This window comes from Phycodurus eques, chromosome 12 (assembly GCF_024500275.1).
Source record: "Phycodurus eques isolate BA_2022a chromosome 12, UOR_Pequ_1.1, whole genome shotgun sequence".
Classification (NCBI taxonomy): domain Eukaryota; kingdom Metazoa; phylum Chordata; class Actinopteri; order Syngnathiformes; family Syngnathidae; genus Phycodurus; species Phycodurus eques.
This window is the reverse complement of record NC_084536.1, coordinates 22253078-22318107: the sequence shown is the minus strand read 5'-3', so window position 1 is coordinate 22318107 and position 65030 is coordinate 22253078. Positions and strand designations below refer to the sequence as shown.

At 41.9% G+C, this 65030-nt stretch overlaps 2 protein-coding genes across 3 annotated transcripts; both read left to right on the top strand.

The window, feature by feature from the left end:
* Nucleotides 1–15580: 15580 nt before the first annotated feature.
* Nucleotides 15581–38454, top strand: mid1 (midline 1). The gene is made up of 11 exons (XM_061692237.1): nt 15581–15817; nt 18737–18820; nt 25843–26567; nt 30243–30338; nt 31457–31564; nt 33205–33353; nt 33427–33554; nt 35136–35279; nt 36202–36363; nt 36452–36659; nt 37685–38454. Exons 3-11 carry the CDS (start codon nt 25899–25901, stop codon nt 38031–38033), a joined length of 2013 nt encoding a protein of 670 aa, XP_061548221.1. The 5' UTR covers nt 15581–15817; nt 18737–18820; nt 25843–25898; the 3' UTR covers nt 38034–38454.
* Nucleotides 38455–41104: 2650 nt separating this feature from the next.
* Nucleotides 41105–53892, top strand: cog3 (component of oligomeric golgi complex 3). Of its 2 annotated transcripts, XM_061691612.1 has the most exons (23): nt 41105–41286; nt 41761–41907; nt 41996–42057; nt 43169–43334; nt 43489–43563; nt 43673–43765; nt 43938–44063; nt 44146–44226; nt 44306–44349; nt 44439–44565; nt 44779–44870; nt 45386–45525; nt 48011–48171; nt 48282–48390; nt 48463–48590; nt 49116–49205; nt 49858–49978; nt 50248–50336; nt 50440–50574; nt 50960–51035; nt 51156–51283; nt 52174–52272; nt 52416–53892. In XM_061691612.1, exons 1-23 carry the CDS (start codon nt 41116–41118, stop codon nt 52443–52445), a joined length of 2490 nt encoding a protein of 829 aa, XP_061547596.1. In that variant the 5' UTR covers nt 41105–41115; the 3' UTR covers nt 52446–53892. The 2 variants fall into 2 exon arrangements, with proteins under 2 accessions (XP_061547596.1, XP_061547597.1); XM_061691613.1 differs by lacking the exons at nt 50960–51035; nt 51156–51283; nt 52174–52272; nt 52416–53892 and adding an exon at nt 50751–50947.
* Nucleotides 53893–65030: the final 11138 nt, after the last annotated feature.

The following is a 65030-nucleotide window of genomic DNA, read 5'->3' as shown; positions in this document are numbered from 1 at the left end:
AACCAGACAGGCGATATAGAGAATGGCTAGACACAAGTACAAAATCAAAATTGAGCACTTACATAACACATCCATGCATTTGTACTACTTACTGTAGTAACGTCTTCTCAAAACTCTTCTCCAGTTCTCCATTCATTTCATTCACTTCTCCATACCGGGTCATGTAAAGAAATGTTCTCCATGAGTCATAGTGGTCCGCCTTCCGCCGTGACCCGCGGCAGGTCATCTCCGGTTACGCCGCCCACCGTCTCTCTCCGCCCGCCCGCGCCGTGTCAAAGGCCCCGAGTCAGCACAGCTAGCCAGCCTGAGCCGCCGCGTGCGCTGCAATCGCGGTTCAGGGAAAAAGTGCTCATCAAGCCCGCCGACTCTCCAGGCGGCCATTATGTTACCTGATGGATGTCTGAGAGTGAAGGGAGATCTGCCTCAGTACTCTCTTTAGAGCAATGTGTCTGCACAACAATAGAGGTATTTAGATTAAAGAAGATGGACGGACTTAATTACGACGCATAGGTGCTTCAAAAGAATACTTTCAAATGTCAGCCTGCTTGACTACAACAAGGCTTCCTCGCACTTGGCTTCCTTTCCGAGGACATTCAGTCAACCTTTCCCTTTAATTAAACGCCCATGTGTTCCTGTGCAGGCAGCACGGTAGACTAGCGGTTAGCACGTCCGCTTCCCAGTTTCTTGGCTCCGAGGGCCGGAGTATGCCTGTTATTCCCGCGCTGGTACCCAGGATTCCGCCCACGTTTGTGAAGGTTAGCGCGGTTAAGTGGCGTTTAAAATGTCTGCCGTGAATCTCCGTAGGAACATCTCTGTGAGAAGTTTTTATGTTCCCTTGCTTGAGAGCATTTTCTCCAGGTACTCCCGACTTCCTTCCACTTTGAAAAAAACATGCATCTTAGGTTCAATCAAGACTCTAAATTTGCCCAAAATCAACCGGGATAGGCTCCAACTCACCTAAGCTCAGTAGTAAATGCAAATAGTGTTCCTTGGCAGCAGACCACGCCGCGATATCGCCCCAAAGCGACAAAATCCTCCACCTTGATTGATAAGAACTAAAGACTGCGGTGCATTTGATATGATTGCGTTGGTGTATTCCCATTCGGCAACTGGATAAATGGAAAAAAATATAAAAAAAATCCAGATAAGCGTACCCCCCAAGTGGCAGTCACAAACACCGCAGAAGGAACATGTGCGGCTAACGCGGTGACGGCTTCACATTTCATAAAGTGTGGTTATTCATTTTCATGCCTGCGCTATGCGTTCCAGCACCCGTGTCCAAAACTAACATGGATCCAGACGGTTCTGTAGGAGGGAGCTTACAGACCACACGGAACATAATATTTTCACGAGATGATGATCTCAAATATAATAGAGTGGACAGACCACTGTCAATTTCAAAACATTTTTTTCCCCATTGGAAATCAACATAGACATGTTTTATTTTTTATTTCGTGTGCTTCTGTTGAAAATATGCTTCTGTCCTTTAGGAATAAATATAGTATCCCTCAGACTATTTTCCTTCATTCCCTTACTAACTTTGAACAAGATTCCATAGCTGCTACTAAAAAAAAAAAAAAAAAAAAGATCAGACGGACTAATTGGTGAGTGGATCGTTTGTGACTCTACAATTATGGTCTGTGACCGTTGGAACGCTCGCTCTGACTTTCCAATCTTGAGGGATGAACAGCAGATTCCTTAAATGTGATGTCATTATTGCAAGCGTGGGATTTGTGCGCGCGTGTCTCTGTGTGTGTGTGTGTGTGTGTGTGTGTGTGTGTGTCTGCCAAAACTGCTGGCTACTAGCGGTTTCTCGGCTTGAGCTTCATTTTCCTCTACCTATTTAGCCTCTGTTTCTTTCCTGTGCTCTTTCGGACATTATGTTAGTATCTGACATCAACAAGGGGTAACAAGAAGAATGAAGAAGACAAGAAAATGCATTAAGAATGTGGAAGCTATGTGTTGCAAAGCAGTAAGACTTCATCTTAATTTCATTTTAAATACTTAATCATAGATATTATTTGTTACAAAAGTTACCTTTTCTATGTATTTTTTTTTTACATGTCACAGGTTTGGCATACTGTAGTTTCACAAGTATGTTTTCATCAATATCACACACACACACACCATTAGTAATAACACACTTATAAAGGTTATCTCTATGTTCCTCACAGGTATTGAGCTAATGCTCCAACATTTCCGACTGATGTGCTTGGTCATGTTTAGGGTGTGATAGCATGCTGTTCTTCCCCACCAAAGACTTAAAGCACCCCCCCCCCCCCCCCCGCCTCCCCCTCGGCGGCTCTTCATGCTCCTGTGTAAACCTGCAGCAGAGATGACAGCCAAGTATGTGTGCACACACCCCCCCGATAATGGGGGTGTGCAACAGCGAAGGCAGAACACCTTCCACCTCCCGCCTTGTTTACCTCCGGGAATCACAGCAGCTGCTGCCTACCGCCTGCACTCTCTCAGCTCGCTATCCACCAGGGAGGAACACTTAGCACCGCAACCATGGGGAAGCAGGTAAGATCTGATAGAGAGCGAGAGGGAACGAGTGAGGGAGTGAGCACGGGCGAGAGCGAGAGCGAAATACCCACTGGCAGCAAGTTTATACAAATTAAGAGCAGGTCTTTTATCTCAATTTTACAGACTAACCAAACTAGTGAGGCTGAGGTGACTGTGAGGACATAAATCCTCATGCATAAACCCAAATACAGCTGCAGCCACACTTCAACTCTTTTTATATCCCCTAATGCTTGAATGCTAATTTATGGAAATGACGACAGCCTACATATAAACACTTTGGATGCACAAATGCATTGATGCACAGTACTGGCTCTGCTCTGGCTTGAAAATGTTCTGCAAAGTATTAATCATAAGTGTTGTGTAAGGAGGGGGGGAATCGATTTGAAGTGAAGGAAACAGGATGTGGAGGGGGAAAAAAAAAAACAAGCTCAGTCTTGTTTGTACCTTTGCTGACTTCTGCTTTGCAGTAACAAATTTGCAGCAGTGAAGACGTTTTGCATTGGTCAGATCTATACAAAATAGCATTGGAATACAAGTACAACTGGATTATCACGGGATTTCAAACAGATTATGACTTCAACTGTTTGAATTGTCTGAAATGAGTTGTGGAAGAGTTAAAGCATAAATAGAAAAATCCCCACGGGAATTTGAAATTGGCCCGCAACCTGTTGGTAAAGCGATTTCTCAACAACGTTATCGGCCACCCCCTCCAAAAAAATAAAAATAACAAGGATTACCTTGCGCGAAACAATGAGAAACGAGATTTTGGTGGACCTCCGCTAAATCCAAGTGCGGGAAATCCGGTAAAGCGAAATGGAAAGAAAATGGCAGGCTGTTATCTAGATTTAGTTCCATACCTACATTAGTCAAGAACCTTTGTTTGGGGCACATGCAGTTAGTATAATGTTGGAAGAAATTCAGTATTATGCAAAGTAACCGAACTATTGTGCGCGTCACTTCTTCACTCCAGCATCTGCTTTTGCAGTTGCTCTGACTCAACCTCCTATACTTCATTTTTTTTTTTTTTTTTTTTTTTTTTTACGACATCACAATTCTTGGCAACACCGTTTGTAGGTCTGGAATGATATTTATAAGCTATATGCACTCACGACTTACTCCATTGGTTACACCTGCGCAATGCAGTGCAGACCTACATTAAAGCTGGAAAGATTGTGGTGTGCGTATCGATACCGAATATTTTTGTTCCAATGTATACAAGTGCAAATGTATTCATGATGAAAACTCTCAAGGTGGGTTATGAAATAAGAGCCAAGCTAAGGTAACACAAGCTGACCCAGTATGAAGGGACTTCAATGTGTGCACTGTATAAGAAAAAACATTTCTACATGTTTGAGTGATTGTATTTACATGCTATAATGATGACGCTGTCAATTTGAAATGGGAGGATTATTATCAGTTATCGTTTACGCAATGCTTTCAATTGTTTTGTCAGTAATGTAAAAAAAAAAAAAAAAAATAGATATAATATCATTGGCAATGATATTGTTTCATCTTCTTTTACTCAACATGTATCTGTATTGATATTAGTGTTGGTATTAGTATTGATATCAGCAACATCAGCCTCTATTTGACTTGGTATCATCGCTAGTCATGTTCCATACCAGCGATTTCCTTTCCCATTTGATACTCAGTAAAACTCGAGATGGTTCTCGACGATACAGATCCCATACCGACACTTTGTCCAAATACACCTAATTATTATTACATGCGTACGCATAATACACACTTCCTCAAGCGGAAAGAAATGTAGTCACCATCAACTGCGCTCTATAGTTTAGTTCCTTTCCACTGTGTTCTTGTTAATGATACACTGTGCATTACTGTATTGAGAATGCATTACTGATTTGAGAATCGATTCTGGTATCAGAGGCATCGATAATTCAGTATTGAGCCGCACATCACTAATCATAGCTTTTCGGGAATTGCCCATCACAGTTATAATAAATATGTAAGGATTGGTATCTATATCTGTATCTTCAACACCAGCCACCATTTGGTTAGTATCGTATCGTGTAAAAAGGTTTACTTAAGTAGTTATTGATCTCAGTATTGGTATTGATATTTATTTGGGTGACAACAGCCTGCAGTATGTTTTACTTGGTTTCTAATGGGTAAGGAAAACAAATCAGCACTAGTTTAAATGTGAAGATTTTTAAAAATACCAATAGTAGTATTTACATCTAGATCAGCGTCTATTATTAGTTAAACTGTTTTTTTTCTTCATTTAAAAAAAAAATATTGTTAGCGATATCAGTATTTATATCGCCATCATTTTTGTTGATTCAAGTCTTTTTTACTTGGTTTCGTATCGGTAAGTGAAATGTCAATGACTCATTAAAATCTAAGTATCAGTATTGGTACCGAGATCAGTATCAACGATACTAGCCTCTATATTTTACTTGCTATCATCTCGCTAAGAAAACCGCCTAATTGTAGTGTTTTGGTTTCGTATGTAATTATTGGTATCAATATCGGCAATATCAGACTCTTGTTTTACATGGTATCGTATCGTTGAGGAAACTTGCGGTGCCGCCCGTCATGAGTAAGTAGCCCGATAGTGTACATTCGTGTATATTGTACGATGAAATAGAGTCCTGAAGTACTATACCTAATTGTCGGTACAGTAGAGTGAAGACGTTCCATTGGAAAACACAAACATTTGCATGAGTGTGTCATTTTTAATTTAACGTCTCCACCTCTCGCTCATAAATTCCAATTAATGGACAAAGAGCATCTCCGTCAGCAGCTGTGGGCTCTCCGGGAGCGGACGTTCGCTCGCCCTCATTGTCGAAGCCAATAAGCGCGGATGGAAACGGGCCGCCCGTGTGCGTGTGCGTTTGCCGAATCGCCAGCTGTCCTCCTCGAGAACATTCTTTTATCAATAACACCGCTGCTGCAAGCGCTCACGCTTAATCCATTTGAAATGCCAGATAATTCCTCACAAGCCGAGGCCAAGGTGTCCTGAACCGCCTTGACGGAATAGTTTGTCGCCACGGAGACGGTCTTTGTTTATGTTTACACATGCAGGGATAATCCACAACACAACATAGATCAGGTCGACGGCCATTTCACCTTCAAGGAGCCAGTTTTAGTCACCAGCACGCTCCCACATAAGGCTTTCTCCAAACTCACTGATGTCGCCCGCTCTATATGGCAACATCTGGAATTGTGCTTTCGTTCACGACTGCTCTGTTTGGATGTTTTTGCGCCTGACGACGGCAGAACACAACAGATGGTCGCGCCGCTTTCTTTTGGTTGTCGGAGGTTCGGGGGAGGTCACACGCAATAGCGACAGCAGCGGTTCACATAAGGAACCGCATTTGGCACCGTTCACATCATAAGATGCCATACTTGGTACAATTGCCATCATAAAGGAATCATGTTTAGTACCATTCAGTCAAATGACTAGCGGAGTCACCGTCATGTATTTGTTATAACTATAGTGATGTACATTTGTATATAATGTATTGCGATGATATGCTGGGGTTTCAATGAACGCCAGTGATTTTTCACTAATAGAACCATAACGCAGGAGAAGGATTTCTCTAAAATGTCTCTGCATAGAGCGCAGAGCTCGCCCAATTCTAAACTTTTAGCAAAAGTGGGGAAGAAAAAATGTCACTGATGAATAAAATAAAAAATGAAAAAAGCCTGCAAAGGTTAGCTTGCATACACAGCTTATAAATATGCTCTGTACAGTATATGAATGTACTGTATAAATGTCTAATTATATAAATGGTTATATATATATATATATATATATATATATATATATAAACAATTTAATAATTTGAAGAAGTGACAGAAAGAAAGAGAGAAATGATAGAAGTGATGATATCAAATCATTGGATAAAATAAAATAAACTAAAAAAAACAGCAACAGTTTTATAAAATGTATCATTGTATAAAATAAAATAAGTTAAAGTAAATAAAAATCTTTGAAAAACTTATTGGAAAAATGAACAAGTCTATAATTATATAAAATAGAAAATAAAAAAACTGCTTAAAGTCAAATGTAACACAGTTTTAGGTTTAAGATGATATCAATAAAAAAATGAAATACAATTGGAATAAGAACTTTGAAAAAGTCTAAAAGGCCACCAAAATCTTGTGATTTACTTTTGGAAGGTGGAGATTTCGAAATGTCCTTGCATTTGAATGAGAGCCCTGCGACCATTTCAAGTCGACTGTAATTTGCTATAATCACAAGTAATTGTGGATGCATTTATCGCACTGCTTCGCCTTCCCTACCAACTCGTGCGATGGGTTCATCTCTCTCGTGGGAAGAGTTCCGATAAAGGCATCACTCTTCTTCTTCTCTTTTAAACACCCCTGAGAAGCTGCTGGAACCAATTAGAAAGTTCTCCAAGCAGCAAAGAATGCGGCAGGCGCCTTTCAAAAAGAACACGTCTTCTCCCCCCCCCCCTCCTCGCTGTGGTTCCCAATGCTGTGTTGTCAAGCAGTGTAGTAATACACCCGAGTCGCTTTCACTCTAATTAGGCGTACAACTGCTTTTCTTTGTCCATACAAACAAATGATGAAATTTGGCTTTGTTTGTTTCTCTTTGCTCTCTGCTACTCAATCTGACCTTGAAGGCTGACAGTAAAACTAAATGCGTCTGCTACACAGCCCTTTTTAAGGCAAATTCCCCACATAAATGGATTTATTAACACTCCCGGGCAACTTTATAAGATTTATACATGGGTTTTCTGTGTGCCAGCAGTAGTTCATAAAAACTAATGTACTGAGTGGGATGACACAAAAACGACTTAACTTTGTGATGCATGGACAGGAACAACCCATTTAATTTTAGAGCAGATTTAGGAGGTTGTTTCCCCCATTTTTTTTTTTTTTGAGACTGAATTACTCATGAGTCCTAAGTGGAAGGTTCGATTGGTAGCCATCCTACGAGATGACTTCTCAGTGGTTCTAATTTCAAAACAAGTTTCTCATTGGGGCTAATGTAAAGTAAATTAATTTGGCTTTTAGGCTTCAACATTTTAGCATTCCTCTAACTTTTATACAAGTATAAAGAGGAGAATTTTGAATATACAACCCCAATTCCAATGAAGTTGGGACGTTGTGTTAAACACGAATAAAAACAGAATACAATGATTTGCAAATCATGATCAACCTATATTTAATTGAATACACTACAAAGACAAGATATTTAATGTTCAAACTGATAAACGTGATTGTTTTTAGCAAATAATCATTAACTTTTAATTTTATGGCTGCAACACGTTCCAAAAAAGCTGGGACAGGTGGCAAAAAAGACAAAGAAAGAAAGTTGAGGAATGCTCATCCAACACCTGTCCCACAGGTGAACAGGTGGGTGCCATGATTGGGTAGAAAAGGAGCTTCCCTGAATTGCTCAGTCATTCACAAGAATAATGGGGCGAGGTTCACCTCTTTGTGAACAAGTGTGTGAGAAAATAGTCGAACAGTTTGAGGACAATGTTCCTCAATGTGCAATTGCAAGGAATTTAAGGATTTCATCATCTCCGCGCCATAATATCATCAAAAGGTTGAGAGAATCTGGAGAAATTGTAAGTGGCAAGGCCGAAAACCAACATCGAATGCCCGTGACATTCGATCCCTCAGCTGCATCAAAAACTGACATCATTGTGTCAAGGATATCATCACATGGGCTCAGGAACACTTCTGAAAACCAATGTCAGTAAATACAGTTCGGCGCTACATCCGTAACTGCAACTTGAAACTCTACTATGCAAAGCTATGATTCATTGTAACTAAATAGATTTGAAAGAAAATACAATTTAAAAATCTTGAATTATTATTATTATTATTTTTTTAATGACACATTTCAACTTTGACAAATAAAGAATTGGTTGAATATGTAATTGGAATTCAATTATTATATATACTACTGTTCAGAAAATGAGAAATGTATTTTTGCATTAAAATTAGCGACTTTACTAATACATTTAACACTTTAAAATCTATTTTAGATTTTTTTTCAATTAACTTTAGTTAAATTTAATATGAATAATGCCATTTGAAAATGAGAACAAATGAAAAGAAACACTGTTCTGATATGAAAAATATTGAGCTCTTCCGTACAGAAGCCCTTCAGGAGGAACGTGCTTTAGATGCCCACCGAGCTGAAGTCTCAAGTGACGTCTTACATGGTGACGCTTCGAACTCCAAAGTTGGGGCATATTTTTCCAGAACATTTTGGTTCAACTCCATATAGTGTGAAATTCGGGGCCTTTGACTTTAGAGGTTCCAATGTATCACACCCAGCACACGTCACTAACACTCGCTGTCGCGTCTCCTCTCTCCTCTCTCTCTGGCTAACGCCACCTTTAATGTCATCAAAGCGTCTCGCTTCTGCTCGCTGCAGGCGAAAAGTCTATTACGGTGTGTGTAAATTGGCTCGGCTTTGATCACCCTCATTTATTTGGGATTGTTTGCTTTGATTGCATCTTGTTGATGCCGAACCCCACCTTTCCTCCGGAGGCAAGAAAGCAATTAACATGTTGAACCTCAGTTACCGAGGAAGAGGGGCGCGTCTTCTTCTCATTACTTAATATCAAGAGGAGGGGGCGGCTCTTGTTAAACACCCGGCGCCTGGGCTTAAAAGGACATCCTTGATAGCTAAAAGTCAATTAGGCTTCTGAGCATGTGCGAGATTCTGCCCCCCCCCCCAAGCTCTGATGATGATGATGGCGTTTCCCATATGATGCACACATGCGACAGCGCATCCCGAGCCCTGGAGACCGAGCCCATCTGTTTGTGAGGCTTATGCATCCCCCACCCTCCTTCTTCCCCCCCTCCCTGCAATAGCATTATGCTCCCATTTGCTACCTCTTTGTCTTACCCCTGCGAAGAGGGCGTGGGGGGTTAGGGGTGCAGAATCCGTGAAGCTAGCCCCACGGAAGTGACGCTTCCAAGGCCACATTTTCCGCTTGCGTGAGCCTCCGGCTGTGGCCCGGGTCAGGTTCAGGGTGGGGCATCGAGGGCGTACGTGTGTGCGTGTTTTGTTTAGTCTGTCATCCATGTGCTCTTGGAGTCGATGCTGAAGCTGAGCCCGCACATCACTTCCTCTGTGGATCACACCCATTACAGTAAGTCGGGCTTGCTTTTTGGATCAAGAACAATGATGGCTTTTATGTGTGGGTGCAATTCTGCTCAATTGAATGTGACTCTTGTGATGGTGATTGTGAGGCCTGCGCCGTGTAATGTGAACTGTTTATACAAGGACGGTGCAAAAGTCAAGCTATGTTGTTTTAATGAGGATGGCTGGAGGTCTTTATTTGCATTTTGGGGAATAATATTAAAGACAGCTATCGGTATATTACAATGTATGTCAAGTGAAAGTGGAGTTCCCAACAAAATATAATTCACTCTTATGCAGAATTACAGAGAAACGGTGAAGAACCGACGCAGAGTGGGCAGAATAGAAAACTCTCACAGGTCCTCGGAACAGAAACAACGGCGCGCACAACGTTGTGGAGCGACCACGTCAGAGTGTTCTGGAACGCCATTCTCCATTAAAGACGCGTCTACGGCTGTGGCTAGCGAACATTTTTCGAATCGAATATTCCACTGATTATCCCGTTGATTAATCAAGTAATCGAATAAAAAGGTAGTTTGCATAATTCAACACAATAATGTACTTGTGATTCAAATAGATTATTTTCCCCATTATTATTCATCGTGTAGCTATCAGAAGCCGGTCTGATCCCTTGTGATATCTTTATTTCTACTTAACCCACATGGATCAAAGTTCACGTAGTTTTGTATTTTCTTTTTAAAAAGATATTTTTCTTCTTATCAGCTCCTTTCTAGGCAAATTTTCTGGCTTCTTTCCATTCTTGGTGTGCCAACTGGCAAGCGCAGCGCTTTGCTTAAGGCTGCGAATGGCCTTATTTAAGCTCTATGAATATTCATTTGTTTTCAACACTTTGACAGCCATGTTACTTATTTATTAGGGAGTATTTTTTTTAAATTTCTGTTTCTCCGTCTTTATAGGGATTATGATAACAAGCGTGTCAGCGCTGTGATTGCGGCTCTTATGAATAAAAGACGGAATTGTTTTTGTCAGCTTTGCAACCTCTGGACTTGATTAGGAGTGAAAGTATGAGGCCTGAGCTCGCTCACGGTGACTCAAGTACGAAAAAAAAACAATTTCTTCTGTGTCAAGACTTGATCGAATGTGACACAGTCAATGTCAAATTTTTGGTTTTACAGAGTATATCATATTTGTTTTGGTTTGGACATGTAATTGCTGCCTGGGCGCAGGAATGCACAAGAATAAAAGTTCTCTAGCCAGAGAAACCTGGCGTCGGACCACGTCGGGTTTCCACAGGGTGAGGTGGGGACAGCTCCCAAAACCGCAAAATGTAGGCGATCCCTTTTCCTTTTTTGAAAGTAGAAGCAGATATTTTTTTTATGTTAGTCCAAAGACCTCCCCAGATTCCCCCCGGGCGTCAAAGGCCACCGTGGTCCAAATGTAAATGTCAGTGGTCTTATTGCACTAAGATGAATCTGCCAATGAGATTCTGCCAGTCAATTCTTCACAGACAATTTATGGATGTTTATAGCTGCAGGGCGGCAATAGTGACACTTTCAAGGCAATTTCCTGGCTGTAAATTATCGGTGGTGACATGAATGAGAAGCGACTAACGTGTGTGGGGTTGTTTTTATATTGGCAAATTAGTGGGGCATCAACCACTTAGGAAGGAAAAACTACAGCGCTCTTTCCACTGAGCATCTTGGTTCAGTTTGGTACAGTATTCATTTTTAATTTTTTTTTTTTTTTTTTTTCTATTTCTATTGGAAAATATCCAACCTGTACCATTTCACTTTTCAGGACGGCTTTCCATTCCTATGGCTCAGAAGACGCCATAGCCCATCACTAGCCTATGCTAATGCATAATTACTGTCATTATTTGTATGAAAAACACTTTTAGGCCATAAATTTAAAACAATCAAATTGGAAAACCAGTAAGTATGGCTGATTTTCTTACACCGCAACATAAAGTAGTTAATTCTGCGCGATTCCGAACCTCATTTTTCAGATCCTTCTGCACCACACAGCGGACAGGAACTCAGTCAGACATAAGCGGGTAGAGCTCGGACTTGCCCTCTAAATCCCATCCACTGTAAAGAAAAACTTCTGAATCAGAATCAAATAGGTACACCTTGTACTATTCCAAAATAAAGATGACATAGTCCAACAAATTAAACACGCAATTCGATCATTTGAAAACTATCTATTGTACCAGAATGAGTACAATGGCGTGTTTTGGCTGCCGTTTTTTCACTCTTCAAAAATTGTCTTTCTCGCTTAAAATGGCTTACTTTAACCAGGATCCCTCGCTCTACCGTGGCCAAAGGCAGAACTGCGCCCGTCTCTGTGCCCTAAAATGTGTAAATCCACACAGCTACCTCCTTTCTAGCTAGCTAGCCTGCTAACTCTCGTCATGTGACACGCTGTGTTGGATCAACTTTTTCCCATTCGTTCTGACGGGGTCCCCCCCTCCAGCGACGGCTCCTTTCCGGTTTTGGTTGTAGAGCTGCCAGGAATATCCGTGCAGCTCCTCATGCTTGGCAATCGGACGTCTAATTCCGCAGAGATCATCGTCTCGGTGGACCCGCGATAGACTTCATCGTCGTCCCTACTGCGTACTTGCGTAGAAACTATGCGCAGTAAGTCAAAATGTCGTCGGCCGAAAACACAGGCAAATAATTGTGAATGTTTTTTTTTTTTTTTTTTAAATAAATGTGGTGCGGCAGCAGCTAAAAAAAATACCTCAGACTGATACGCTCACATGTTGGCACTATTTGAGGAAATACTATTCATAGACCACCTTGAAATTTGAATCGCTACTTTTCCGAAAAAGGTTTTTTCTCGACCGTGCCATCTGCTCGATGTGGCGGTGCACTGCACCATTTGTCCCCCCAACCGGGATATTTGGATGTTTTTGCTACTCCTGCTGCTTAAAAATCCACAAACGTGCTAGGATGTTTAAGGAGTCACATCACCGGAGGCCCTTCCTTAATTCATTCATTGTTTCCACAGGGGGAATTTCACTGCGGTCACTGGGAGCCGAGTGACCCCTCTTCAGGTATTGTGCTCCCCCTCCTAAAAGTGTCTTTGCAAACGTGTTTTAGCGAGCTCAAATTGGCCTGGTATGCTGCAAGGAGCCTGCCAGTGACAGACAGCAGGAGGCTGCGCCGAGAAACAAACAGGCCGCCGCGACGGAGCGCAAAGGTCCGCCAGTGAAAAGATCAGAGTGGCGTTTGGCTGCGGCTCCGAGATGCGTCGTCGCTCTCGCGGCGACACCATGGCAACGGGAGCTATATGCGCTCTGCTCTCGCTCCCCCCGCTGAGTGTCCAGACTGCACTCAAAACCACTAAAAGAAGATGAATTCTTTAAAAAGGCACATTTGACATTTTTACTCACTAGTCCCTCTTTAGTGCATACACGTCTATTATAAATGTTGGCGCAGGAGGCTCAGCTGTGTGTGTGTCCCCCACACACAACCCCGTGCCCACCCATCCCATTTATCATGTCGGGTCCCTCAGTGGCCAATCCCTGCTCCTCATCTTCACGTGTGATTGACAGCCTCCCACGGGAAGGAGGTTCTTTTAACACATTCTCATGGGACAAAGTTAATGATCCCGGCCACCAAAATAATAGCAAAAAAAGAAAAAAAGCCTGAGAAGTCTGGTTGAAGCATTTGGAGCGGCCCTGGCTTCCTTGAGAGAGGATTAGAGGCAGTGTGAGGAGGCTTTTTTTTGGGGGGGGGGGGGAGATAGAGCTGAGACTGAGGAAGCAGTTTGCGCAAAGAGGAAGCTTCGAAAGGCAATCTGGTATCTTGTGAGGAGGAATCTCACTTTTCTGTGCTCATCTGTGGCCTGGCTACACGACTGACTCACAGAGAGGTAAGGGGCCGTCTCGCTTTTCCTCTGTGTGTCACAGTTAGAGTGCATTGTAAAGACTTCGCGGTCACCTTTTGCACTCTGCCGCCGTTTTTGTGCAAAAACTGACACACTGCCATAGCATTCCACAAAATCGCACTTGTTTTGAGTGCACTCTCATATGTTTTCATACTTCGCTCGACCCCGCAGGCTACGGCAGGGTTTTTATTACACGTCACTCGCAGTGCACGAATGCAGTCGGCTGACATGACAAGGTCATTCTGAGTTGTTCCGTCCTAACTCCAAAAGTTACACAGAGAGCGAGAGAGAGAGAGAGAGAGAGAGAGAGAGAGCGTTGTGCACGGGCTTCAAGCCAGAGTTGAGAAACCTCTCCAAAAACTATCTCCGTGCCAGTCTTGTTTGATTTGGGTACTTCTTTCCACGCCGCCAAGACATGGTGAACGGCTGCCAATGACTGGAGACAACTTTCAGACAGTGTGTCTGCTGTAATGGATTGCTGCGTGCAGTGATTACAGTGGGAACATGCACGGCTGCTGGATAAGTTCTATTCTATCCTCTATTCCTTTGTCACTCGTGATATACTGTAGCTTGTGCTCACTCTATAGCGGAGGCCTGTTCACATGTGAATGTCATATTTTACATTAATGTACATCAGATTGCACTTTTCTGGGTTCATTTCTTTATTTTTTTTCAATGCAATTATAATGGGCGTCAATTATCTGTGGATTTTCCCTATTCGCCGCGGTCCTTCATGGGCCTGTCATCACTAATGGTAATACAACAGCAAGCATAAAACAGCTGTTATGGCTATTCTATCCATCAGTAATGAATACGGGTCGCCCCGCGCAAGGTCACATTGCGCTCAGGCCACTTGACGATTGGCCGAGAGGCGGTGCTCACCCTGGACACCGATCAATCACAGAGCTGACGCTTCTAATCAATAATAAGTTAATCAACGTCAACAGCGTCCAGTGGCTTTTATAGAACAGACTGAGCTAGAATTTAAATGCGACGCAAGTCAGACCTATCAATGTTATTGTCCGAGTCACACGAATGTCTGTGCGTGTCTGACATTTTTTCTTGGATGATTTTTCCGATTAAATAATTGTTTTACGGGCGCGTCAGTGTGTCTGAAAACTCACCATCTTTTGCAGGCGTATGTATTCTTGTGAAAAGTTATGTATTTTGCGGGTCCCGAACGCGACCCCCAAAACTCACTTGTAACACACTGTAAAAAGTTAGTTTAGTTTAGTAGTTTGCGTACCGTGTCTAATGTGGGCAGAGCATGACGTCAAAGTTTGGTAGTCAGTCGGAGGATTTGCCATGAAGAGGTGGTGTGAGGGCCCGTTCGTAGCTGCTTGCGGCTTTCGTTCTACTCATGTTTCCATCACATTTAAAAACTTTTAATATTCCAAATATGCAGCTCCATCCAGGATAAACAAATGCTTCTCACTTTCAAAATATTTGACCTTTTCTGTTATGGCGACCACGGACAGAAAAGTACTGCAGCCTACTTGGGAATGGTAACGACACTACTCACATCCAAGGGCGGGGGCGAGTGGCTACCACGTCTGCCACCCAGTTGAGAGGTCCCGGGTTCCAATTCCCCCCATGCTCGCGTGGGTTTTCTGCGGGTGCTCCTGCTTCCTCCCACACTCCGAGAAACATCGCGTGAGGTTCATTGAAAATTCAATTGTTCAGAAGGGTGAACGAAAGTGTGACTGGTCCTTTGTCTATACGTGCTCTGCAATTGGCCCCGCCCAAATAGAGCAGGATTAATCTCACAGCAACAATCAAACGTGACCATAAAAACAGTTGAGGTGGTTAAACCGATAAATGACATTAGACATGCCAACACGTCAAGCTCTATTACTGAAAATGATCAAATACTCGCGTCTGCTGATCAGGCTCAGTGCACAGCCATTGACTCAAGTACCCTATAATTTCCAAGCGCAACGATCAAGGCGATAAATACTTTGCAATTTAAAGTCTATCATCAGTGTCATCGTACACGTCTAGACAAATGTGCCCCCTAATGCACTCAACGGTGATGTCGATTTGGTTTATTTGAATATGACATAAACATGCTTGTGGAGAGTTATGGCCTCCTTCCATGCTCTGCCCCCTCCTCTCTACTATTGGTCGGCGCTCCGATTCTCAGGCCCGCGTGCCTAAAAGCGGGCTGACTAGATCGAGAGGACTGAGAGGCTGGCTGGAAACTTTCGATCCTCCTGCTTGTCACGGGAAGAGGAGTGGACAAAGTTCACTCAGTCGTCACTCATCTTGGCTCTGCGTGTGCGAGACCCTTTTACAGCTGCTCTTCCTCGCTTATTGATGGACGCAGTCATGAGTCGGGTAAGTCGTTTGTGTGCATTCATGCGTGATTTAAAGAAGAAAGAAAAAAACATTGAGTCATCATCAGCTTGTGTTTAACCACGGGAGGGCCAGGTGGTGTTTACTGATTCCTCTGTGTTTTTGATCGGAACGCTTCCCAAAGGGGATGGGATGATTAAGCAGGAAGGCCGACGGGGGAGTTTTGGAGCATCAAAGCGAGGTGGAACTTTTCCACACAGTCAAAGCATCTATTTGTGGAGCAGCCTGCTTGTTAAAAAGAGCACATGCAGTCCCTTCCCATACGCAATGGAGCTTGTAAATATGTGAAGGCTTCCCCTTCTGTTAGTGACCGCCACAAAAGTTGCTTTATTGCCTTTTACTCCAAAAGCCACAAAGCAACCTTTCATGCATTATCTGCTGACCCGCTAAATGCCGCTCGCTGATAAGACACCTTTGATTGGCGCAGTGCCAGGGAGGAACGTCTTAATTTATCGACGATGACTTATAAGCTTGAGGTGAACACAAGTGGGACGCATCGGTTGGTACGCGCGCTTCGTCCTGCTAATTGGTTATTTATCTCGTTTCTGTTTGACATCTAACCACAAGAGTGTGTTGTTGCCTTTGGTCGCCTCCGGGACAGGCGTTGCCATGGAAATGCACAAGGGGGGGTGGTTCTTTAAGGGTTATAATTAGGGTTAGGTCAGAATCTGTGAGATCTGCGGGATTGGGATTTTTGTGCTGTTCAGATGCAATAGACCACAGGTAGCACTGTGTAATAGTGGTTAACACATCTGCTTCACAGTTATAATGTTCTGGGTTGGAATCTCAGCTCAGGCCCTCGTGTGTGTAGTTTGCATGTTCTCCCGGTGCTCGCGTGGGTTTTCTCCAGCTCCTCCGGCTTCCTCTTACATTCCAAAAATCATTGAAAATCATCCACAGGCGTGCGTGTGAATGTGGATATGCGTTTGCATGTGCCCTGACGTTGGCCGGTGACGAGTCCAGGGTGTGCGCCGCTTTTCTCCCAAAAATCCGATGACTCCAGCTCACCCGCCACCCCAATGTGACAAGCGCCATAAATAATCAATGGAAATCGACCAGACTGCTATGTTGTCAGATACTAACGTATTTGTCTTTAGGCACTGTCAAGTCGCATATGGCTCATTTATCCGAGCTTATTTTGAATGCCCTGTTCCCGCAATTGTATGTTTGTGATCAAGAGGCAGCTCAAGGTTTCGTACATCTAATCCAATTTCTTTTTTTATTTCTGCTGTGTCATCTCCCTTCTTTATCATAAAAAAATTGGTTAGGACAACTCTTGCTGTTTCCAACATTTATGACACTACGATACATTTGAAAACTATCGCAGCCTATTTTTAGGAGCATAAACGCGATCAAGTCAACACACAAAGAAATGGATGAATCGAGGACTGCAATGTGGGGTTTAACCTGCAGTTGTTTTACTCGCGTATCATAACCATCCACAGATGCCGCGCAAATGTGCGCCCAGTGCTAGTGGATGAGATCAGAGCGATGTATTTGGATGTTTAATAAGTACTGCTCTCATCTGATCTATCCCAGCTGACTTTGGGCGAGAGGCGGTTTCCACCACCTGATCTTCAGCCAATCGAAGGTCACATGTAGACAAACGACCATTCACACCCACATTCGCACCTATGGGCAGTTGAAAAGTCTTCGATGAGTCTAACATGAGTGGTTTTTGAAATGTGAGAGGAAGCGGGAGAAAACCTACAAAAGCACACAGAGAACGGGCAAACGTTTGCAAATGTTTCAATTCAAACCCGGATCTCCTGACTGTGAGGCAGACGTTCTAGTCACAGTTTCAAATAATGGTCATATTTGCACCCCTCTAATAGATGCTGTCTCCTTGGAATGGCAATCTGGAAAATAAATGCTTCCCTCAAATAAACTTTGAGGCCAAGGTGCTCACCACTAAACCACAATTGCAGTCACAATAATAATTGTATTTATTATTTATTTATTATTCTAAGCATTATTATTGGAACCTTTGTTAAATTACTTATATTCATGTACGTGTGATTTATTGGTTTATTTCTATTGATTCAACATTTTATGGAATTAAATAAATGTAGTATTTTATTGGATAATAGCTGTAATTGAAGTACTTTTAATTTTACTTGTAACTGAAGTTTATAATAATAATAGCAGTAATAATTATGATTATTATTGTTATTCAATGAACTCACAAGTGTAGTTGGGCTATACAATAGTTGCAGTTATTAAATGAGCCACATAGTGGTGCACTTTGATTATTTTTCTTTGCCCGCCGATGTTTGCCTTGTCCAAATTTCAGTGTGTGTGTTGCTCTTACAACAACTACACGTTGGAAGTCTCATTGTTGAGAGAGAGAGAGAGAGAGAGAGAGAAAAAAAAAAAGTTCCTTATGGTCTGGTGCACACGTGGTGTTTTCACATTGCTGGCACGTGCCAGGTCACGCAGAGGAAGTTTATGCAGTTGACCTCAACGACTCACGAAGAAGGCAGAACAAAGAATATGAAAGCTGTGCTTGGACATCAAATATAAACTACTGTATAATAGTTTTCAGATGAGGTGTTGTGGCTTGTTTTAGTTTTGTTCTTTCAAGAGAGAAGAAATTGTACAGAGCATACACACAGTGTGCACTGAGTGCACTTTTGTCTTCTTCCTAACAAGCGCTGAGCTGATTCGTCATCACAAACACACAATTGTTTACAGTTACTTGGAACTGGGCCTTCAGTAATAACGAGTCACATGCTGCTTCACCAAGTCTAAAGACATTGTTATCGGATCACCTGTTCTGGTAAATTTCCATTACAAGATCGTAAAAATATTTAACGGTGAAGTATACTGTATATCCTTTGCATCATTTCAAACCAGGACGCTTTGGTACAATGTGCATTTTATTGTGTTTCCTTTGTAAAGAGTCCAAAAATGTGTGAGGAAGCCAGAGTACCCGCAGAAAACCCACACAAGCACGAGGAGAACATGCAAACTCCACACAGGAAGGTAAGAACGCAGAATCGAACCTCAGAACTGTGAGGTACACGCGCTAACCACTAGTCCACCGTGCCGCATTGTTATTTTCACAGTCCTCCTTTTGTTCCTTTTTTTTCCACCTCTATTCCCATATCGCAGTTTCCACAGAAGTTTAGTGGAAAGCAGTAAAGTGGTTTCTAAGTTATGCTTACAATTTGAAAAACATAATCCCCTACGTACGTCTTGTTTTGAGTTTGGTGGAGGTATAAATTCCTGCTTTGCACCTCTACCCACTTTTAAAGTTGTTTTTACACCATCTTTCTCGTCCAGCTACAAAAGGTTAGTGGCAACTGGTTAAGGCGTTTTGGAGGTTTTGCTTTTCCACAACGTTTAATGCTGATCCACAATTGTATGTTTTGCCCCTACCTTTCTTGTCCGCGGTCCGTATCACAACCGTACTTGTTTTCTTGAGGTGCTTGCAACTCAGAACCAACGTAAGCACCTTTGTCCAGATAATCACCACATTTTTATGTTTTTGGTTTTTTTTTCCTCATTTTTGGTCCACAGCAAAATCTTCCAAAAGGTTTTGTGGAAATTGCAGTTGTTTAATTTTGATCGATGCGTGTTACTTACTGTTTTTCACCTAGTTTTCTTATCCTTGGTACAAATTGCAACCCTCCAAAACGTTTTTGGGAAATTGTAGTTTTTTTTTTTAATTTTTATTTTTTTATTAGCTATGTGTAACATCTAATCCTTGTATAAATCTTTATCCTGATCTACAGCACAATTGCATATTTTCCCCTCAGTTTCCTTGTCCTTAGTCCATACCACAGCCTTTCAAAAGGTTTTGTGGAAATGTAATTGCTATATTTTTCTAGCTATGCTTGTAACTTCTAATCCTTGGATGAACCTTTATCCAGACGTGCGTCACAATTTTATGTTTTCCCCTTACTTTTCTCACCATTGGTTTCAGATCAACCTTCCAATAAATTCTTTTTGGGGTGGAAATTGTAGTTGTTTTCTTGAGGATTGTAACGTGTAATCATCGTTTGCACCTCTATCGCCCTTTGTCTGTGTCACAATTGTATGTCATTCCCCTACTTTTCTCATCTTTGGTCAATATCGCCAGCCTCCAAAAGGTTTAATGGAAATTGCAGTTGGTTTTTTTTCATATGCACGTTTATCTGGAGCTCGGTCACAATTGTATGTTTCCCCCCCATTTTGCTCATCGTTGGCCCGTATCGCAATCTTCCAAAAGGTTTTGTGCAAATCATAGTTGCTTTTTGAACGACGCTCGTAACTAATAATCATATTCATCTTTATCCAAATGGCACAATTTTATGTTTTTCCCCAACTTCTTATTCGGGTAACCTTTTTTTTTTCTTCTTCTTCTTCTTCTTCTTCTTCTTCTTCCAGATATCGTCCCACTGTGTTTAGGTTGAACAGATTTTGCAAAATGTAGCAAATAACCAAACTGCAATGCAAGCATAGGATCCTCGGTGGCGGTAACAATGAGGCACGCCGGTCAGGAAGCAGGAAACGCTCGTCTAATCTCAGCATTGCGTCGGGCTGCAGATCAGCGTACATTTGTCGGTCTAATGAAGCGCTGTGCCGGGTTAAAGCCGTAAATCACATTACAGGCCTGAGCGGGCTGCGGCGGAGCGTGGCGGCTTCACGACGTACCAGCAGGCCGGCGCGTTGGTCACGGCCGCGCTCATTACCCATTACGTTAATGACGTTAGGTGTCTTCCCCAGGAAAAAAAAAGAATTTTTTTTTAAAAAAAAAGCAGCAGTGGAGCCCCTTCACTCTATGCTTTGCGGCCGTCATTAAAGGCTGATATAAGGCCGCGTCCAAGCGGATTACGAAGTGCTTGAGCGAGAAATTGTCCCCCTATCTTTTGACATTGCCGTCGTTTCATCTCTAAACGAGCCATTACTTGCTAATCAAATCAACGTGCTAGAGATAAAGTTCATTTCTTGACAAAGCCCCCGCGCATTTGCAGCGAGCACTGCGTCACCACTGCAATGGCAGTCACGCTTAATTATATGCCAAAACATGTTAGCGCTACGGCTGCACGTTATACCCTCATTAAACAACGATGTAATAATTGTGTTGCTACAATGGCAATATGGAGGACAAGTGGTTAGCCAGCCTGTCTCACTGTTGAGAGGTCCAGGGTTCGAGTCTTGGCTCAGGCATTCCTGTCTGTATGTTCTTTACACACACAAAGGCAAGCGGGCTTTTTTTTGTCCTGATTTTGCTCTTTTTCGACCAAGGGCATCAAATGCCAGACTACTTATGTCTCATAACATTATCCTGTAAGATTATCCGGAGTTCTGAGGTGCGTTAAGAGCGGATTTGTCCTGATAGAGTCCGAAACGGGTCAGGCCAACCATCATAAATATTGAACGCGTTCAGTATTTACGAGCAAAAATCATCACGTGTTTGGGGGAAGCTGACGTTTCGCCGAGTCATGACGCTGTCAATTGTGATGTGAAAACAGAATCTAACCAATCAAAGAAGTGACCTTAGTGACTAACAAGAAAGCTGTCATAAATAAAAAACAAACATATCTTACCCAGTGTTGTCTTTTTCTTGTACGTATAAAATGGGGCTCCCCAGATGATTTTCCGCTTCAGAATAGTCGACTGGGATAGACTCCAGCTCACGAATGAGGACGAGTGCTTTTGAAAATGAATAAATCACAGATGTCTTTTCTTCCTTATCCACTGAGCGCTTCCTAAAAAAGAGGTACCATTTCTAGTACCGAGTCGGCCAGAGTTCCAAGCATTACCGAGCAAGATACCATATGGTTGTCGTAAAGTAGCGGTCTCTCTTTGGTCGAGCAAGTTTGTCATCACGGCGACACTGTAACGCTTCAAAATATACGGATATGAACGTTCGCTTCACTCTTGCTGTGCCTTAGCTCTGGAGAGTGCAGTATTGTACTCCACAGTCTCCACTTGGTTGCGCCTCTTGAATAAAGTATGTCTGCTTACCAACAGCCACATGCTGAGAAGTTAAAACAGGAGAGCCTCATTCGCTTCCTTTGTTGTTGTTATTTGTTAGCTCGTCTCTTCCAAATGATGTGTTTAATGCCGTGTGTTTTTTTCCAATTTACTGTGGTGGAAAACCGACTGCTGCCCCAAACTGAGGTGATTATAGCTAAGTGGGTACTGAAAAGTGGAAAACTGGCATTTTTCTGCTTGCGCATCCTCCTGTTTGAAGGCTGTTAGACATGATATACTTTTATTTGTATTTTATTTTATTATTTGTTACTTTTCTTTGTCTTTTCATGATTAAAGAACTTCACCTTGGCAAGCTTGCCATTCGGGCTGCAAAAGGGGCAGAAGATTTGATGTATATTTCCAGACATTTTCTGCACTTTATCCTCGACTGCGCAGACATTTTATTTAAAAAATAAAATAAAATGTCTGGAAACCATTACAACCCTCACATGGAAACAGGAGTTCATAATAACCATCCATTTTTGAAAGCACTCGTCCTCACTAGGATGGCGAGTGAGCTGGAGCCTAATCCCAGCTGACTTTGAGCGAGAGGCCGACCCTGGACTGGTCGTCAGTCAATTACAGGGCGCACCGAACAACCATTGGCTCTCGCACCTACGGACAATTTAGTTAACCTAACATGCGTGCTTTTGGAATGTGGGAGGAAGCCCCACCGAGTTTCAAACCCAGAACCTCTCGACCGTAGAACTGTGGATCAAGGAAATTTAGTCAAAGGCTCATCTGTAGTTTCTATGGAACGGCAGTAACAGCATTCACACGTTGGTCTCTCAGAATTGCTCATGTTTTGTTGAAAAAGAGAGTAGATTTTAATATTGACTGTGACTGCGAGAGAGAGCGTGTGTGTGTTTCACGCCGGAAGAGGAGTCACTCAGAGGACCCCCGATGAGTGACGGCGGCCGCGGGACACGGAAAGCTGACGGCACCTCCACTGGCGGGCCGACTGGGATGTGGCAGATGATGTCACGTCGCGTCAGCTTTGGCTCGGTGTCGATCACGGGGGAGAGCAGCTGGCTGGAGCTCGATGTTCCAATGTTGTGTTTTCAAGCCGTTTGTTTCGGTTGTTACGCTGCTCCGGATTGTGTTTTGGATTTGTCGGACATCGCCGTGTTTGCTGTGTGGATCCCGAGGGCGTTTTGTCCTACTTTAGACGTGACTCAGGTCCTTCTCTATGCCTCCCTGGTGAGTCACGCGACATTGCGTTGGGTGGTATGCGTACCATTTACAGACACAAGCAAAAACATGGACCTCCAGAGTCTCGTTTTGTACTTGTAATGCACAGTCTCCACTTTGCTGCAGCGGCACTTAATCTCCTCTTGAGTACAAATACAAAATAACAAAAATGAACACATATGCTAACATTAGCTTACCCTGTAGCTGTGCCTTAGCTTCTGGACACAGGCGTATTGTAGTCCACGTTTCTGTTGAAAGCCATATTCTCATCTTGAATAAAATCCAAACTAAAAATAAATACACATGCTAATGTTAGCGTACTCTGTTGCTGTGCCTTAGGTCTGGACAGTGCAGTAGCGTAACTCCATAGTCTCCACTTTGCTGCTGGAGTAGGCCTTAATGTCCTTTTGAATAACATCCCAAATAACAAACTAAACACACATGTCAACGTTAGCTTACTGTGTGGCTATGCCTTAGCTCTAAACTCGCAGTATTGTAATCCAAAGTCTCCTATTTGCTGCTGCAACGACACTTAGTCTCTTGAGTAAAATCCCAAATAACAGAAATAAACACACATGCTAACAATAGCTTGCCCTTGCCGCTGTGCCTTAGCTCTGGACGCTGTAATATTGTAGACTATGGTGTTCACTTGGCTGCAGCAGCCCACAGTCTCCTCTTGAATGTCTCCCAAAATTAAACAAATAAATCAACATGCTAAGGTGAGCTTACCCTCTGGCTGTGCCTGTCACCACAATTTAAAATGTTTCCTCTACGTTTCTCAGGACTGGTCTGCAGCAAAACCCCACAAGACATTTTGTGGGAATTGTAGTTTTATGTTTTTGTTTTTGTAGCTATGCCTGCACCTTGTAATCAGCGTGTCCACTTTTATCCAGGTCTAGACCACAATTTTATGTTTCCCCCTACTTTTCTCCACCTCGGTCCATTTGACATCCCTTGGAAGGGTTTTGTGGCACTTAAGCGTTGTTGTTTTTGTAGCTATGCTTGTAACTTGTAATCACTGTGTGCACCTTTATCCCTTGTTCTTGGACCACATCACAACCCTCCAAAAGGTTTTATGGATTTCGTTTTCTAGCTATCCCTGTTACTTATTATGGCATCATGCTATACAAAAGTTGAATGGAAATCTATGAAGTAATATTTGAGGTTTGCTTCTAACTTTGTGGTTGGATACTCCCCGTATTTATTTATTGCGTGGATCCTGAGGGAATTTTTGTCCTCATCTCGCCTCTTTTGAGTCCGTAGTGAATCACGAGGTATTGTTGTGCGAGGGTCAAAGGGACCCACAGACGCACACAATGGAAAGCATGACACTGATATGGGCTGATATCACATAAATGTACCTGTGAGCCACTCTTTCTCACTCTTGCTCACTCTCTCTCATACACACACACACAAACAGGCGCACACTCCTCTTCCAGTGCTGGCCATCCCTCCGGTTGTAGGTGGAGCTGGAGCTTTCCTGGAATTGTCGGGCAACTTTTCCTGTTGTGCTGGCTCCAGTCTCGCTCATTCAGCTCTGCGGCGGGATTAAGGGGAATGTCATTCTCGGGAATCGCAGGCGTGCTTCCCAGCTCGCCGACGATGCCTCCTCCGCTCTGGTGGTTGTGATTTTTTTATTGGATTTTTTTTTTCTTCCATTGTGGTCAAAGGTCTTCTCCCTTCTGCAAAAATGAATCGGCGGTGCACAGCGGGGCGGAATCCATCGGTGGGTCAGTGGAGAAGCGTGGCACGGATTTGTGGCTTTTTCGGATATTGTCAATCAGATACTCTAAAGAATCATAATATACTTTATTATTGTCTGTGTTTAGGGCAGCAGAAACCTGTTTGACAAGACACAGTTGTGCCATAATTTGACTTTTTATGCTGTAAAAATTGAAGTTGACTAGATGTCACCTGGGCATGCTTCAGCTTTGACTGTAGGCAGGAAAGTGACATCACTAGTGTAACAATTGCACACTTGTCTGCTAAGGTGCCTTTGTGTGTGTGTGTGTGTGTGTGTGTGTTTGTGCGTGCGTTAAAGAAACCAAACTGCTCAGAGGTAATTGCTGTCTCCTTCCCTAATGACAAGCTTTCGCCTTATTCGCACTTAATGAGCGGGTATGTCAAGGGTTCACACCCGTGGAGAGTGGGTGTGAATGGTGGTGGTGGGGGTCAAAGTGCGCTATGTCCACTCACAGCTGGAGCGTCTGACCCGGCCCGGGAACAAAGGCTTTAGCGTGTGTGTGTGTGATAGTGTGGAGTGCACGGAGGCCCGAGCCGTCAGTAAAGCGGGCCAATCGGCTTCTGCTTGGCTGAGCTGTCAGTCCTCAACTGCGGCATATGTAGAAGGGTGAGAGGGGTGAAAGTACTTTATCTGGGCCAAATTTAAAGAGCAGATGATACAGTCTGGGGCGACTCTAGGATCGGAGGTTTTGGAGTGCTGAGGTCACGACCAGGCAAGATCAATTTGACTGGTTTGGACATTTTAATTGCAATTTCATTCCCATATTTCTGGGGGGGGGGGGGGGGGGAAAGCATAACACTTTTCAAATAAATGTGATAAAGGTTATTTAAATGCTGGGCCACAGCAAAAAAACAAAACGGTGTTACTGTCTGCCCACCTGAATCGTTGCTTAGCTTGGAAAAATGTGGGCTGACTCCTACCTAATAACATAAACAGTGAGCTACGATTAAGTGTGGCAAAAATGAGGACTATCATAATAGTGTTTTTGGTATTGAGTGGTTGAAGTTAAGAAATGTGCATATATATACATTAGTAATCACGTGTGAAGTTCAAGGTCGTTGTAGTTTCTAAATGTGTGCTTTCCCACGCTGTTACTGAATGTGTACAGATAGCTGAGCGGCTTCCCTGGATTTCGCTGCCCTCTCCGCTTAGTTTGGCCTGAAGATGGAAACACTGGAGTCCGAGCTGACATGCCCAATTTGTCTGGAGCTCTTTGAGGACCCGCTTCTCCTGCCCTGCGCTCACAGCCTTTGTGCCAACTGCGCCCACCGCATCCTGGTGTCGCACTGCACCCCCAGCGAGCCCGTCCAGTCCATCCGCGCCTTCCAGTGCCCCACCTGCCGCTATGTCATCAACCTCAACCAGAGAGGCCTAGAAGGACTCAAGCGCAACGTTACACTGCAGAACATCATCGACCGCTACCAGAAGGCTTCCCTCAGCGGACCCAACTCGCCCAGCCAGCCCCGGCGGGAGCGAGCCGCCCCCGACGGCGGCGCCATGACGCAACCCGGCGGAGAGCGGGTGCTGTGTCAGTTCTGCGAGCGGGAGCCGCCCCAGGACGCCGTGAAGACCTGCGTCACGTGCGAGGTTTCCTACTGCGACGACTGCCTTAAGGCCACCCACCCCAACAAGAAGCCCTTCACGGGCCACCGCCTCGTGGAGCCCCTGCTGGACTCCCACATGCGAGGGGTTATGTGCGTGGAGCACGAGGACGAGAAGGTCAACATGTACTGTTTGACGGACGAGCAGTTGATCTGCGCCTTGTGCAAGCTGGTTGGACGGCACAGGGACCACCAAGTCGCCGGGCTGGGGGACCGATACGACAAACTCAAGGTAAGACACTTTTTAGTCCAAAAAAACCAAAAACAAAATCACGGGAAGCAGCTTTACACCGGCTTGTCTTTTCATAGCAAAAATATGCCTGTTAAAATATACGATTCTCGAGGGGAAATACTTTGTCTTTATGACGAGCTATGTTTTCTTGGCAAATATTATGTTTACTTGTCAGAGTATACAATTTTTTAGGTAAAATATTACATCTTTATGGCAAACTATAGTGTTTTACATGGCACAATAACTTTTTTAACAAATTATAGAATCTTCAAAATAAAAAATATAGTGCTTTCATGCCAAAAAGCTATACTGTGCTTTCATGATTTTGTTTTCATATTAGAATATAGTGTTTTGACCATAAATAACATATTTCAATGGCCAAATGGTGTTTTATTGTGTTTTCATGGTAAAATCTAGTGTTTCCATCACAAATATTTTTTTTGCAATCGCAAAATACACAATTTATGTTGCAAATGTAGTGTTTTCATGGCAAAATATTTTTTTGTGTATGGAAACGTATAGTGTTTCTATGGTAAAACATAAACATTCATGCCAAAATATACTGTTTTATTAGAAAATTCAATGTTTTTTTTCTGGCAAAAGTTTTCATAGCCAAAGTATCACGCTCCCATTGCAAAATATGTTTTTGTTCCAAAATATAGTGTTTTATTGGTAACTATTATATTCATCCATCCACTCACTGTATGGCTTATCCTCAAATTTTCATGGTGAAATATTTAGTTTACATGCAAAAAAAGTTTTAATTTTATGGTTTAAAAAAAATAAATACATAAATTAAAAATGACTAAGTGACCAAGTGTTTCCCGGCAGCATGTTTGCAGTTTTGTTGTGGCATAACTCGCCGTCTTTTCAGAGTGCGTCACTTGGCTACGGGGGTCAGCTGTCAGCTGCAAGAGATGATGCACTCCCAATGATGCGCACCCTCTTGGACAAAAGTCCATTTTTAAATGTCAAAGCTTCATGCACTCATCAGACACTTGATTAGGTACGCTTGCATTTAATGAGATCCAATACAAAAACTGTCAAATTTATTCTGCCTTTACTAAGATGAAAATGCTGAAATTAAAAGTGTACAACTGCATTGTATCATCATAAATATTTTATGTAGCCCATTAGATTGTTCAGGTGTGCCTAATGTTATGGCCAGTGTACGTATAATATCCGTGCTTCTGTGCTCAACTCCATCATTTAACATTGACAATGGTTAAAAAAAATAAAAATAAATAAATAAATAAAAAATCCATATGTTGACGCGAGATAAAATTCCGGGGCAGGACGGCGACACGTCAGGCCACATAGGAAGGAAGGAAGACCAGCCGCAATGAAGGTGTGGACCACAAAGCCCTGGCTTGTTTAAAAAAAGACAGATTCTTTCCGCCCATCAGTATGAAATGATTTTAGGAAAAGAGATGTCCATGTCAGGCGGCTGTTCAAACAAAACTAAGGAATTGCATTAGCGGGAGAGGTCGTATTGTAGGCTCACTAGGAAGAGGAAATGCTTGGACCTACTCTATCCGCCATGTTTTTTGTGTGTTTTCCTTTCCTATTGGCTGCCATTCTCTCTGTTTATTTGAATTGTATGATACTTCCACATGGCATTTAGTCTCATAGGTTGAAAACAATCAGCATCACGTTCATGGATATTGTTGTTGTTGTTGTTTTTTTGCCATATTCATCTTTTCTTCGCTCAGCGTTTTAAATGGCTTTCAGCCTCCTTTTCGTCGTACACATTAATAAATCATATGTCGTGAATATAAAGCCAATTTTAGATCACGCTCACCTACACTCTCCGTATGAAGGCATAATGTGCATTTCAGGTTTACTTTATAGTTTATAGGCAGTTTATACCCTGGCCTGGATTGGTTCCCATCACAGAGCACATACAGTGGATATGAAAAGTCTAAACACCCCTGTTCAAATTTCAGGTTTTGGTGATATAACAAAATTAGACTAAGATAAATAATAAACCTTTAAACATGTTCTACATTAAAGTGACCTATAACCTCTGTTACTCAATCGATGTATTTTTTCAAAAGCGAAATGGGGTGGAAAAACCCCCCACTAAAATAATGTGGTTGCATAAGTGTGCACACCCTCTTATAACTGCAATGTGGCAAGAATTAAAGAATTACATTCAAACTCATGTCGCCATTTGAAGTGCATCTGATTAAACCTAAAACAATCCAGCTGGTCTTGTAGACCCTTCCTGACTTTTACTTTTTTTTCCTTTTTTTTTGGTTTCTAGCAAAAAAAAAAATGAAGGTTTTGTGCTAACATTGACTACTATTTTGAACTGTTCATAATTCCCCCGACCTTGTCTCAGGTCGCAGCTCCAGCTAAAGAGAAACAACGCCAAAGCTTGATACTGCCAGCACCATGTGTAACTGTCAGTATGGTGTTATTTTGTTAATGAGTAGTGTTGTGTTTGCTCCAAACATTTTGGAATTATGGCAATTGTACAAGCATCCATTTCTCCTTTAATGTATTTGTTTATTATTGCGGTTAAAGTGTGCGGTAGTGCAGAACTGAGCACCATGTTTTCACAGTCACGTAGCTGACTGAATAAGGGAAAAATACTTTATATCAACTATTATTTTTCCCACAGGAAATCCTGTGAGAAAAAGTCCAACTGTGACCATCCCAAGTGTATCTGTCATACAAGTGTCAAAATAAATGAAGTGTCCAACAACTGTGTCACAGTTGACAAGCAATCATAGGGAGATTAATGTGTATGCCCGTGAGGTGAGTCTCTTTTCATACAAATGTAACATAATTTTGAGTTGTGCGTTGGGTTCTTTTATTGTTGATACTGAGCAGCCAGGACTGAGATGTGTGTAAGTGCTCTCATATCTACGTCGTCGCAATACCTTCCATTTGTTTTTGTTTTTTTTTGTTCGATGGTCATCATCACATTTTTTTTCATTTGCCATCCTGGTGACATTAAAAAAAAAAACAGACAAACCAAGAAAGAAATGTACATATTAATTTAAATCCCGTCTTTTCAATGCAAAAGAATGTCTTGACAACATATTTTACCATTTTATACTGTATGAATGCACACATACACACACACACACACACACACACATAGTCTGTAGAAGACAACATACATTTGTTCCCTATATTTTTCTTGTAATGTTTAAAACCAAACCTATCTGAAATCCTGCTCAATCTACGTTCAGCGTAATCCTCAGGTGTCTATTTCAACACTTATCACTCTGTCTGCGAGTCGTACCTTATTACCATTTGAATCTTACTGTACAATATATCGCTCCATTTAATTTTATGTAATGACACGTAATAAATCTTTAATTCAGTGGCGATCATGTTTCATAACGGGAGGAGAGTCATTATGGCGGAGATGAAGAGATGAAGTTGGAGACATAAGCCTTTGATCGGAGGCGGCAATTAACAGGGCCAGGCTTTGGTCAGACAGATGCTCGGCTAAGCTTGGCGGCCTCAGCAGGCGGCGTGATTGGCTTCTTTGGCACGCCCGGCCGTCGCGCCGATCGGCGGCCAAATGTGGTCATTCCTGGTCTCTCTCGCTTAACTCCGCTCCAGCATGTATTGCATTCAAAGCATAGCGTGGGGCCAGTGTGTGATTAAATATTCTCTTTAATGCTTTTGTTTCTGTGGTCACCCCCCCCCCCCCAGCATGCCTTGGACACCAACCTCAGCAATCTCATCAAGAGGACCAGCGAGTTGGAAACTCTGATGGGCAAACTCATCCAGACGTGCCAACACGTGGAGGTGAGACCATCAACGGTCAGGAACTAGTGTCTGAAGGTGGCGCTACATCATCATCATCATCAAACACTCATTAGCCTGTAAATCTATAATGTTAGTCCGTTTGTTTGTGATATTGTCTCTTATTCTGTTAGTCAGGGCTATGTACTCATCCAGCTGGTTAGTTAGTCAGTTTGTTCATCAGTCAGTCCATTTGTTAGCGAGATTCTGTTATTCTGTTAGTTAGAGAGTCAATTAGTTAGTCAGTCAGTCAGTCAGTCAACTACACAGTCATGTTAGTTAGTTAGTCAGTCAGCTATTAAGTAAGTTGGTTAGTCAGTCGTTCGGCTGGCCAGTTGGTTAATCAGGCAGTAAAATCATCAGTCAGTCATTTTGTTTGTCAGAGTCAATTAGTGAGTTAATCAAATCAGTCAACCAGTTATTTAGCCAGCCTGTTAGTTAGCTGGTTGGTTGGTCAGTCAATTGCTAGTTAGTTAGTTAGTTAGTTGGTTGGTTGGTTGGTTGGTTGGTTAGTTAGTTAGTTAGTTAGTCCACTAGGTTGTCAGTTAGTTAATTAGTTGATTTCCTATTAATTGTGATGAGAACACGTTGTCATGTGTAATGTTCCCAAAAATATTCAATATTTCCGACATTTGGTTCACTTAACAACAGGGATGGCCATTTGACAAGATGTCCTTGAGCTGCCGTTTCCATGCCATTGTTCAATTAAGCAGAATAACGTTGGCCGCTTGTGCCACAGTTGAGGTCTGTGTGGATGTAGCTCAACTTCCCCTAGCTGACGTCATGTTGTGCTTCTTCAGACAGCAAACCAGTTCAGTGTGACAAAACAGCGCATCGACTGGTCGCAAAGTAGTGCACTCCTTTTTTGCCCCAGTTAGTTGCCTCGCTCAAAACAAGATTCATTAAGAGTCGATTCTACACAACCCACACATTTTGTTTATGTTAATCTCCCTTGTGTTTATCTGAGCCTTGTTTTGTTTCCCCATGAAATCAAATTGCATTATTTGTAGTCTGAGTGAGTCAACCCTCTTGTGTGGGATTTGTATAGGCTTAAACTACACTTGACTTGATGACACTCCATTATTGACTGGTGATTATCTGGACTTGTCTCCCGTGTCCAGATAAATGCATCCAGGCAAGAAAACAAGCTGCTGGAAGAGTGTGACCTCCTGATCAATATCATACAGCAGAGAAGGCAAATCATCGGTACCAAGATAAAGGAGGGAAAGGTACTGTTTGTCGCCTTTTAAATCTTGATAACCTTGCCAACCCTCACTGCCGATATCCTGGAACCCAACAGTTGGATCGCTGCAGTGACAGCGGTTGCAACCTGGAAAACCTCCAGACTTCACTAGTTGTCATTTATACGCAGTTAGAATTTCTTTCCAGTCGTAAAGATACCGACATCATGAGTGACAGATGTGGAAATTCGACAAACTGAGGGCTTCAAAAAAACCAAATGAAATACAGTGGACGCTCCAAGGTTGAACACAAGCTTTTCTGGGATTTTGGTCAACCTCAGAGTTGTAGAAGTGAATTGGAAGCAACACAAATGATTTCCAAATAATAATTAACAAATAATTTGCAGGCGATTAACATTAACATTTTAATAGTCTTAACTGTCAGTCAGTTAGTTGACCCATCAGTCAGTCCTTTCGTTAGTTGGTTAGTTAGTCAATTATTCAGCTTGGTAATCAGTCAGTTAGTCACTTTGTCAGTTATCAACCATAGTCAGTCAGTCAGTTAGTCAACTAGGTTGTCAGTCAGTTAATCAAGTCAGTCGCTTAGTTAGTCAGTCAGTCTGTTTGTGATATTTCCTACTATTCTGTCATACAGTTAATTAGTTAGTTAGCTAGCTAGTTAATTCGGCTGTTAGTTTATCCACCAGTAAGTCAGTCAGTTAGTTTGTTTGTCAGTCAGACCTTTTTTTGGGTGAGATTATCGGGCATTCTGTCAGTCGGTCATTTAGTTAGTTTGCTAGTTAATTGGGTAGATAGTTTAGCCACCAGTCAATCTGTCAGTTATTTTTTCAAATTGTTAACCATCACGTTAGTGTGAAAATAAGTTTCACACTTTTTCATAAGTGGTTGAACCCTGACAGTCACACGCTTAATTTTTTTACAATCTTAATTGTCACACAAGTAAACTGTCAAATGTAAAAATAAATAACAATAATAATAAAAAAAAAAACATTTTCTTTAAGCTCCTTTTCAAATAACTACAAATAATAATAAATAATATTTTGTTGCAAATAAGCTACAAAAAGCCAAAGAAAAAAGCAAAACCCCATGTTTGTTGCATGGTTCCATTTAAAAAAAAAAAAAAAAAAAAAAAAAAAGATTAAAAGGTTTTAATCTTTTGGTTTCGGCAATTTTGGTTCAGCTCCTGATAAAGCTCTGGGTCGGAAAAAAAACGTTCACTTTCGAATTTTCACTTTTTTAATCGTTGCAGTCCACAAGCAGTCCCATTGGGGCAGTAAAGCGATCCGCCACACGCGTTTGGTCAGGCCAGTGCTACTTTTGGAATAACCTTTGCAAAAATCAAAAGAAAAGAAAAACACTTGGAGAGTATATACTTTGATGCTCTCTGAACGAATATGTTGTGAGAGTTTGAAGCATCTTTCGGGGTGAATTTGGTGAAAATTATGATTGAATTCCAAATTGTCCAAAACTTGTGAATTCAACTTTAAAGGTTCCGCCATATATACAGTAATTTAACACATTAGTAACATGCTTGGAAAATTATTATGAGTGCTTCAAAGCGCTCAGAGAAGTACAGGAACCAATCCAATGGAAATGTATTTTCATTCTTGCTGACCGACCCTCATTTGGCATATTTTTCACCTATGGATTCCCTTGGGTGGGTCAAGACCGTGCGCCTGAGGAAGCTCGCCCAGCAAATCGGCAGCTGCAAGCAGTGCGTCGAGAGGGCGACCGCGCTCATCGCTCAAGCCGACCACACCCTGAAAGAGACGGACCCCTCTCGCTTCCTTCAGTCGGCCAAAAGCATCTGCGAGAGGCGAGCATCCCGGCTAAAAGTGTCGATGAAAAAAATGTCAACGCCTTATAGTCCATTCTTTGACCCACGACAGAGTCTCCATGGCAACGGCGTCCTCTCAGATCTTGCTACCGGAAATAAACCTGAACGACACCTTTGATTCTTTTGTTCTGGATTTCACAAGGGAGAAGAAAATGTTAGAAAGCTTGGATTATCTCACAGGTGAGTGTTTTGACATAATTTTGCTTGTATGTGGAATTGAGGTTTTTGTATAGATTTTTTTTTTTTTTTTTTATATTTTGGGTTTTACCATTGTGTCACGAACGTGGTTAGGGCGAGGGCGAGTAACACAAGGTAAGAACATGGTGGACCCAATTGCAGGGAAGCAGGGAGGCAAGGCAGGAGTGCGGGAGTCTCAAAATAATATTTAATCTTCAAATAGGGAAAGCTAAACAAAGTCCCACAACAGATACCAATCAGATCAAAGTAACAAAGAAACACTCGAATATCTAAAACTGGAAACAAACTATGACCTGTGAGTAAGACGTGGAATAGAAAGGGAGAATGACACCTGACAATAACATACCACAATGATAAAGACAACTGACGACTATGACATGGCAGAGACATGTGACAACGACAATGAACCGACAAGAACTGAAAGAAACCAGGGAACTAAATACAAACAGATAGACGAGACAACGAGGAACACCTGGACAAGACATGAGTGGCTGGAGAGAGCTGATTGGTCGACACAAAGCAGACGAGAACAGGTGGACACAACAACTTAATGAGCACACGACAAACATGGAACACAGGAAAACATGGAACAAAACTAAACACAACCCAAACCAAAACACAGACCATGACAATTGGGTGTGTTCAGAACAGTATAATATTAAAAAGTGGTGTCTTGCTCAATTTTCATAAATTGTTGCCATATTTTTCATCAATGAGTGGACGCGAGGTAATAGGTCATCGTAGTAGTAGTAGGTAGGTAGAGCAACTAATGAAAAGCATGTCTCAATTCAACAATTATTTCATATTTTGTAATCTATTGATAAAATATTTGCAATTTTTTTAGGTTTATATAAAAAAAAAATCCCACAACTAAAAATTAAACACAAATTAGTAGTACTACTACTATTACAAAGTAGTAGTAGTAGCAATACTGGTTGTAGTGGTAGTATTATGTAGAGTGACTACACGCATTGTGCTTGTTTCTACATCCAACACATTTTTCTTTTTTTTTTTTTTTTTCTTTTTTTATACAACGTAAAACAAAACAACCCATAATTATTTATTTGGTTACTATATTCCACTTAATTGTTTTAATCGGAAATACAGTACATGCTTTTCATTGGGCACGGTGCTGTAGTGGTTAGTATGTCTGACTCATAGTTCAGAGGCTCAGAATTACAGTTTCATTGCATTTTATTTCAAGAAAAAAAACAATTGAGGTGGAATGCATTGCGGTTGTCTACAACCATGCATTTCGAGTTCCATAATCCAACTTTTCACTTTGCCAAGTGGTAAACATCACCAAAAAAGGTCATACGCGCAAAACAAAACATGTTTGTGTCTGTATGAATTTAGCTAGTGGGGTTGCAACTGCATCTGAATTACACTTGTTCGGTGTTAAACAAATCACAAAGACCTGATGCTAATAAGCGCTCGCTAATCCCTGCGACAAATTGTTTTTTGTTTATTATTTTTACCCTTGCGCAGAGCGGAGCCTTTGATGATAATCTCTGAACAACATTTATTCTTTTTTTGGGTTGTTTTTTTTCTCCCTTGCCACAGCGCCAAATCCACCCGTAATCCGCGAGGAATTATGCACGGCTTCATACGACACCATCACAGTCCACTGGACGTCAGACGACGAGTTCACCGTCGTGTCCTATGAACTCCAGTACGCCATCTTCACCAGCCACGCCAATGTCATCAGTAAGTTGTTGTTTTTTTTTTTGCTTGTCGCTTGTGCACTTTTGGGGTTTATATTTTGTGTCGTGGCGGCACGGTGGACGACTGGTTAGAGCGTCAGCCTCACAGTTCTGAGGACCGGGGTTCAATCCCCGGTCCCGCCTGTGTGGAGTTTGCATGTTCTCCCTGTGCCTGCGTGGGTTTTCTCCGGGCACTCCGGTTTCCTCCCACATCCCAAAAAATATGCATTAATTGGGGACTCTAAATTGCACGTAGGTGTGAATGTGAGTGCGAATGTTGTTTGTTTGTATGTGCCCTGCGATTGGCTGGCAACCAGTTCAGGGTGTACACCGCCTCCTGCCCGATGATAGCTGGGATCGGCTCCAGCACGCCCACGACCCTAGTGAGGAGAAGCTGCTCAGAAAATGGATGGATGGATTTTGTATCGTGTGATTTCCTATTAACGGGTGTTTTGCAGGTTAAAGGTTTGTTTGTTAGTTAGCAGGATTACGCTTATGCTGTCCTTACCGACAACATAAAGTAGGATATATTTTTCAGATCTGTCGTTCACTAAACAGGTGCAGCCTCCAAGAAGCAAAACATTTAACAGAGAAAATTAGAAAATAAATAAATATTTCCTCAAATAACGGCCCTACTCTAATGTAACCTTGCGTGTCACAATTTTGAACAAAGAAACACTTTGACCTAAATAGATGCCTCTCTTTTTTTTTGTCCAGAAAAAATACGGGTATCACACAGCTATGATCTCTGATTGATGAGCGCTACTAAAGGTTTAAAGGCAAATTGTATTCATTCAACGACTCCAATTGAGTGAAGCCGTGCGAGACCGACTGTGTTTAGTCAGGAAAATCTGACAAGAATGTTTTACGGGAATTAGGTTGTTACCAGATTGTTTTTGCCAGAGCAACTTTCTGCTGTTCTGCAGGTTTGTGCAATTCGGCTGACAGCTGGATGATCGTGCCAAACATCAAGCAAAATCACTACACGGTGCACGGGCTGCAGTGCGGCACCAAGTACGTCTTCATCGTTAAAGCCATCAACCAGGCCGGAAACCGAAGTAGCGAACCAGGAAAGCTCAAGACCAACAGTCAGTCACTTTTCAGCATGTTTTTCACACCAAAGATTCTCAGATCTCATTAATCAATGTCTCCATTTTGTTTTTTGTTTTTTTCAAGGTCAGCCGTTCAAACTGGATCCAAAGTCCGCTCACCGGAAGTTGCGGGTGTCCCACGACAACCTGACGGTGGAGAGGGATGAGACGTCGTCCAAGAAGAGTCACGGCCAGGACCGCTTCAGCAGCAACAGCAGCTACGGCGTGACGGGGAACGCTTACATCGACAGCGGCCGCCATTACTGGGAGGCGCTCATCGGAGGAAGCACGTGGTGAATACTCTCGGCTCGCTCGCCTTTGAAAAACATGACATTTTTCAGTCAAAGATCTTTTGTTATGAGGAAAACATTTTGCATCATATAAATAATGTCAAATGCCCCAACACATTTAAAAAATTTAATTCAACACATTTCAGAACGTCTGTAATTTTGAATTCAAATATTTCTGTGAGAACAACTAGGGAACAAAATTTACACAATTGTGTTTAGTATGTGTTTAGTATTGTGTTTAGTATTTACACAATTCTTAAAAAATCTAATATTTTCAATTGAAATGTTTTTTGTTTGGAGGCTTAAGCAAAAAAAAATATATAAAATTAAGCCCACGTGCTAATGTTAGCTTACTTTATTGTGTCTTGGACACTGAAGTCATCGTACTCCACAGTCTCCACTTTGGTGCAGCCTTCCATTCTCTTGCTGCCCTCAATGTTCTCTCAAATAAAATCCAAAATGTCAAAACAAAAGGACACACATGCTAATGCCTACCTTACCCTGTTGCTGTGCCTTAGCTCTGGCCACTGCAGTATTGTAGTATAAATGTATTTACATGCTAATATCTTGTTGCTTTGCCTTTGCTATCAACACTGCAGCATTGCAGTACACACTCTACTTTGCTGCTGCGGCCCTTAGTCTCCTCTTGAATAAAATCTCCCCCCCCCCCCCCCCCCCCCACAAATAAATAAATAAAATCACACAAGCTAATGTTAGCTTACCCTGATGCTGGGCCTTAGTCCTGCACTCAGCAGTATTGACTTCACTTTGCTGCAGCAGCCCTTAGTCCCCAATTGAAAAAAAACGTGTCTCCTGGCCCTGGCCAACAGACACGTCGAAAACTGTATCCGGGAGACCTTCATTCTCCTCCATTGTTGTTATTTTTCAGTCTCTGACTGATGCATTCAATGAGGCGTGTTTTTTTGCAGTTTCCAGTGGAAAAGCAAGATGCAGTGGGAAAGCGGCATAAGTGCTATTCCAGTTTCAGATATAGTCATTCTTTTTCTTTTCTCTCTTCCGTCACGGAGGTTTGCGGTAGGTATCGCTTACAAGTCGGCACCGAAGCACGAGTGGGTGGGCAAGAACTCTGCTTCCTGGGTACTGTCCCGGTGTAACACCTCGTGGGCGGCGCGTCACAACAGCAAGGAGACGCCCTTGGAGCCCTCGCCCCATTTGCGGCGACTCGGCGTGCTGCTGGACTACGACTCGGGCTTCCTGTCGTTCTACGACGCCGTGGGCTCTCAGCGCTTGCACACGTTCGACATCACCTTCGCGCAGCCCGTCTGCCCCGTGTTCAACGTGTGGAACCGATGCGTCACCATCCTCACCGGACTGCCCATCCCGGACCACTTGGAAGGAAGCGAGTCCGGCAACTGACATGCGGAACGTTTGTGTGAACTTTGATTTTAGACACAATAAATGACTGTGTGTTTATTCCTCGTCAAACCTTTTCATGAATTGAACTTTAACAATTTGCATTTCTGAAATGATTTGCAAGCATTTTACTTTGCACGTCTGTACATTATTCTGCTGGATCGTTTCAAAAGGGTATACCAACTGTTTTAAATTGCTGAAATATTTGAAATAGGCTGAAATTTTTTTCTTAATCTTAATTTGTGCATTTGTATCCATGTAATGTAAACATGTTTAGGTTTTTTTTAGAGGAATCATTATGTGTCACTGTTCAAAAGTTTCTTGAGGGCTGTGTGGTAAATGTCTATTTTAATACTGTATATGGTTGCAAACTTTTTAGCACTTTGAGAAGACATAAAGAGACTGTTACAATAAAATGCATTTTTAAGCCATTTGTACAAAATACTTTCCTTCTCTATTTTCAACAAATTAATTTGTCTACTTCAACAAGTGCTCTGGTTTTTCTATAGAAAATAATGGGATTAACCTGCACGTATAAACTGTCGCCATCAGAAATCATTTATTACAGGCAATGTGTAAAGTCACATTTAATCACTCTTCACTGACATACCTGTATAAAAAGAAGTTAACCACAGGTAATAGTGTGCCAAATCAATAAAACACTCTTTAAAGTCATTTTAAGGTCAAAATAAATGTCTTTTCAAGTTGACACACCAACAGAAAAAAAGAATGTTGTTAAAACCCTGCCAAATTTGAGTGAGTGGGGGGGGGAAAATCAATGAAAACAAGGCTTTGAAAATTATGAGGACCAACAATATAAACCAACAATTAATGCAGGAAGCCGTACCCCGCTGAAAAGTGGATGCTACTTCGTCCAGCAGCTTTACGACTACACATGTTTGAGCTGTGATAATATACACACATACATGTACAACATTTTAAAGTGAGTCTGACTAATTTATGCGTTTTACTGTGCATATTGTCACCCCCCCAATTTGTTTTTCTTCCCTTATTGATGCTGATAAAAGCCAAAGAAAAAGAAATACCATTGCATTGTTAATCCTGAGCTGAGCACTGCTGAAGTAGGCTCATGATTATGATCGGTCAATCTGGCTTTTCACACTCATTAAGACATCATCTCTGATTAAAGCTTGAACAAACATTTATCACATTGTAGTCAAAAAGGGGGGGGGGGGGAATTAAACAAAACAAAACAAAATAGAAAAGTGTGTGCGTGTGTGTGTGTGCGTGCAACTGGATGTGATGTGCTCTGACACGTCTTTTTCACACTGAACTCCACGTGACCTCCCCACGAGACCCCCGGCCGCCTCTTACGAGCTTGCCACCAGCATGCGTTTGGTACATTATCGAGCAATTATCAAGACTATACACATTTTCATAGCAGTTATTGCATTTTTTTTGTGTGTGATGAACCTCCACCTAAAATGACGCCATTTGTCAATAGCAGCTTTGTGTACGTAAAAGCATATACAAATGAAACCAAATGACTCGTAATAACATAACTGCAAAGCTTTTATGATAAAAAAAAGAACAAATGTCTTGCATACTAACGTTTTTTTCCCCACCGCTTTCTCGTGTCATCTTGCACACCAATATCCTATTATTTGTAGAATTGGCAGTAAATAACAATGTGCTGCGTCTTCAAAATGAGGACTGTTTGCACACTCACACACAGCAGAAAATCTCACATGAAAATACGCCTCAAGGCTCCATTTATTCATTTGTATTTCGCTTAGAGATTCATTTGTTGGTTTGAACAATTCATTGTGAACTGACATGATTTAGTATTATGTGGAGCACAAAAATGAAGGATTAGAGGGCATGTATGTGTGTTTCCATATTTCATTCATATCATATCCTCTAGACTATTTGTCTAGTGCAACCCCACCCGAATTCCAAAATATTTGGACTTCATCCAAGGAGTTTTCAGATTTCCCAGTAGTTCAGATAGGTTACACCCAAATGTAGCAAGCAAAACTTAAAACAGCCAACATTCACCTCATCCATCCATCCTCCATTTTCGATGCCACTTATCCTCATTAGGACCACCAGCCTATCACAAAATTTATGAATGAATGTTTTTGGCAATGTGGGAGGAAGCCGGATCCACACATGATAGTTATCTGTCAGTGTCAATCAAAAGTGAGCATTATTATCTTGTAAAGGCTGAATTAGAATAAGGCATCCCCAATATCCCCCAAATATGTAGTGAATATAGGTTAGTCCTATATAGCGTCGTCATTGTATTCCACAATGCATCTGGAAGTGGTGAACAACCGATGTTATTATAATGTATTTATTTGTTCAATGATGATTAAAGAAGGTCCACAGCTGACAGTGATCAGCGTTATTATTTATTTGACTGGTAAAAAAAAAAACTATATGGTCGACTATGTATAAATATCGTGATTAGGGAATAGGTAATAACTGAATAATTCCAAACACAGCCTAATGGTGTGTATGTAATGTTTTGGCCACTGAGTGTAAAATAATTTCAAAAATTCATAAAATGTGTGTTGCATTTAGATATATTTTGTGATTTCATATTTAAAGATCTTTGGATACCGATGACGAAACGTAAACTGTTATGTGATTGGTTCACCCGAGCCTTCCTTCGCTAAGCCCCGCCCACCAGCCGCACGAAACAGGAAGTAGCTTTCTTGTCGTTTGCTGACGTTCACGCTTCCGAGTGGCGTTATTTGGAATCCCACTCGTGTTCTAGGCAGGACGCGACCCGCTGCAACATGATTGGCTCCTGCAATGCGAGAAGGGCAGGCTACACTGATATAACGAGATGACGGTTCCAAATATGTATCACATTTTTACAAAATAAAAAAGCTTTGTTATGGTTGGGTTTAGGCTAGGTTGGGGTTAGCTTGGGTTTATAAGTTAGTGGGATTCATATAAATGCCAGTCACATACGTTTTCCCCGTCTGTAAATAGTAGGGCATGTCCGTCCGGGATACATCAGCCAATCATATTGCAGCAGCGAGTGTCCTGCAGCCAATTATATCAGAGCAGGGCGTGTCCTGCCGAGAACACGGTGGGATTTCTAATAGTGACGATGGCGTCCACTGATCAGCAGTCCCTGCTCGACTTGACAGATAAGGAGACCCGTGAGAAGCTGTCACAGTGGGACCGCCGCCTGGACGCCATGGCTCCCCTCACGGGCAAGCAGACGGACTCCGTTCTGGAGATACGAACCGCCGCCGAGACGCTCGCTCTCCCCGCCGAGGTGAGCTCCGGAGCTCGCTTGCTAGCATTGAAGCTAACTCCCTTTCTCATGACAGCCAGGTGCACTAAAGCCACTCTAATTGCCATATATTAACATTAATACATCACACAAGTGGAGGCTTTTACCTTCAACCTTTTCTAACTTTAATTTTATTAATTTATTTATTTTTAAAAGAGAACTTGAAATGGGCGGCACGGTTTTCTCCGGGCACTCCGGTTTCCTCCCACATCCCAAAAACATGCATCAATTGGAGACTCTAAATTGCCCGTAGGTGTGACTGTGCATGTGAATGGTTGTTTGTTTGTATGTGCCCTGCGATTGGCTGGCAACCAGTTCAGGGTGTACCCCGCCTCCTGCCCGATGATAGCTGGGATAGGCTCCAGCACGCCCGCGACCCTAGTGAGGAGAAGCGGCTCAGAAAATGGATGGATGGAACTTGAAATGAGTATTTATTGCGACTGTGTTACTGTGTAGTTACCCATCGAGGACCTGGGCAGCCTTTCGTCTCGCTCCCTTCAGTCTTCCTTCACCGCCACCATACCCCAGTCAACAGAGGACGTCCTCCACAAAGGCTTCCAGATGCTCCGAATGGACAACGACCGGATAGAAACTGCTCAACAGGTGAGCTAATATCGATTTTATACACGCAACGTGTCGCTACATACGTGCTGTATAAGTAAGCATCACAACGCTCTGATTTGTGTTGCAGTTTTTTGCCTGGTTTGCCAAGTTACAAGCGAACATGGACCAGGAAGAGAGTGCAAAATACAGGTGTGACAATATATTGCCTGCTCTTATACCGCGTGTCACTGTTTATTTTCATTACGGGCCACTTCACATGTTGCACAGTAGCACAGTACACCGATTAACCTGATGCACACATAAGAGCTCGGCTGCCAGAATTAAGGAATTTAATGAAACAGCGTTGCTAGGATTGATGGGAGTCAGATTTCATTAAAAAAAAAAAAAACTACTCAAGGGAAGCGTTGATAGTGTGGTTTTGTGCAAAAAATGGGTTTTCATACCATTGAAGACCTCCAATATGTGAGCCGACTTTTCCACTGCCACGCAGAATCCATTAAAAGGCAAGACTGGTCTAAAGTAAAACTGTTTAATTTTGGCCAGGCATAGTTCCTATTAGTTTTTTGACCGTTTTGTATTGAAATGCAATTAAAAGCATTTTTTCCCCAGAGTTAACAATATTCCTGTCTGTGTCAATTATTTGGTTCAGTCGTCCACTAAAATCCATTAAAATTAAACCATGTTGCTCTTTAGGACAAATATTGTTCTATGATTTTAAAATGTGATTAATCATGACTAATTAATTCCAAAGGCTATGCTTAATTAGATTTATTATTTTTTTTTTACTGTAGTCGAGTCCTACCCCGATTTATACACAGCAAATAGATGGATAAATAGTTTTGAAATAAGAAGTCAATCAAAACGGTTTGTTCAACTATTGTTTAATTTTAAAGGGGTGCTATATCTCAGCGTTATTAAAATTGCAGACAATTTGCAATCTTGGTACAGATTTTAGCATAAAAAAATGAAGTAGACAATGAAAGTACATGATTTGCTTTAGCAGGCCACATGAAATGATGTCACGGGCTGGATCTGGCCCCCAGGGCGTGAGTTTTACACCTCTGCTCTAGATTTTCCATGGGTGCAAATTTTTTTTTGTGTGTATATCTGCCCCACGATTGCCTGGCGACCAGTCCAGGGTTTACCCAGCCTGTCGCCCAAAGTCAGCTGGGACAGTGTCCATCTCACCTGTGAACCAAATGAGGACAAGAGTTATAGAAAGTTGATGGATGAATAAATGTAACACACATTGCAAACCAGTAAGCAGCGTCTTTCCGTCACAATTCTGTTTGAATTGCAGGCAAACACGAGACGATCTGAACTGCTACCAGGAGCAATGTGATGCTATTTTGAAAGATGTCAGTGCTGCTCTGGAGCAGCTGGATTCCCTGCAGAAACAGTACCTGTTTGTCTCCAACAAGACGGGCACTTTACACGAGGCTTGTGAACAACTTTTAAAAGAACAAGTAAGCATATAAACCAACAATTAGTTACTTCAAATAAAGTTGTCAAGTGGGGAAAATAGTAATATAATGCCTCCCCTTTTCCGCAATACTTAAACTAGTCTCGCTATTTGAGATCCTGATATTGTGGTCAGTTTTTTGTTTTTTTTCTGTGCAGGCAGAGCTTGTTGACCTTGCAGAGAACATACAACAGAAACTCTCCTATTTCAATGAGCTGGAACACATAAACACGGTTGGCTCTGTTTATTCTTCTTGAAATATGATTTTATTATAGTAGTATTTTGGTATAGTTTTTGCCCATGCAGCCACATGGCAAATTGTCTTTTTGTGTGTTTTTCCAGAAACTGAACTCACCTACCTTGTCTGTAAACAATGAAGGCTTTATACCGATGCTGTCCAAACTAGACGACTGCATTGATTACGTTTCTTCACATGTAAGTACTTTGTTGCTTTTGTTCCTGTCTCATCATTTAAAACACAGTAATTTAGGTGGAAAACATGAACGCCTGCTGGAAATTGGATGTTCCTTATTGAATTGCATGTGTTCGCTATGAAGTTGGCAATTGACTATTTATTGACTACTGACTTTTGTGTTTTTTTTTAAAGCCAAATTTCAAAGACTACCCTGTTTACCTGGCCAAGTTTAAACGGTGTCTCTCCAAAGCCATGCACTTCATGAAGGTCCACATTGTAAACAGTATGCAAAACCTCTCAAGCGCTTTAACAAAAAGGGTAAGACACTGCCATAGTTATATGATGTTTCTATATTCAGGGTGTTCCATTGTCTAAAAGCGGTTTTGTGCTTGTTACTCAGGATCCAATGGGTTTGGCAAACGCAGACAACGCCTTTACACTTTACTACGTTAGATTTAGAGCCGCTGCACCAAAAGTTCGAGTAAGTATTTAACTTGTTTCATGAACTTTCATATTAGGTAGGCTGCAGTCAATTATTACTATTTTTTTTTTCCTTCCAGTCGTTAATTGAACAGATAGAACAGCGGGCAGCCAAGATTCCAGAGTGAGTTCCCTCTGTATTTAACGGTATATTTCCATGCAATGATGTCAGTCCCATACTCTGAATGAACTCCCTTCCTCCTCCTTTTGCAGGTACCATCACTTGTTGGATGAAATCCACCAGTGCTACCTGGACCAGAGAGAGCAGCTCCTCAGTCCAAGCATTACTTCCACCATCACAGATCTGACCCAACAGAACAGCAAAGACCACTGCGCCCTGGTGAGGCACGACCAAGCTCAAAGCACATCTGCCCTTTTTAAAAGCACTCGTGTGACATTTTGCATCAGACGAGAATGCACCGAGACCTAAACCCTAACATATTCCCCGGCATGTCGATGAGTTGGCGCACATGATAAATGGCTCCAACCTGCCGACATTTGTGTCATCCGCCATGTTGTGCGGTTCAAATGAACTTTTCCCCTTTATATGCAGGTCCGCAGTGGCTGTGCCTTCATGGTTCATGTGTGCCAGGATGAGCATCAGCTTTACAATGAGTTCTTCTCCAAGCCCACACCCAAACTGGAGTGAGTAGGGCCACCCCTTTATCTAGATTTCTCCTGAATAAACTTTGTTGTGCTTTGAAATACAGTAGAACTGGAGTTGTACAGATTTACAATCACGTGATCGGAAATCGGCGTCAATCACCTAATTTTCAGTTGATCCGTATCAGGGGAAAAATATCAGATTTTTAACAAAATTTCTTATTTGCAGAGGTCATAAAGCCACAGAATAATCCTGAGGTATGAAGACATTGCCAAATGGAACATCAATAGCTTAGTTTTATTCTCCACAATGTAACGTTTCGAGTTTGTGTGATTATTTTCTTTTTACGTTTGCTAATTAGCTACAGAGCACATTCAGTGGAAAAAAGTTATTTACACAAACATTTCAAAATAATACGTTTTACAACTGTAATATTGTTCAAAAATGGTGGCATGATCAATTATATTTTTAGTAAATACGTTTTAAGAGTTCACAGAATGTAACTTCAGACTTCTGTGTAACAAAGCAGCTAAAAAGATGTTTTAATGTTCGACAGCGAACTGCTGGAGAAGTTGTGTTTATCTCTGTACGACGTTCTGCGCCCTCTAATCATCCACGTCATCCACCTGGAAACTCTGTCGGAGCTCTGCGGCATCCTCAAGACTGAGATGCTGGAAGACCACGTTCACCACAACGGTGGGTGGAAACTTCAGTCCTCCTCGAACACACTCTGTTGTGGTCATAGACTCACCAACCACATTATGAGACACACCTTCAGTCTCGATAATGAGCGCCAACACACTGTACCACAAATGTTGTCTTTACCAAAAGGTAGTGGAGTTTTGACTGTCAGAGAGGTATTATTTCAGCAGTGTTTAATATTGGACAAAGTCATCTAAAGAGAGTGATTCAGTGCAATTGTACACCAATTTAAAGGATTTAAAAGCTTTGTCAAATGCATCAAACACAATAAATTTTGAATGCAATAAATCCTGGCCAGAAACTACCTACAAAAAGCACTCAATAGAAACAAACATATATAGAAATATAGTAAACTTATACAGTGCCTGTCTGACAATGTCAATGAAAACTGGGAAATGTTGTTTTTGTGAAGGCATCCCCCCCCCATGTAGTAGCTGATGTTGTGTCAATGCAGTGTGTGTTACATTTAAATTACGAGTTTTCAATTTTGGAGGGGGCGTGTGGACTGAGTGTCTTGCTCACAGGGGCCAAGGATCAAACCCATAACCTTTGGGTTGGGAGACGACTGCTCTCCCACCTGAGCCATGCAGCCATGTCGCCTCAGTTCACTACTCCCTGATGAAAGCCCAGGCCCTCATTCACGTGAACGTGCATGAGATGTGCACTGTAAAGAAGCCGATGTCAGCCACGACTGCTACGATGGTAGCATGGCTTACTAGTTAACACTAAATGTGGTCGGTTATAAGTTTTATTTTTTTGGAGTGTGCACACGCAATAAAAAATCCAAAAGAGGTGATAAACGTTACTGTCAAGCAGAAATGTTGCTAATTTTGCGCTGTTTCTGAATCCTCCCGGCAGCTAGTTGGCTCCTCCACCTCTGGAAGGCAGCTTCTTTGTGTAACGGAGGAGGGCAAAAGTGCTAGGCGAGTATGTGAACCTCAGTCCCTCAAAGAAAGGGGGTTGGCCAGTGGGCTAGCAGCCTAGGCTTTTAGCCTGGCGGTTAATGCACCATGTGAACGCTCAACCGTTGAGAGCGGTCGGTGGCAGTGCGTGTTCGAAGCCCAGTAGTGGCTGGCGGGAAGGACGTCAACATTTCCTATGTTTGCCGTTGTTTTGTCTCTGGATTATTTTTATCTTTTGTTGTTGGTAGATATTCTGCAGTCATATCAGAAAAGTTCCTGAAGGGCAAGGAAACAAGTCAGTGCGAGGCTGTGGGCAAATGATTGACACCTCGTCGGTCACGCCTTCTGTCTCTGATAGGTTGTTTTTCCTCAGGCGTAGTGCTTTCTGAGGGGGGGAAAAAGAAACTCCCCTTTTATAAGTATTTTTTTTTCAATATGTGCTTTAGACAAAATCCCGAGGAACTGGACTAATTTGTTTCCAACATTCAAGCACAAATAGACATAGAGCTGCATCTGACATAATAAAAAATGTAGAAAAGTTAAAACGTAGTTAAATAATCATTCAACACAAATAAAAATACTTTTCAGAAGGCCCATTCTTTCCTAATTTCTATACAGGAGGTCCTCGATTTACGAACGAGTTCTGTTCCTACGCTGGCGACGAAACCCGAATTTCCGCATCAGTCGGATTTCACCGTTAAAGTCTAAATTTACGTCGAAATACTTCTGTTACGGGTATTGTCCCACGTCATTGTGACAGGAAGCTCAGTGTGTGTGGGCGTGTGCGTCGATGTGTGAGTGAGACGGGACTGCGCAGGTGTCGTCCGGCGGGACTGTGAAGGAGGAAGGAGTGCGCGCAGGTGCGAGTGTGTACAGTGGCAAGTGTAGTGACCGGGGAAGAGTAGCAATTAGCGGAGGACCTGTTGACGTTGAATGTGCAGAGGAGCTAATAAAGCCATTAAAGCAGCAAATCGGTAGTTCGTGCCTTTATTGTTGCCGCCACCCAGCTCAGCTGTGCAACGAGAGAAGGGAGTTAACCCAGAGGAGGACAACCTCAGCCCTGGCTGGAGAAGGCGTCTCCTGACCACGTTCAGGTGACCGTAGCAGGAAAGGTTAACACTTTGTATAAAGAAACTAAAATACATTAAAATAAAAATTAAAAATAAGAGTCTCTACTTACCATTACTGCTGAGAGTGTGAAAAAAGGAGGGCGAAAAAGGCAAAGGTACTCCCGGCGCACAAACACAGACAAGCACTATGCACTAGCTAAGCAGAAATACTATGGTGCTGGGGACAAAATGGCGGACGAGGCACGGGCGTCGTAAAGTCGAAACGTAGAGTACGTCGTAACTCGAGGACTTCCTGTATATATTTGAATTTCTTTCGGCTGAGAATTTTGGGTTTTATTGGCTGCATAATATATTGTCATTAAAATGAAAAATTCAATCATTAAACATTTGTCTCTGTAATGAATCCATTTAATATTTGACTTTCACTTTTTGAATTGAACCACTGAAATAAATGACATTTTCCACAATGTTGTAATTTTAAATGCACTTGTTTGTGTTTTGAAACAGCCGGGCAGCTGGGAGCATTTGATGCCGTGGTCAAGCAGATGCTGGAGGACGTGCAGGAGAGACTCGTCTACAGGACGCACATTTACATCCAGACAGACATCACGGGCTACAAGCCTGCCCCGGGGGATTTGGCCTATCCTGAAAAACTGGAGATGATGGAGGTGAGGCCAGACAAGGAAGCTATCACTCTCTGGTTGTAAATTGTGCTCGTAACACTCCATCCTTCTAAAGTATGGAGCATCCTGTCACTCCCGTGTGTCCTTCTCACCAGAGAATCGCTCAGAGCTTGAAGGAAGAGCAGATGAAGCAAACGTCCCAAGCGACCGTCTTTTCCGATGTTCAGCTGGAGGATCCGGACGGGAGAAAAAACAGTAACGCCGGTGCGTGTTGACGCATTAATTGAACACCTGGCGTCGTAGTCACGTGCCTGACCTTCTTTTACATTTACATAGGACTTGCAGGGAAACCAGAGGCATCCCGTCTGCAGGCATCCGTCTCACCCGCCGATTTACACGGCATGTGGTACCCTACGGTCAGACGGACGCTGGTATGCCTGTCCAAGCTGTACAGATGTATAGACGTGAGTACCCTGTAGATACAATAGCAGAGATAGTCTCGAGTTCCTGGAAGACTCAAGAGATGCCACAAAACATCCTTCCGCTTCCAATACAACAATGTACTCATTATTATCATGCCTCCTTGTGTTCTCTAGCCCCTGTGGGCCTGATCTGCCTGTTACATTAGCATTGCTGTGTGTGCTGCCTGCCTTTCAAACGCAGTATTCAATAATGCAAAATCAGTCATAAAAGTTGGTGCTAAATTCATCTATTTGCATATCATCCTCCCAGAAGAGTTAACTCACAATTTACATTAGAATGCACCCGCAGTGAATTGAAAGAACACACCAAAACATGCCAAAAGGCCTTTTTTTTTTTTTTTTTTTAAAGCTATTAGATGTTCATAATGTTGGGAGTTGTACTGATTTCCGCCTCCAGGGTCTCGCTGGGAAATCGGGAGGGTTGCGTATCTGTGCAATAGGATATCCCTGCATCTTTGTTTTTTTTCATCTTAATTCTCTTCGCCATTATGTTGCTTTTTTTCCCAGAGAGCTGTCTTCCAGGGCTTATCTCAAGAAGCCTTATCTGCCTGCATCCAGTCCCTGCTGAGTGCTTCTGATAGCATCCTTAAGAATAAGGTTTGGCGCATTCACTCGCTGAAGAGACGTTTTGTACTTTCCCCCCCATTTTTGTATTATTATAAAAACAGCTGGAAACTGCGGCGGTCTTTTGGATGCCGTCGCCGACCTAACTCCTAATTCTATTTCATTGGAACTTCCCGCGGCAATGGGGTACTTAACTCAAGCAGCTGGGATGTCATTTAAAGTTTATTGTAATGGAGGCGTTATGATGCTCCGCAGACTGTTCAGTGAAACGTCCTCATATTTATGGGACGCTCTCACCTTCAAATTTGGTGTTAATATCTACGCTGACTGGCCCGTTTCAACCTACCATTTAGAATTAATGCGGCAACATCAATTTCAAATGACGAGTGTCCTCCCCATGGCTCTTATTTTCATCCGCCAATCTTTAATAACAAGCTGAGCAATAAATGGCTTCAGATATACACCCCCCCCAGCCCCCCACACACAGACAGAATCGTATCCCTTTCCAGCTCTGATTATGCAAAAGTTATTAATTAGCCGAATTTCCTTATCATCTCCAAGCCTGCATGCACTCTCCATGTTCATGACTGCCTGGAAAGTCAGATGATGCTTTTTTTCGTTTTCTCTGGCAGTGTGGATTTTTTACGCCAGTGCTCTCTGTCTCTCTCTCGCTCATCTTTCACAGACACAAATAGACGGGCAGCTTTTCCTGATCAAGCACCTGCTGATCATGCGTGAACAGATTGCTCCATTTCACACCGATTTCGCCATCAAGGAGATCTCGCTGGACTTGAAGAAAACTCGAGGTACGATAATTAAACGTTGGTGTTCAGTTCCATAAAGCCCGTCATTACATTCCCATGCTCATTAAGCAACTAGCGCCTCTCACATGCACCGGTGGCAACAATTAATTTGAAAATCACACTGTCATCCAACACCTTACGCTAACTGCTGCCTCTCTGGGGCACATTTGCCCCACCCACCACCTTCAGCCAAGGTCATATTTGATTTACGCCACTAGAGGGCACTCCAATGCTGCACCCTGATTTTCCTCATCTCTGTGCTCTTTGTCAAGACGCTGCCTTCAAAATCCTGAACCCGAAGGCTGTTCCCAAATTCTTCCAGTTTAACAGTCACAACGCCCTTCTCGAATTCCTGTTGGAGGTTTTTATTTATTTCCCCTTTTGTCCTTCCTTTAATTCAACATGCCATTCACTGTCTGCCAAGGGAGCCCGAGCTTGAAAGCATCATTTTCTCTGCTCCCCAGGGAACCCCTGAGATAAAGGAGCACTACATTGACTCCAAGAAAGATGTGGACCGACACCTGAAGTTCAGCTGCGAGCAGTTCATTCAGCAACAGACTCAGATCTTCACGGGGAACCTTGAGGAGTTTCTCACCAAGGTAACCGCTAGACGTGGCCTCAGGCGGAGACGGCACGTCCTGACCTTCAGCTCTCAGCTTTTAACTTTATTGCAATCCATTTGGACTGACACCTTTCTCACTTCACTGCAGACAAATTTCTTCCCTTCAGCTGGGATGTGCACTTGTGATGATCCCCTATTGTTTTCTTTCAACAGAATTCTCTTCAAATCATCTGCGGCCCCCTCTCCCCACCCACCCAACAAATTTCCATTGTCTTCTTTTTTTGCAAACAACACCAATTGTTCAATTGTCAAACTAACAAAATAGTATTTGTTTCGGCCCTAATCCGTTTGACTCGGTGAAGACAAATAAATGTGTACTTATTTCCAGTGCTGTCACTAACTCTTGTTTATTATGGACACAGGTTGCATCACTGAAAACCATGGCCATCGAGGGCGGCCCCACGTACATGCTGTATAAGCAGCCGTGGGCTCAACCCGGTAGGTTGCTCGGGGAAAGGACACTGCCATCTCGCTGTGGCTCGTCTCAACGTGTACCGAGCGCGCGCTCCAGGCTATGTCTGTATTTTCTTCCTTATTTTAATTCTCCTTTCCTTTCAGCAAAGCTCAACGATCTAGTGATGGCAACCTATCGGGTGATGAAGAACAAGCTGCCGAGCACGCTGCAGAGCATGTCCTTGTACTTGGCCAACAGAGACACAGAGTTCATCCTTTTCAAGCCTGTGCGGGTGCGTGCCTCAAAACAGCAGGAGCCTCTTTTTTTTTTTTTTTTTTTTTTTTTTTTTTTTAAAAACCTTTTAATCATCAACAATTTAAAAGTGTTATATTCGGAGATGGAGTTGGCTTGAATTTGTCTGTGGCGGAACATTAGCATATTTCAGTTAATCACATTAGTCGCACTGCTGTAAATACTGTAGTGAAAAGAGCCACTAATGACTGGCAAAGATGAAGGAGCATTGCTCTTCAGGTGTATAGTTCACTGGCAGAGTCATAATATGATTAATGAGAGGATATTCCTTTTTTTAATTATATATGACCTAACGTAACTATGTTTAAAGGTCAGTCTGGAAGGTACGTCTCGTCCTTTTTCAACCGATATTCAAACCTGTGTCAAAGCAACATATGTTTTTTTAAATATGTCAAATCCATGCAGTAACATTGCCATTTGTCCTATTCATACATGTCATCCATTTTCATTTACACTTGGGTTATAACGCTTAGCAAGGTTGAAGGATCTGACCTGACCCTCTATTTCAAAGCAACTTACTGATTTTGAACGATATTGGACACAAAGAATCCAAAGTGGCTAAGATCAGATCAGGACATGGGCAGTGTCCTCTCATTCGTTGATCATTTTGAGGATTTCAAACTTGGTGTGTCAATGGCTATCTGTCTATATGTGCCTTGTGACTTGCTGGCGACCAGTCCAAGGTAAACCCTGCCTCTCGACCAAACAGTGTATAGAAAATGGATGGATGAATAATACATGGTCTGATCAGTACAGGAATCTTATCTGTAGTCTATAGTGTACATGAAATTCTTTATGGTTTGATCGCTGGGCATCCTGATTCATTTGTCTTTATTAATATTTCGACTTGTGTGATGTTTTTCTGTACAGAATAATATCCAGCAGGTATTCCAAAGGCTACACACTTTGCTCCAGGAGGAGTACAGCGGGGAGGACCTCCAAATCATCGCATGTCCATCAATGGAGCAGGTACACACTGCTGTGAACAGAAGAGAAGCCACACCAGACGAGTTTTTAAATAATGCAGCTACAACTCTCATTTGTGCTGAGAGCAGGTTGACTTGCAGCCCCCTTAAATAGGCTACACAAACAAGTCTTCTTTCTTTTCCCAGATTAACCTGCTGCTGTCTGTGAATAAGTAATGATCTGAAGTCTTCTGCTTGTGATGTCGCACATTGAGCCGCGGGACTAAGAGGGGGCGACAGGAGCCGCACTCGGAGCTGCTACGAGCCTATAGAGCCAAAGATGTAGTCGGCAGTGTGCTGAGCCATGCGGCACGAGTCAAGATCTCTCCTTTTTGCTTTGTTTGAAACACGGGGTGTGAAAGAACCGGGCTGCATCTCACTTAACACAGGGCTCTTGACTAACTTTTTTTGCACTGGTTGAACTGGTGCGCCTCACTTTTTTTTGTTGTTTTTTTGTTTTTTTTGTTTTTCCCCCCTCCCCTTCTCCCTCCCCCTTCTTTTTCAACTACATCACATTTAACACTGCAGTTTTACAGGTTGACAAAAAAAAAAAATTGCAGCCTATCTTTTCAGGCAATATTGAATGGTAAATGTTGAACTAACAATCTGGTCAACAAAGTTCTTTATTTGAAGCACAATTCCACAAGACTGGTAACTTAATGCTTAAAGTGCTCCGTGTCAGAGCGTTGGTTGGGAGTTTCTGGCAAATCAGGCCTTCACGAAGAAGTTGTCAATTGTTCTTTTCATTTTATCATCTGTGGCTATTTCCACACTAAATCTGATAGGCCTACTAGGTCACTCACCTAGGCCTGTCACTATGGGGGAAAAAAATTGGAGGGCAGTAAATTTTCCCAGAAACTATCACAAAAGTACGCTAGCAGCTCTTTCTGTTTGACAGCAGTGCGCACAGCCACGGCCAATCAGATGTGGGCCCTGCCCTTCAGTGTCTCTGATTGGTTTGGAGACCAGAATGGGTTTAATGTCTCTGCCTCCCTCTCCATCAAATGGCTGGGCGTACCTGTGTGACCTCTTCCTTTTAATTGTTTTTTAGATTTCTTTTAAAAAAAAATTTTTTTAGGCGCACCGTTGAGAAATTAGGGCTTATGTGCCACCAAATTAGTTGCACTGTAGAGCCCCGTAGCAGCAAAAATGGTAAACAATAACGCGGACTTGCCCACAGTAATGGTACGTGGCCAGCAAGATGAATATATTGGAGTGTTCAGACGAGGACTCTTTGGGTGTGTGAATAGCGGAGCTGGAGGGCTGTTCATCAGTCATTCAGCTAACGGCCAGTAAGGCAGCTTGGCTTCTGATTCCCTTGATGGCAATTGGGAGGATAACGAGAAAAATACTGCAAAATCTTTTATTTGCATATTTTAGCACAGTGCTTGCAATGTGTAATAACTTTTTTGCCTGTGCTATCAAATGCTCAGGTTTGTGATCATAGTCAATTATGTTAAGATCTTCTGTTGCAAGGATGTAAAAAGGACAAATGCTATGTTTTATACTTGATTTTCTTTTATACCTAGTTTAAAATTAATACAAGTTGATGGGAAATGATGTATAGCGCTACAATGATGTGTACAGTTGTACTATTTATGAACATTCTGATTAAAACTTTCTTGACGAATGTGACTTACTTTGAACATTATGTCGCTAATTAGACTCTACCCTTTAGGGAGTGTACTTGTCAAACACGCTGTTTCCATCTTTGCACCCGCGCCATGACCTGTGGACTAACAGTCCGGAATCTGTCCGGTGGGAGACCGAGTGTTCAGGAGCGAGACATTGATCTCTGCACGTGTCTGCGCTCCAGCCCCCCGACTGAAGCGTGTCAGGTCTTTGCAGTGTCACACTTTTGATTCAAATGACATATTAACATGATAAAACAAGTCAATGATTTATCCTGCCCTTTGCATCCACAGAAAACCCGCAACTGTGTCTTAAGGAATGTAAAGCTCAGGTGTTTAATCAATTCAAATATGACTCCTGTATTGGGATCCTATCTCACGTATGTATTTTATTGATTTAAGTATTTAGTGGATTTTGTGATATTGACCGCTGGCATAACAACATGAGTTTAGAACTTTCAGAAACAGAAACATTCCTTGCATCCATTAATTTTCTATAGCTTTAGTCCTCGTTAGGGTCGCGGGAAAGCTGGAGTCTATCCCAGCTCAAATTCCAAAATACAGTATTTGGACTTCTTTCAAAGTATTTCCAGGTTTCCTAACACTAGTTCAGATATCGGTTGCTGACCACTAGTGCACTGTGCTGCAGATGTTTCCCATCCCATTAAAATGTTTAGAATATTGTTGATGGAAGAAATATCATAGTGATTGGAAGCTGTAGGAGATGATCTTCTCCAGCTTCCAGTCGCATTGCTCTGATTCCCTGTATAGCACAACAATGCCTGTGGGGCATATTTACATCATATCAAGGTATTGCTTTGATGTGCTTTGATTTATTAACCAGTTTTTTTTTTTTGGGGGGGGGGTTTCTTCCTCGGCATGCATTCAATTTCTCAGAAAATTGCAATCACTATTAGAGCGCTGCTCCTGTATTCTGTCAATCACGCTCCAATGAGAATATCCTTGGACAGGATGTTGGCTGGCAATTTACATTTGCGTTTCCAATTTTTGAACACTGGCACCACAATTGTTGCCTGGGAGATGGACATATTTGTCTTGTATTCCAGATTCTGGAACTAATTTGGCCACACACAGACTCTCAGCTCCTTTAACAATTACGCTGTTGCAGGACGGCCCAAAAAAATGCAGCCGACCTAAGAAAACATAACGCATGCTTCCTCCTGTCAGGTGAGAATTGTCAATTTGTTATTCTTGGAAAATATCTTACCATCTGCCAAGCCTTCAATTAATATCGCTTTTCAAATTACGATGAAATAATGAATTATACAGCCGAGTAAAACAGAATTGTGATGCAGGGATGGAAAACTCTGTAATCGTCATTTTGATTCTCAAGCAAAATCACTTTGGGAATACTAATAAAAGAGGACAATGTCTCGCCAATTAGCAAGCATGCAGTAACCAAACGAGCGTTCATTAAATTAATTGAAGATAGAAGTCGGAGGACATGATATTACTAGCAGACAATCATCCTACATAATGTGCCATTAAAACGGCTAAAGGGGAAAAAAGTTTGTTTTTAGCATCGTTATTGACCAGGATGAATAGTAAATTACACTGAACACAAGAGTGCGGTGTTATGTGCAGCGCACTATTTTGGTTTCTATTAAAATTACAACATAACAAGAAAGCCTGCATACTTGTCGCTATAACCCTTTTATGCCTGCTTAATTGCGGTCTAAAAATAAGCAGCACAGCATTAGTCAAGAGTAAAAACATCCATAAAGCAGCTAATCCATGCTGACGTGCCCTCGGTTAAAATGTAAACAGTCTTCTAGTGACAGTTGTCTCATTAACACATTTATTTTAAAAGCACTACTAAAGCATTTCATAGTCACTTTTATATCTCTGCAGATGACACTACACAACATTCCTTTTACAATAAGATAACGTATTATTAGATGACCTACTATTACTTTTTCCATCATGCTTTTGTTGTAAGCTTTAGCCCTTGCACTGTATTCACCCCTTCATAAAAATGTTTAAAAAATCCTTCCTTCATTTGGGGCCACAAGATACACATCTTTCCCACGCTTGATTAGCTCTTTATCATAGCTAATTAATGCATGGCCATGAGATAAGAAGAGAGAGACACACACACCGACTTAGTGACTCCCAGTGCAAGTAGGATGAAGCCCGCTTGTAGCGTCTAAGGATGTGCTCCTGACTAAATGCACTTGTACAACTATGTGCGAAAATGAATGTCCCCAATTAATTTTGAATTTAATTAATGGGCAAAAATCTCTATGAATGTTCTTATCTGCTGTTTCAATGGCAGTGTCATAATGAGCAGAATTATGTAAGCCACTACGGTAGTTTAAAGTGACTCATAGTCGACTTCCCTTTCCCTCCATTGCGTTAGACGCGAATCATCAGCAATCGATTCTTAACGATCAATTAACCGACTATTACTTCCAACCATTATGAAGGATTGTCAGGGCCACCTTGAATAGAAAAATATTCACACTATGAGAATAGTCATATTTTTTTAGAGAATACATTTGTTTTTTCAAGACAAATTTGTATAAGAAACTAATACTCTTTTTTTTTTTTTTTTTTTTTTTAATGTGTGACTTAATTTTCCAGGATTCTGACTTTTTCCCCCCCTAAAAATGCAGTTTTATTGTAAGATTGTCTTTTTATCTCTAAAAATGTGACTTGATTTTCATAAGATTAAAACACTTTTGTAAAAAAATATATACATATATATATATATATATATATATTCCCATCAGATTACAACTTTTTATCACAAAAACATACAATTTAAATCTCATAACATCCCGATTTTTGTCTCAGAAAAATTCTCAAAGATTGTCTTTCACTCTTTTAAGATTACACTTTTTTCCCCCTCATATTGTAAAATTAAGACTTTTTCTAGGAAAGAAAAATAAACGCCACTCTTGTAGCATTATGAGTTTTGTCTCTGAAAAAAATGCAACTTAATTCTTGTAAAATTCTGAGGTAAATAATTTTATTTATTTTTTTTTAACTTTATTCTCTTAATAGTACAAATTTTTGTTTCTGAAAACAATACAACTTCATCCTGGTAAGATTACCACTTTCTCTTGGGAAAGTAATACAACTTCATTATCATCAGATTGTAACTTTTCTCCCTGGAAAAAAAGACTTCATTCTTGTAATATTCCAACTTTTTTCTCAAAATGTACTTTTTTACTCTTAACCCAACACACACACACTTAATTCTTGCAAAATTTTGGCTATTTTTCTTGAAAAGTTAAATCTCGTAGCATTTACTTTTTTTGCTGAGAAAATGTGATTTAATTCTTATAAGATTCTGACATTTTCTCTCTGAAAGTAGGTCTGTATTCTTGCAATATTGTAACCTTTTGTTTATTTAGTTTTTTAAAGTGCAGCTTCATATTGATGACAAAAAAATCTTTTTTGAAACTTGCAAACTTTTGCCAAAGCCATCTTTCAAACTTGCGTTTAAATTGCTATTAATTTGTCAGAGTGAATATATCTGAGGTATTTCAAGTTATTTTCTTGCTAGATTTCTGAGCCGTAATGCCGTTTTCCATGGAAAAGCTGCTCTCCCGCTCTGTGAAAATGGTAAATAGAGCCTCACGTTGATGAGACATGACAGATCCCACTGGTCTTTCGCTTGTGATCCGACCACTCTGAGGTCTTTGCACATATGATAACATTCACACGCATCAGGAAAATTTAGTTGCCTGACTTCTGCTAGAAATAGATCCAGGTAGCTTACAGGCCCTCTGAAATTCTTCTGAAAAACTCCTATGAGCCAGGTGCCAAAGCCTGGTTCTATTTTGTCCTGATGCATAACTCCAACATTAAATCTGCAGAGGAATTGAACCATCAACTGACCTAATGGCTATTTGCACTCTGTGGCTAATTGACCAACTAATCCTTAATATTTATTTGAAGATTATTCCCATTATGACCCAAATGTGATACCAAGCATCTCATACTAATGCCATTCATTTGTTTCTTGTCAGGTGCAAGTCAAAGACCCCGATTGAGCTACAGAACACAGAAGGGGGGAAAATATTGTATATTATAATATTAAATTACAGACAATGCTGCTGTGTGATTGGACAAGCTAACACAAATATGATGCACCATGATTTTTCGTTCACTTTTTATTATATATATATATATATATATATATATATATATATATACATATACATGTATATACATGTGTGTATATATATATATATATATGTATATATATATATATATATATATATATATATATATACATATATACATATACATGTATATATATATACATATACATGTGTATATATATATGTATATGTATATATATATATATATATATATATATATATATATGGATTATTTTTTTCCCAGTTCAACCTTGGCGAAGGTCTGCACTGTACTTAATGCTTTTCTCGTTAACTTGTTAAGTCATCATTTTGATTGCAACTCTTGTATTCGATCACATTAGCTTGTGCTAGTGCGCGCATGTGTGTGTACATTGCGTGTGTGTATACACAAGACTTCCAGCACATTCTTCCGTGTGCACATCTCCTGACCCTGAGGCGTGTACGCTCATGCCTTACGTGACCTCTCGTGTGTTTAAACGCCTCAACGGTAAAGTCCACGCGAGCCCATTGACCCCGCAGTCACGAGCCGCAATGATGTGCGAGAGCTGCCAAAGTCATTCAGGAAATCTTTGTTCCACGTGTAATGCTGTGTAATGTACATTGAATTAATGAACAACCTGGCGTTGATGTGCGACCACTTCAGTGAGCACATCATGATGTCATATGTGAAGTGGTGGTGATTTGTGGCAACGGCTTTGGTGCTAAGCACTCCGTCCTTGTCCTGCAAGACGCCTTTGTCGAGGATAATATGATGGCCACGTCCTCGGAGGGATAACATCATCTATTAAGATCATTAACATTGTACAAACCTTTGAAAGGGGAACAAACGTTTACCCCCATTAAACAGCTCGACCTTGTCCTTGATCGCGAGCTTTCAAAAGAAAACCCTCCGTGCACACAATTCTGGAGGGCAAAAACATGGCCGCCCTTCATGTAGAACGTTTTAACGCGCCGAGGAATGTTTTCATCAAATATCTGGTAAATACAACGATAAATCACTCGTCTGGAGGCATTATGAAAGCATGAGCGCTCCTCGGCTTCCCAGTCTGACTCTTCATGAAACATTCCAGTCATATTTTTCATATTGATCTGAGCCAAGTGAGTCTGAGGGAGGATGTTCATTTTGATCACAATTTGACCCGCGCAGACAGATGAAAATGTCCTCCTATTGATGTTTTGTCTGGGAGAGGCTGCACACCTTAAAGAAACACTGCGGAGTAACTGAGTGTTTGTTTGTTTGTTTGTTTGTTTTTCTCCTTCCCTCCCCCTACACTTGTGACATTTACATTGCGTTTAAGCCACTGTGGTGTGCGCACATTGTGGTAAACATGCTACAGATGCTTTGCGCTCAATTGGGCCCAATTTAGTTTTCCAAGTGAAGATACTCTCACAGCAAACAAAGCTCATTTTATTGCATATTAGTGTTTCATTTATTAATAATTCACTACACTAATTGCTATTATCTGTTGTATGTGTATTTTCACTAACTAATGAGTAGCTGAAGGAAATGGGCGCAACAAAGACATGGGTAGAAGCGAAAATAGTTAAGCTAACAAATATACGTCCGGTTATGTTACTGTGCAATGGAAATAAATGGTGCCACTATTTTTGCAATATACTGTACGTGGAACCTTTTAAAGAGGGAGTTTACAGTGTTCAAACTGTGAGCAAGACTTGAATGTAGCCCCACTTCACCAGTCCGATCCGAGTCTCTGACCAAACCTGTGGCCCTCATGAGCATGTGTGAGCACGACACTCAAACATTGCCATTCATAATGGCGTGCAAGTATGAAAGAGCGCATAAATAATCACAGGGAACACACGCTGTAAACAAGCTGACGTTAGCCACGGCCGCTACATTGGTGGCATGACTTTTGTCAAAATGGAGTGTTACTATAACTGTTATCGGTTTAAAGGTTTGTATTTAAGCTTGTAACAATTCAAAATCAAAAAGAGGGATACATTTATTTACCTGTCGAGCAGAAATGTTGCTAAATCTACTTCGCTTCTGAATCTTCACCTGCCTGACGTCTCTTTGCCAGGCTTCTGTTCGCGAGTCTTATACCCAGTTGTTGGAAAATGAGGGATGACACTTTTTTTTTTGCTGGGATGAAGAAGATATTGGCGAGATTACCACTATTTGGTGGAGCAGTATGTGGTTTTCCAGGTCACTGTCAGGATTGACAGAATTTTGTCTCTTTTGGCCAGTTACTGAGACAAACAAGCCTTGTGCATACTTGAATGGTTGGCGCCATCATTAGCGCTAGTGTCCCTGCTCGCTGCAACATGTTTTGCTTTAAAGGAAACTACCCAATTTTGAATGACAATTTAGAACAGGTTCCAGGTGTCATAATAAAAAAGTCTGTCATTCTTCCACAAAAATGCTCAAAGAATAAAAACGAACGGCAGACTTAAAATCTTGTCACACACTGGTTCAAATTACTTGGTTTTGGGGTGTTGTTATGTCTCATGCAAAAGTCCAGGTTTTGCTACTATGATGACCGGGGCAGAGCTCGGGCAGATTTTTTATTTTTTTTTGCGTGTGTGCAAACTTTTCCTTACAAAAAATACAACATAGAAAAAAAAATAATGTGAAACCAGGCTTTAAAATGGTCAAGAATGGAAACCTGCTTTCATCTTCCATGTGCTGTGGGCGTGTCGCTGAATGCTCTGAAAACCCCGCCCTGCGGAACTTTCAGTTGTGATTCGAATACGTGCCTTTTGTCCTAGCTCCTAAGCCAGGAGAGGAGAATTCTCTGGGATGCACATTGTAGATGCTCTCACAGGCTGCAGAGAGCCACTGTGTGGCGGCCAGGCGGCCTCGAGCCCCGGCGTAATGACCGGCAGCCACGCTGGGACAATTTTCCCTCCTTTGCCTCCACTGAAATTCAGCGGTCCGTGCATCATGCTGCCATGGCCGCCGAAAGGTGGACCATCTGCAGCCACAGCAGTTGGAAGCCTGGATCATTTTTTTCTCCTTCTCCTCGCCCCGCGACGTCGCGGTTGGCAGCCTAAAGCCGTTGTGCCACATCGCCGGCGGCTACTCTAACCACTGGCAGGCTGGTGCTGGGCCGCCGGGCGGCGAAGACGCCGCTGCCTTGCTACGCGCAGTGCGTGGGAGCGGCAGAGACACTGTAGCCCAAATAACATAAAACACAGGGAAGATCTTGTTGTTATTGGCCTAGTTTGATGGCAAACTGCATACTGTAGTGATAGAAGTGGGCCAAGTTATTATGAATTTTGACAAAACAACGTTTCATAATGGCTTGTTCATAGACATTTTGAGAAATGGGCACCTCGCAAAAATATTTGGTTGTGTGATTTCACGTTTGATGAGTAGGCAGATGCTCCAGACACCCAACCTTTTGTATCCAAGCAATTAAAAAGTCACTTCTCACAATACGACACCGTTAAGGTGTGAGTGTAGGCCTGCAGCGCTGTGGTTTGTTGCACGATGCCCGTCTTCACGCTTCCTCGGGGCACCTTTGTTTCAACTGACTCAATGAATCAGACTTATCGGTGTGCCTTAATTATGACAATGGGAAAAGCTTTGAGCCGCTTGGAGTGTAGAAATAGACATTCAATGTGTCATTTTCCTCCTGGGATTAATGAATTAAAACTGACATGTTAAAGTCCCTTATATACATGGTGCCAATGGAGAAAAAAAAGAGAATAATTACCCCTCTAACCCCCCGAAATTGTTACAATTGACTTTGATAATTCTAAACCGTAAATATACCACACAGTTTGATCCCAAACAGTTTCATTTCAAACTCATTTTACAAGATTACCTTTAAAATAAATGGTTTACCGCTTATTTGATTTAAAAAAAATAAAAAATAAAAATGCCCCTAAAGTGCGAAGACTTTCCGTGACAACCCAGGCTGCACTTGGCTCCTCTCCAACATACTTCTTTCAGTCGAACCGTATCGCTTCAACATACTTCCTTGCGTTACAGTAGTTGCATGTATAGTCCAGTCAGTTGACAAGTGCGACCTTCCCGGCAAGATAGATAAATGAATGTGGGCTGATTTCTTTTCTTTTCTCCCTGTAAATGGAACATACATTCCTCTCGTCTCAAGTGCAGCAGGCATCTTGTGTCTCTGCATGTGCTACAAGCACCGGCCTTCACGTCAGCCTTTCCATCAAACTCCCTCTTCTCCTGCCACAAGAAGGGCCCTATCATTTGTCTGGCTCGCTCACCGCCCCAGCGGCTCAATGCAAGGAAACATGATCACACGTGCCCATGAACTATCCCTCAACCACAGCCCTCCTTATTTTCTCCCGAATTGATTTTTACATTTGAGTTTGCTGTTATTTCCTGATAGATTGCTGTCTTTGGGGCGGGGGGCGACAGAGCTGCAGGCGAGATTATTTGGGTTGCAACGCTGAGAAATGAGATTCCCAATCACTGCTGCAGCCCGCACACACACTCGGGCTTTTACAGTGACGGCGATGAGAAAGGCCTTTGCTGCCATTTCCAGACTTCACAGGCACTTTGGACTATATAAATGAGACGTGACACTGAAGACGCAATCAGGGAATGGTGGCCGTGCGCGTCGTTTCCCTTTTTGATCTTTCGTGTCTTTTTTGGGCCACGGAGAGAAATAATTAAGCAGGTGGCAGATGTGCTCGTCCTGAGAGGCGAAAGTGTGGCAGGCGAGAGTGGCCCCCGCACACCGAAAAGTGATGACAAATGGCGATGTGTGACAGCTGAGATAGGGGGTCTGCTCCACCCACTTCGATCTATAATCCAGCATGTCCATTAAATCCGCCGAGACCGCAATCAAGCATGAGCAAGAATATCTCCTCCTGGCCAGCTCCACGTCCACGTATCGATGCCTCGTGGAGAAGAGGAACGTATCAACAAGATTTTATTGGGCGAGCTGACAAATTTAAAGAGTCGACACATGATTTTCAACTCAGGAGGCTTGTGTCAAAATAGCTGGGGGTGTTTATTTGACAGGAGCAAAACCAGACAGTGGACTTCCTGTGCTCTGCGCTGACCTATCAGATCACTGCAGCCGCCTCCTGCGGCTAAGTAAATACAGTCCAACATTTGGATTCCTAGGTTGGAGTTATACTGCAGGTAAAAGTCAACAATTACTGTCTATATATGATGTTTTTAAATGTAAGTTGTGTGTAAATGATATTGACCTTGATATGAACATTTCAAATCATGGTTACAAGTGACCAAAAAAAACAACATTGCTAAAGGAAATGTCTTGAAATTGTAAATGGCTACAGCTGAAATGAATTTACATCGACCACACAAATTCAACTTGAAATTACCAAGATTGCCCCTTTCGCTCTTGACGTTTTTGATTCCCTTCATTCATGGTAATTATCTTGAATACATTTTTCATCTGCAGTCTTACAAATGCCAAAATGCGCCCACACTGCTTTAGTCCTCTTAAGGGAAAAAAATATCACCGCATCACCTTTCTGTCATGTAGACTGAAAACATTTGGCTTTGACATCAAAAGATGATTATGAGACGTGAAGAGCTTTTTTTAAATTGTATTTTTGAATGTAAAGTGCCGTGAAAAAGTATTGGCCCGCTTCTCAAATTCTTATATTTTTGCAAAGTTTCCCTTAGTGATTTGATTTGTTAAGGAATACATATAATCAAAGTTAACTGGACATGTGAAAAAGTAACTACCCCCTTGTCAAATCATGAATTAATTGTGAGTAATCACAACTTTTGGTTGATTTTCACTGATCACACCCAAGCCAGAATACCTTCAGACCGGTTCAATCAAGAAATCAATCAAGAAATCACTTAAACAAAACCTGTCCCGACAAAATAAAGTCGAACAAAAGATCTAAAAAAGCTGCAACAAAATGACACAATCTACAGAAATTCCAAAACAGTCGTGAAATAAAGTAATTCCAGCAAATCATAGGGAGATTTTTTTGCAGAATTTGCTGACTGGCTCACTAATCTTTATTTACGTAACAGATGATGGAAGCGGCAAAACGAACTCTTAAAAGCCTCCATAAAACCTTGTCTGCCAGTTTTAAGAAAGATGCAACAAAAACTGATTGGTGATTGATGCAGCAAGATAATGACCGTCAACACAAATGAAACTAAAACAAATGAGTTGATCGGGGGTGAGAAGGTCTAAACTGCCCAAGACTAAAACCCTACAGAACATTTTACCTACTGCACACTGCCTAAAGAACAAAGAAGTTTGTGAAGGGAAAGAAATGTAATTTTTGAGTTAATACCCAGAATGAAACCCCCACAGCACATGTATTTTAATGACTGAATGAAATGAAAGAGCTGCTGTGAAAAGTCTGAAAATGTAAATGTGTTTAAAGAAAGAAAAAAGTTTGGCAATTAACACAGCAGTGATGCAGTTACTGCAAGCAAAGCCTTTGCAACAAAAATATGAAGTCTTATTCACCTTCATCTATTTTAAGTCTGTGTCCAAGATTAAAGACAATAAATCTGTTTCATTGCTATTGCTGACCTAAAAATGTTTTATTACAAACAATGCTATCTCGTAAATTCCAATCCAGATGTAAATAGCTGGGAATAAAACGTCGAATGGTTCATCTTTTGACATCAAACCCAAATGTATTAAATCTACCGCCGAACTAAAGGATTTTCAAAATACTTTGAAGGAGATCTCATTTTCTTCATGCATTCCATTTGTGTGTTGTACTTTTTATTGTTTGAATGGTAGAGCAGAGAATCATTTTCCAGGCATCCCTTCTGCTTTTGACACTCCGTCCTCCCGAGTTATTTTGGTCGATGTCACGAGACAAACGGGGCATAAGTTGTAGGGATCAGGGAGAACGTGAGGAGCTCCGTGATCACGTACCCTTGCACTGTCAACACGGATAGGAACACTGATGTATGCGCGGATGATCTCTTCCCACATCTTCTGCTGTGGGACGCTTGGCGAGGCTTTCATTGAAAATGAATGACTACCAGCTGCTTCTGTCGCTTGTGAATGTTTGCATGCGCAGTAAACATTGTGGAGGGGTGG

Bases quoted from the DNA above. Each gene is read 5' to 3' on its own strand.
- mid1 (XM_061692237.1), top strand. From the start codon at position 25,899: ATGGAAACACTGGAGTCCGAGCTGACATGCCCAATTTGTCTGGAGCTC. The intron at 26,568-30,242 runs GTAAGACACTTT...CCCCCCCCCCAG, and splicing joins ACCGATACGACAAACTCAAG to CATGCCTTGGACACCAACCT. The intron at 30,339-31,456 runs GTGAGACCATCA...TCCCGTGTCCAG, and splicing joins AGACGTGCCAACACGTGGAG to ATAAATGCATCCAGGCAAGA.
- cog3 (XM_061691612.1), top strand. From the start codon at position 41,116: ATGGCGTCCACTGATCAGCAGTCCCTGCTCGACTTGACAGATAAGGAG. The intron at 44,064-44,145 runs GTAAGACACTGC...CTTGTTACTCAG, and splicing joins CAAGCGCTTTAACAAAAAGG to GATCCAATGGGTTTGGCAAA. The intron at 44,350-44,438 runs GTGAGTTCCCTC...CTCCTTTTGCAG, and splicing joins CGGGCAGCCAAGATTCCAGA to GTACCATCACTTGTTGGATG.